We start from the raw sequence: 61,391 nt of genomic DNA, 5'->3' as shown, positions 1-61,391 counted from the left end.
GAAGCATCTCCGTTGGAGAGGAACTTTGGCGACAGCGGTTCAATCGATGGTGAAGAGTTCAGAAGGAGGGACGAGTCCCCCTCACCTCTGTGCTCTGAGAGAGTCAGGATTGCAGTAGCCAATGTGTGTTCCTGCTCTGAATCCTCTGCAGGTGATGGAGCACCTGTGCAGGTAGGCGAGTCAAGATGAGTAGGGCAGAGGCTGAGGCAGCTGTCACAGTCGGGAACCTCCAGATCCAGCAAAGGCACAGATCCCACCTGAACCGCTGGCGATTCGCTAGCGCAGTCAGTAGGGATGGCGTCGTGTGAGAGGCTGCTCTCAGGTAAACTTTCAGGGGTAATGTTACTGACTGTGGGCAGATCAGTCACATGTTCCAGGAATAAACCTTTGTCCCCGGTTTCAGGTGACACAGTCTCCCCGCCCTGTAAAGCAGGAGGGAGGCCTCTGTCCTCATCCAGTGACAGGAGTAAAAGCTCCTTACTGACACCCTGTGGGTTCACCTCACCTGAAGGGGCAGGGCTGGGTGAGAAGGGGAAGTATTCAGATGAGAGGTGATCTGCCAACAAAGAGGAAGGAGTCCTATCTGAAACCTTTACAGGGGAAGGAGGTTCACTGAGGGTTATCAGCTCCTTGTGACAGGTAACTGGGTCTGTGACACTCACAGGTGGATATTGCAGGGAATTTAGTTCCTCGCAGGCTGAGTTATCCCTGAGCAAATCAGTGGTTTTGGAGAATAACAGCCCAGGTAGAGGACTGTCACTTACATTGTTATGTTCCTCAATTTTGTATTTGAGAGGCGATAACTCTGCAGGTTTGTCCAGGGGAACATCTTGGGAATTATTAGATTGATCTCCCTCCCATGGCAAAATCTTGTCTCCACCAGAGTAACTGGAGGTCCTGAAAAGACTGTCTAAATTTAAGGCGTTCTCCTGGAAAAGCTCTTCCAGGCATAGAGATACATCCTGGTCAACTTTCTGGAAATCCAAAACTGTCTGACCACCTTTTCTCTGAGGCATTATGGCTCCTTTGTCTGAATCCATGAGGATGAATCCATGGGAGCTTGTGCCTTCTGGATCCCACTCGGAATGCCCCTGAGGGCTAGACATCAGAGTCTGTTCCATTTAAGTAGATAATTCCTGAGCAAATGTGAGAAAGCTTATAATTCCTCTTATTTGAAAGTCAAAATCAAATTCTTCCTCAATTTCAATATTGTTATTCTACACATGGTAGTCGACATCCTTGATGAGATCCATAGGCAAATTTTGCATGATGGTAAATAAAAAATAACTGCCTGTCTAGCTCTGAATTTATGACAACTCAGCACTGTGTAAACACCTTAGTGCTTACAACCAGTGCACTCCCTATATTCGTTGATATGTCTACTTGCCATAATGATCCACTACTCATGCATTCACAGTGACTAACCATGCATTTTTTTTAAATGTTGTCAACAACTACTCCAATGTGCATTTTCAGAAAAACGTATAATTCATTCCATAGAATTATGAATTTTGATTTATACTTTGGAATGCAACAGATACATTGGTGACATGTGGCTTAGCAAAATAGCACAGACTAAATAGAAATGTTCTAAGAACCTAAATATTACTGAGGCAACAGGCAAATGTCCATATCGATTCTATTAAATGACTCTATTATAATAGCTAGTATTCTAATTCCTAATTCTATGCTAATGTCATACAAGGACTATATTATCACAAAAAAAGATGAAGTGACATCACACACAAAAATATGAGTTCCTGTGATAGAAGGGGACTTGATCAGTTTAGCTTGATAGAAAATTGTCAAATTTGACCAAGGAAAACGGAAGCAAATGACGTGTTACCTAAACATAAATTCACTGTCATCATCTCCAGCATCATTGGGACAGACTAATTCTAGCTGTCAGTTGCCCCGGTTGTGGTCAAGCATCGTCTTGCTAATACAGCTGACTGCCAAACACTTCAGTCTGAAAATAAACAGAACATGGGATTAATGCTCTAAATTGGAAGCAATAATAGCTAAATATCACCAACGTTGAACTACTTTTAACATGTGCTAATAGGTGGCACTGCCACTGGGTTATCCACAATTTGGTTGTAAAGTGTGACCATTTTAACTAACTGGTTAACCAGCTAGCTAGCTTTTTTTGCCAATGCGAGATGTGTTTAACTTGACAGTGGATTATATTACGCCAACCTTCGAGTAAATAAATAGCTAGCTTGCTAACTAGCTAGTTAGCTAGCAACGCTGAACTCCATGTAAAGAATGTCCATGCTTGCTGACTGACAATAACATGTTTGGCAATATTAACATTGATTTAACGCTAATACTTCCGAGCATCCCTATAATATATTTGTAGGAAGCTCGAGCTAGTTAGCTTGTTAACTAGCTAGCTAACAAGCCAATTCGTCAATCTCTGATTATGAAGCAAAATTAGACTGAATATGAAGATCTTTAGCTAATTTCCTTTTCCCAGTTAAATCAGTTTATTCGTTTTGACGATAATTCTCATTTACATCCGCGTTTTGTGTTTTTCTCCAGACGTTTCCAAGATAGCTAGCCAGCTATATTCCAAGAATCATCCACCTGTGTCAGGAACAAATACAGTCTGCTTGCTTAAAATGTCTTCAGCTTTTCCCGGCCTCCCGAAATGTATTTACTATCCGAACGCTCTCCAAAGACATGATTCCCGTCTGAAGATGCTTCTGGATGTGTCAAGCATACAAAATATGTTGCCACATTTCCAAACCGTGATTACAGCGCTGAGGTATAACGATATAAAGGAGCGCAGAGGGCGTTCACACTGTCATCAGCATCAGCAGCAAATGCCCGGCCCCTACCATCCCTCAGCCGCATACAGCGGTGACGTTTCACGCACGCGCATAGAACGAACCGCAGTCCAAAATACCTCTGTGTAGGCTTTTAATTGCATTGTCTAATCATTGTTAATCTCATACACTATATATACAAAAGTATGTGGACACCCCTTCAAATTAATGGATTCGGCTATTTCTGCCACACCCGTTGCTGACAGGTGTATAAAATCGAGCACACAGCCATGCAATCTCCATAGCCAAACATTGGCAGTAGAATGGCCTTACTGAAGAGCTCAGTGACTTTCAACATGGCAGTCATAGGATGCCACCTTTCCAACAAGTCAGTTCATAAAATTGCTGCACTGCTAGAACTGCTTTGGTCAACTGTAAGTGCTGTTATTGTGAAGTGGAAACATCTAGGAGCAACAATGGCTCAGCCGCAAGCTCACAGAACTGCCGTGTGCTGAAGCGCGTAGTGCATAAAAATAATCTGTCCTCGGTTGCAACACTCACTACAGAGTTCCAAACTGCCTCTGGAAGCAACGTCAGCACAATAACTGTTCATCGGGAACTTCATTAAATGGGTTTCCATGGCCAAGCAGCCGCACACAAGCCTAAGATCACCAAGCGCAATGCCAAGCGTCGGCTGGAGTGGTGTAAAGCTCGCTGCCATTGGACTCTGGAGCATTGGAAATGCATTCTCTGGAGTATCACGCTTCACCATCTGGCAGTCCGACTGACAAATCTGGGTTTGGTGGATGCCAGGAGAATGCTACCTGCCCCAATGCATAGTGCCAACTGTAAAGTTTGGTGGAGGAGGAATAATGGTCTGTGGCTGTTTTTCATGGTTCGGGCTAGGCCCCTTAGTTCCAGTGAAGGGAAATCTTACCGCTACAGCATACAATGACATTCTAGACAATTCTGTGGCAAGTTTAAAGCCCTTTTGCTGTTTCAGCATGACAATGCCCCCGTGCACAAGTGAGGTCCATACAGAAATGGTTTTTGAGATCGGTGTAGAAGAACTTGACTGGCCTGCACAGAGCCCTGACCTCAACCCCATCGAACACCTTTGGGATGAATTGGAACGCCAACTGCGAGCCAGGCCTAATCGCCCAACATCAGTGCCCGACCTCACTAATGCTCTGAATGGAAGCAATGTTCCAACATCTAGTGGAAAGCCTTCCCAGAAGAGTGGAGGCTGTTATAGCAGCAAAGGGGTGACCAACTCCATATTAATGCCCATGATTTTGGAATGAGATGTTCCATGAGCAGGTGTCCACATACTTTTGGTCATGGTGTGTATTTTTTACATCCATGGCAATGCACATTCTCCAAAAGACTTCAACTAGCACATTTACATTTGAGTCATTTAGCAGACGACTCTGTTAGTGTATACATTTTTCATACAGGCCCCCCGTGGGAAACGAACCCACAACCCTGGCATTGCAAGCGCCGTGCTCTACCAACTGAGCTACAGGGGACTACCATGACTAAACGGTCACGTGGAATTTGACTTCCGTCATGACTCGTGAACGCCGGTGTGGCGGTAATACGGTCAGCGTAACAGCCCTAGGTACATGGGGTATGATGTCTTACCTCTAGTTTGGGTACAGGGGATATGATAGGTATAATGGGTTTGATGTCAGTCAAGTACATAGCTCTGGAGAGCAGCAGCAGAGAGGGAGGAACGTTCTCCTTCAAGTGCAGGTCCAACCACTGTTGCATCTGCTGGCGTAGCTGGTCAGTCCCAGTGACCTCATCCCTCTGCTACGACACGCTGCCTGCAGCCAACAGTGATTGTGAGTGGTACCCGGCCTTTCTCATGTAGGCATTAGATTAAATGTTCTTGGTTTTCTTGGGCTTTGTTTAGCATGATAATGGTGAACGAATAATGTAAAGGGTATATTGAGAATAAGTTTAACATCTGAGCAACACTACACACATTGAATCCTAAGCAAAGGTGCCAATTTCTACTGCATTGTACGTTGGCGCCCCCCTCCGGCGGATTTTAGTTAATAAAAAATGTATAATCTCTCTGGCTATGCTATTGGTGCTACTGTTTCTTTCACCGTTTATATGGACATACAGTAGTGCAGGCTTATGTCAAAACTGAGTGTTTGCTTGAAGGAGTCATTTTGAATACTCAAGTTCAGTACATGTATGATGAGGTTAGAAAAGTGTTGTGATATTCAAAATGCAGGCAGAGTTTTTAAATGTCATTATGTCAAGGTTTATTAGGAAAAGTTCTGGACATTGTTTATGGAAATTGTAAGTGCTTTACAATGTAATTTCAACAACTAGCCTACATAATTCAACAACTACAGAAGGTGACTTTACTAATCACATTCATCAACATATTGATTCTTAATCCAAAGTAGTTATTGAAAGTAGTTAGTAAATTAGAATATAAAAAATGTTGTGGATTAACTCAAATTATCCAACACTTGAAACATGATTTGGCCCATCTATCCTGTTTTCAACATGTCTTTTTAGGTCAATATTTTTCAGTCAATATTTTTGTGTTTACCTCCTATTGTCCACTTAACCACTATCAGCTATGCTAGCTTTCCAGTCTCAAAGATCTTACATGGCAAATCCATTGATTTAGCAGATTATTCCAAATCTGCCACTTCATCTTCACCATTTACTTGTCTCTCTTCAGTTCAGCTGACCAATAGCCTGAAAGCAAAATAAACACTATTTAATTTGAAGACAGTATCTGCATATCAAATAATAAGTCAATGCTTCTCTATCTAAAGTGTCCTTAGGCAAAAGGCCACAGACTAAAATGGAACACAAGCCAGACAAATTAAGCAATCAGTTGTCCAACTCAGGGCAAAACACCACCCCTATATCTATGCCACTACTCCAGAAAAATATTTAGATTAAAGATAAATGCACTCTACTTATCCACAACACACTTCACAACGTTCTCCTCTCCTAGACCTACAGCTCCACCTCCTTTCCTGTCCTACACACCTGGGACGGGGGGAGGGCGTGTCAGAGTTTAGCAGATTGAGAGGAAGCTATACCGAGCAGCATGGACACGTCATTGGCTGAGGTGAGCCAGCTCCCGCCGTCAGCCACCATGATGTGGCCCGTCACATAGGAGGAGGCGCGGCTGGCCAGGAACAGCACGCTGTGGGCCATCTCAGTCTTGTTGCCTGCCCGCTGCAGTGGAATGGATGAGAAGGCGCCCATGCTGTCTGCTCTGTTGCCACCTGAAGACAAGAGAGAGAGAGGGGGGGGGGGGGTGCAAAGAGAAATGAGACTGAAGAGGACTTCATTTAGTTTACCTCTCCTAAGGCTCTGCTCTTGATAACTTTGACCTCACTAGCATAGAAATAACACTTCATTACCCAGATCTACTTAATCAAGTGAATACTAAAACCTACTTCATTAAAAGGTAGAAAAGAGTGGCAAGATTTATCACTAAAAAGTATGCGTGGCCATGTGTGAGTTTGGCACATGGCTTAATCAATCAAACGCGTTTATCAAATCCCAGCCAGGCAGCCACAGATCCTTACCCAGCCTACGGAAGCCCTCTGTCCCCGAAATAGGACCTGGTGCCAGGGTGTTAACCCTTACCCCACTTGGTCCCCACTCAACGGCCAGGTGCTTGGTCATGGCATCTGGGGGAGAGAGATGTGAACAGAAAAAGGGTAGTGGGATGAATAAAGAGGGGGGAAGTTGTTAGTGGGCTTGCTGTTATATCTGAGAAATAGTGCTGAATCACCTAAAGACTACAGCCATTTCTACCAAATACATACAACCAAATAAAAACATAACAATATAGTAACAATCATATAGTTATAACACTGTAACGTTTCTTACCATTGGCAGCCTTGGCAGAGCCAGCATGCACCTGGAGAGCCTGACCCCTGTAGCCGAGGGTGGCAGAGATGTTTACAATGGCACCCCCGTGGTCCTGAACACAAACATCAGACATGATCAAGTCTATCCATACATTTTAACTGAAGTATGACTATCTGAGGTAATAGCACAACAATGAAAACCAAACAGGAATATCCATGCAAGTCACGCAAAAGGTAGATAGTTAGATTGAAGGAAATTGATTGAAAAATCTCAGTGCATACTGAAAGTGTGCTGTACCTTGAACCACTTCTCATAGACCACCTTGCTGGTGTTAAATGTACCCATGGTGTCTATCTCCAAGACTGTCTTGAAGGCATTGAATGAGAGGGAGGTAGCAGGGCACAGGAAGTTTCCAGCAGCATCTATAAAATAAAATAGATTGCTACACAGTTCCTTACATATTTCAAACAACCAACGTTAACACGTTTCAATTAGAAATTGGGTATTAAAATGAAAATGTACAAATGGAGAGGAAGTTCAGATAAAGAGAGACAGATTGAAATATCGTGAAATGCAAATCAAGTTATTTACTTGTATAAGGAAGGGCCGTTTTTAAAATTATTATTTATCAAGGGTAACAAAAATGATAAAAGCCAGAACAGTTGATAAAGAGAGATAGATATAGCTTGAGAAAATGCAATAATTAAAACAAAATTACACTGCTTTCACCCCATCATGGCTTCACAATCAATTTCGCACACAATTTCACAGCAGATCCAATTTGTGTGTGTGGGTGGGTGCATGCACGTCTGTCTGTGCACACGTGTGTATTCTACATACTATTAATGAGGATATCAATCCTGCCCAGCTCTTTCAGCGTCTCGTCCACTGCAGCGGAGATGGTCTGGGGCTGTCGCACGTCAATGGTCAGAGGGAGACAGTGGCGTCCCGTCGCTGCCGTCAGCTTCTTAGCAGCCTGGAAGAAAACACAGACTATATACATCAGCATGATAAATCAACATTTATTTAAAGTTTATTCATTAAATCAACATAGTTTTTTGTTTGGTCTACTTGTTTACAAGATATAAGGGTAGTGACCTCTGTGAGCTTTTCAAAGTTTCTGCTGGCAATCACTGTGTCACAGCCGTGCCTGAAAGACACGAAAGGTGAGAGGTTAGGGGTGAGGGACAAGATGTTCTGTGTGTGATGACATGCTGCATAAGGTTTGAGTTGTCTCTAATGGTAGGTTGCGGATGACACAGGTAAGCTATAGGTAGAACACAGTGGCATAACGTAAGCAGTCCCTGGTGTAGGCAAAGTACAAGGCCATGGGAATGTGATAGATGAGGGGTGAGGGATGTATGGACATGTCAAGTGAAAGGTGCAAGGTTAAGGCTGAGATCATGTGATGTACCAAGAAGCCAAAGGTGACAGGCATCATTCAACGTCTTAGGTGAAGAGTGACATGCTCTATAGGTAAGAGGTGAGAGAAGATAGGCAGACACAGGCCGTGATAACACAACCAGAGGGTTAAAGTACAGTCTCAGGGAGCATGGAGGAGTACGTCAGAGACTCCAGGTACAGCACCTCATGAGCACTTCAGCTATGCGTAGTCCAATTCCAGATCCCCCTCCAGTTATGAACGCCACTTGGTCTCTGTGAAAATATATTGTTACAAAATTATGTACAGTACCGGTATTATACAGAGGGCCCTATGTCTGTCATCTTTTCCTATTACATCACTAATGGTAGTAACATTTACTTATAAAATCTACTGGCCATTGCTTTTGTTACATTATAGTCATTTAGCAGACACTCTTATCCAGAGTGACTTACAGTTAGTGAGTGCATACATGTTTTATTTTTTAATACTGGTCCCCCGTGGGAATCGAACCCACAACCCTGGCGTTGCAAGTGCCATGCTCTACCAACTGAGCTACACGGGACTACTTTTGTTCCAAGTGACAATGCACAGCTCAAGTACAGTTGGTACGTTAAGGTTGCATTTCCACTTACTTGAGTAAATCTGGACTGTAAATGTGAGTGTATGAAGTCATGCAGTCATCTGTGTCTACATCCTCAGGCACATCTCCCACCCTCTGTGGCTCTGCCATACTGATGTTCCAAAGGAGCCTGGCTGGAACAAAAATATGAATTCATTACACTTTTAAGGCACACTTTGTGCAATGTCCTATGTAGCAATCGCTGGGACATTTGGTGCATTGCAGACTGCAGTGGAAATGCATGGAAGAATGTTAAGTTGACGAAGTAAAGTGAAAGATATTTGTATAACCCAAAGATAACCCACAGCCAGTCGTTTCCAATGGGAGCAAATGAATCATAGTGGGCAGAACAAGCAAGGAGATGGGCAGAGCCAAGCACGAGCTAACGAGATCCTATTGGCGCGTTCTAGTATGTATTTGCATATTTCCGTTAGGGAACGTTTGTCTGTTAAGTGCTCGTGTGCAATAGCTCAATTCGCCCTTGCACTACTAAAATACCTTCTTCTTTTTTTACTTTCGCAAAAAGTAAAGTCTACTAAACTTAGTCCACTATGTTCGCAACATATTTTAGTTTTGAGAACAGAAATCTGTATTGAGATCAAACGTTTAATCGATGAGAAAATTAGCAGAATGTCGGCCAAAATCCATCTCGCTCCCATCTTCTCCCACTGCCGGCCACTGGGCTTCCTCTCATCACCACATTTGGTGTTGAGTGGAAACGCCAACCGGATGCTTCAGATTTGTACATCCGGTAAAACATCTGTCTCATTGTTCTATCTGTGGTAAAGTTGTACTCACCGACTGTGTTGTTGTGTTTTTCCTGTTGTAGCGTTTGCTCTGTAATGACAGCGACGCACAAACGTCTCTCGACGACCAAATGCACTCTGTTGCAGATTTACTTCACAAATTGCGACTGAAGACGTTTACAAATTCACAAAATTGTCAAACAGCAAATGTGCTCTCTGGTCATCAAGGTACTGTACCTTGAACCTATTTCTTGTGAAACGACAAGTGCATTTTGGGATATGTAGTTCGAGAGTGGTCTGTTCAAGAGCGCAAACGTCATACTCATGCTGTCATTCCGTACAGTAGTTTCCCATCCCATGCAGAGAATATAAAATGTGTTCCTTGCTTATTCATAAAAATGCAGAGATAGAATATCTAGTGTTGTTTTTTCTGTTGAGATGCTTAAACTATACTGAAAAAATATATAAATGCAACATGCAATAGTTACAGTTCATATGAGCAAATCAGCCAATTTAAATAAATTCATTAGGCCCTAATTTATGGATTTCACATGATTGGGCAGGGGCACAGCCATGGGTGGGCCTGGGAGGGCATAGGCCCACCCACTGGGGAGCCAGGCCCAGCCAATCAAAATTAGTTTTCCCCCACAAAAGGGCTTTATTACAGACAGAAATACTCCTCAGTTTAATTCAGGTGACTGGTCTCAGACGATCCCACAGGTGAAGAAGCCGGATGTGGAGGTCCTGGGCTGGCGTGGTTACACTTGGTCTGCGGTTGTGAGGCCGGTTGGACGTACTGCCAAATTCTCTAAAATGACTTTGGAAGCGGTTTATGGTAGAGAAATGAACATTAAATTCTCTGGCAACAGCTCTGGGGGACATTCCTGCAGTCAGCATGGCAATTGCACGCTCCCTGAAAACTTGAGACATCTGTGGCATTGTGTTTTGTGACAAAACTGCACATTTTAGAGTGGCCTTTTATTGTCCCCAGCACAAGGTGCATCTGTGTAATGATCATGCTGTTTAATCAGCTTCTTGATATGCCACACCTGTCAGGTGGATGGATTATCTTTGCAAAGACATGCTCACTAACCGGAATGTAAACAAATTTGGCAACAAAATGTTAGAGAAATAAGCTTTTTGTGCGAAGGGAACATTTCTGGGATATTTTAATTCAGCTCATGAAACATAGGACCAACACTTTATATGTTGTGTATTTATTTTTGTTCAGTATACAAATACCTCAAGGCTCACACAGACATGATAGACATGTTTCTAAATTCTACCTCAAGGCCAGAATGAATAAATCACTGCAGAACCTTCAGATAAGATACAGAAACAAAAAGGTCATTGTTCTCATTGTCAGAAGTGTTTCAGTAACACCATATTCTAGGTGTCCATTAAAGAAGCTTTCATTTGATGGATACCCACAAATATAAAGCATTTTTTATTTTATAATCTAAATGTATCTGTGCATGTTTAGGGAGCGCAATAACAGTGTCTCTTTTATGGCTCTTCATAACCAGATGTAAAAGTATTTCTGGTATTCCCTCCCACTTTACAAAACATTACCTCCTTTTCCAAATCAGAGGGATGTGGAAAACCATTGATCCCTTAGTTCATCTCCTATTACCCTCAGCTTTTTAGGATGGCACCAGGGAATGTTATTGCTGGTAAACTGACACCAGATTTAGCTGGTGAATGATATTAGTTTCCGGGGATCGATGCTCATCAGAGTACATTCAGATGGTGGTTGGCTTTCTCTCAATCTGAATTTAGGTATTTTATTGACGGGAAGAGCACTGTGAAATGGATCCCTCAGATAGTTCAGGACTAATAAATCCAAAGCACTTAGGCTGTGTGTATGCCAACAGTCTCCATTAATGCATGCCAGCCTGGACAGTTTGATCAAAAGTTTTCTGACTCCAGATAGTGAGGTGATGTGTTGTTATAATGCAACAATGTAGTAGTGATCGATGCTAGAGGAAAACATCAAGACATGTAAGTAACATATTTTTGGTGAGACACAGTCAAAGCTTGCAGAAGCTCTGTGGGGGGTTAAGAAATGTTTTCTTTGGTCTCCATTTTCTTCATGTCAAAATGTGTTTCCCTCTGAGTTTGATAGCTCACCACCAGGTTGTGTTAATTGGCAGGTTACAGTTTTAAAACACTAGCAGAGCCTGTAGAATGCTAACCCTCTTCCTCACAAACCATTAATAATACATAAACGAGCCAAACAAACATGACAGGGTTAAAGCATAAATACGGCTCTAGGTATCTCATTATTGCATATCCTCTTTCCTGACTCCAACTGTCACTCTAGTATTGTTTAATTAGCTCAGTCAATAATAGTATAATCAATGACAAGCAACGCTAATATGACGGGTAACCCTTTCCCTTGAGCCTCATCATGGCCAGATGAGGCAACATTATACTGTACTCATTACAACACATGCAATGAGCGTGAGCCTGTGTGTTCAAGTTCAGTTCATAACATAGAACAATTGTTTTAATAACAGTGATTCCCATTTCATTCTGTCTCAGTATCTGGCCATGAAAGGTGGATTATTTCCATAATTATTCAATATCTTCAATTAACATTAAAATATAACTTAACATTGACTTTGGTTGGAATGAAAACCTACTCCCTCTGGAACCTACTGTAAGCCAACACTCACTGTGCTGTTGGACAAGTCACTTCTGTATCATTGCCTCTATAACATCTCCTGATGTATGGACATTGGACAACCAGGTGAAATCAAGCATTAGTCTGTAGCATATCTGTAACATGTCTTGCGAGCCATAATCGAAATCTCAAGCTAGCTCGGATTTCATATTGTACATTCTCTTGTCGAGAGAAAATGGCGCCTATGCAAAGTCAACCGTTCACAGAGACTTCTTTCCATATCGGGCCTCATACTCCAGGGTTCATTCCTGTTTGCTCAAACACTGACAGTGGGTGCTTGACTATGATTTTAGTGTCTGGGTCTGTGCTGCGCTTCTCTTGGGCCCCATTTGAGGCTGGCACTGCTGCTGATGGTGCCTGCTCCTGCTCCAGCCCCATCAGCCTGGCGCTGGCCTCCCACAACCTCCGGGACACCTCCTGGTCGAGGGCCTTGGGTGCTGGCTCCTTCTCCATCATCACGTCGTAGTAGCGTCCCGTAACCCCCTCCAGCTCCTCGGCCACGGCCAGATAGACACTAGGCTGGGCCCCCAGCTCTGGCCCCTTCACTAGGAGGGTGAAGAACGGACCTGCAGGGAGAGGCAGAGACAGTAGGGGTCATTTGGAGCATTTTGTGAATAACTTTTCATGAGTGATTGGGGGCTTTAACTATGACCTACTGAGCCTATTAATCTAAAATTAGATGATGGTTTAGCAAACATTTTCAAGTGAGTGGATCTCTAAGTGTAATACACAATGAGAAGGCGGCGGACTCACTGAGCACTGAGCTGGAGAACTGCGATTGGTGGAGGCCAGTGTGTCTCCCCAGCTCTGTGGCAACGACCCCCGGGTGTAGGCAATTCACAGTGACCCCAGTACCTGTCACAACCACACACAACAGCGATTAACAACACAGTAATCAATATTGTAATCAATGGAAAATACAAACCCAACACAAAAATAACAAACCATCCCAAACAGAGTACAAACCTATCCACCCACGCAGAGAACACACACACATATACAGATCTACTGGACTTACCATCTAGCCTTTGGGCCAGTTCTCTTGTGAATAGAACGTTGGCGAGTTTGCTTTGGCAGTAGGCCCGTTTGGTGTCAAACTTCTTATTGTCCCAGTTGAGGTCGTTGAAGTCGATCTCCCCGACGATGTGGGCGAGAGAGGCCAGGTTGACCACTCTGCTGGGGGCAGAGTCCTTCAGCTTTTCCAGAAGCAGATTGGTCAGCAAGAAGTGACCTGAAGAAACAGAGGAACACAGTAACATAAACATATGACAATGTCCATATGCTTCTATATTATAGCTATGTATTTATAATCATAATACAATGTAAAGCAACAGTATGAAATAAAACATTGCACAAAGTGCACTCTAGTTGGAGTATTCGGGAACTCAGAAGCTTACCTAAATGGTTCACTCCAAACTGTATGTCAAACCCATCCTCTGTCTTCCCTGCTGGACATCTCATCACTCCTGCATTGTTTATCAGCACATCCACATGCTTTTCCTCTGCAACGACATGAAGAAAACACAAACACACACACACACACACACACACACACACACACACACAGATACACAAACATACACCATTGTCTGAGAATAGGGTGTAGCTCAACTCATAAAGGTGCAAAAGCTGCTTAAGTGACCATTACTTCCAATGTGTCTCATTTGAGTTGATGTCCCTCCAGTATGTACTTTAACTCACCTTGGTTGACTCTCTCTGCAAACTGGCGGATGGATTTGATAGAGGCCAGGTCTATGTGGTGTGCGTAAACATGAGGATTCAGTGTCTGCCCCCGGATCTCCTTGGCAGCCGCCTCACATTTCTCCATATCCCTGCACCCCATAATAATTCGACCGCCTGATTGGATGGAAGAGGATAGGAAATGGGAAAGAGTAGCTAGGTAACTAATATAATTAATCCTAAGGGAGTCGTTCTGGCTGGTTTCTCAAGCAATTATGCTTGCTTGAATTACTTGTAACAACTAGCCAATCACACAGTAGTAAAGACACAATAAATAATAATAGTAGAACTATAATAATAGTCAGTGACCAGAAAGGAATAAGTGCATTGTCTAAATATGTGCCCTGTAGCCTACTAATAAGCCCTTAAGTAAAATTGGTGGTTAGTTGCCGCTATTATGCAGCCAAATGTTCTGTACCTCTCTTAGCCAGTTCTTTGGCTGTCTCTTTACCAATCCCAGTGTTGGCTCCTGTTATGACCACTGTCTTCCCTGGTATTTTAGCCTTACTGGGACAAGGGCCTCCAGTAACATGGTTCCTATGGGGAGAGTGACTCATAATCATAATTCAGAGTGACACACAAGCTGTAAGAGATGGTTTAGAAAGGTTTTGGCTAAACATTACAACATGTTAAATAACACTGTGCATTACATATCTTTAACTGTGACACTGACAGTTTCATAACATCAAACTCCTGATTGGATTGGGAAGCTTTGTCAACCAGGTGCATAATACTACAGACGCACCAGCTGATGGCAGAAGGTATAGCTGTGTCAGGATTCTTCTAGCTTTTTGAGAAGAAAGGAATTTCTTAGGCTACTTACTTTAATAAAACAGCGCACCCAAACACTGTTCCAAAGACCGAGACGGGCAGAATATATTTGCTCATCGTTTACGAAGGTTTACACACAAAAGTAACATAAGACAGGTTATAACACCACTCACAAACAGGAGACTTTCATAATTTCCTCATGCACAAGGTTAAAGGCGCATGTTAATACACGTCAACCAATTCCCAGGCGTCTGACCAATCACAGCGAAGACATTCGCCAATGGCATTATGGGATTTATAGTGTAAGTGTTACCAAATATTGATTTATAACTGTGGTGTTACTCTCTTGTAAGACAAAATGTTAAAGGTGCTATAGAGAGAAATAGTAATGGCGTGTTTTTGTAGGCACTAACTCCACAATAGTTAGTTGGACAAAGCCTATGGGGAAATGAATGGCGTTTTTGTAGTTTTTTTGGATAAACACTGAAAATAAGGTCTGTGGTTAACACAGGCTTAGGAGATCTTATACATTTTGTTCTATGACATAATCTTCATCAGCTAACGCCACTTTTTGTGAATTTTGAAGCATTGATGTAAAAAAACAACAACACATAAAGCACATAAAGGCTTCAGAATTCATAAAGGTTATGTTAACTGACTGTTAGTATCTCATTGAACAAAACGTATATCATCTCATAAGCCTGTGTTAACCTCAGACCTTATTTTCGGCATGTATCCCAAAACCTTATTCTTTCCCCATTAACTTTCGTCATAGGGATGGCTGAACGAACCAGAGGTAACTCATTTTGGGGTTTTAGGACTACAAGCTGGCGAGCTATCTGAGAGGAAGAGGAAGAGCGAGGCCCAACTCAGCAGAAAATCTTTCGCCCTCCAACAGGTGGCGATATTTCGTTGTTTCGCCCACCAAGCAAGGAGTTTTTGTATGGAGGTCAATGAAGAGGTGTCGAATTTGGTTAACAAAAAAATGTATGGCTTATTTGCTATGTGAGGTTTATTTGATCTAATAGAAGTTTCATAATGCTTAAGTTGTTACGAGTGTGCTGATATAAGTAGGACAGTCGACATCCCGGCAACTTTGAGAAAAAATACTTTATATCAGAGTTGTCTCGAGATGGCTATGCATATTCATGGCATGAGGCTAGTAGCATAGCATCTCTTTCCATTGAATACAGGCAGTTGACGTCAACAACCCTCATCGAATATTTAAAAAAGGATTACAATAATGAGATGTATCCACCAATCCAAAGAAAGGATAGGCGGGAACTAGACAGCCCATTGTGCTGCTTTGTGGACAATGACTCCCATTATTAGGGCCAAAAACGGATATTTACTTGGTAATAAATCAAAGTCTTTGGAGTAGTTGTCCCAACTGACGAATACCCCTGCAAAAGCCTTAAGTGTAGTGTGACATTTTGATATTACCACTCTTGTGATGGGTTATAAGCCAGTGTCTGTCCATGTTTCCCAACTGTTATTTTTTTGTATAGTTTGTCACCGTTTTTTGGGGCTTTTTAAGAACAACCATCAATTAAGTATTTGTGAAAGTGTAGCACTAGTTCTACAGCTGCACCATTGAGAGTATCTTGACTGGCTGCATCACCGCCTGGTACGGCAACTGCAAGGCACCCGACCGCAAGGTGCTACAGAGGGTGGTGAGTACGGCCCAGTACATCACTGGGGCCGAGCTCCCGCCATCCAAGCCATAGAATGTACTCTCTGCTACCGCACGGCAAGCGGTAACAGTGCACCAAGTCTGGAACCAACAGGACCCTGAACAGCTTCTATCCCCAATCCATAAGAGTGCTAAACAAGACTGCTAAATAAATAATCAAATGGCTACCCGGACTACCTGCATTGACCCTTTTTTGCACTAACTCTCTTGCATTGACTCTATGCACACACACTGGACTCTACCCACACACTCACACATACTTACACTGACACACCTACACATACACACACAACAGTGGTGGCTGCTGAGGGGAGGACGGCTCATAATAATGGCTGCAACAGAGCAAATGGAATGTATTTAATACCATTCCACTTATTCCACTCCAGCCATTACCACGAGCCCGTCCTCCCCAATTAAGGTGCCACCAACCTCCTGTGATACACACGCACACTACAAACGGCCACACACACATAACGCGCGCACATGCATACTGACGCCACACACACACACACTTTTCACACTCACCACATACGCTGTTGCTACTGTATATTATCTATCCTGTTCCCTAGTCACTTTACCCCTACTATATGTACATAGCTAACTCAATTACCTCGTACCCCTGCATATCGACTCGGTACTGGTACTTCCTGTATAAAGCCATGCTATTTTTACTCGTTATTGTTTTTCGTTATTCACTGTGTATTTATTCCTCATGTCACTATTTATATTTTTAATCTTTAACTCTGCATTGTTTAAAAAGAGATCCGTAAGGAAGAATTTCACTGTTATTCTACACCTGTTGTTCACGAAGCATGTGCCAAATAACATTTTATTTGATTTAGAGCATTCAGTGAAAGTACTTTGTCAAATGTGTTTTACTGTAGCCTGTTTCAAACAAGCAAACCATTAAAAAAACTGTTTTACTTTGCTTGTTCCCTTATAAATGGGCCTAGAATCAATCAATCAATGAGCTTGACGCCTTGATAAGTTCCTTTCCTGAGGATGGCTCACCCCTCACAGTTCTGGGTGACTTTAACCTCCCTATGTCTGCCTTTGACTCATTTCTCTCTGCCTCCTTCTTTCCACTCCTTTCCTCTTTTGACCTCACCCTCTCACCGTCCCCCCCTACTCACAAGGCAGGCAATACGCTTGACCTCATCTTTACTAGATGCTGTTCTTCTACTAATCTCACTGCAACTCCCCTCCAAGTCTCCGACCACTACTTTGAATCCTTTTCTCTCTCACTCTCCTCCAACACTACTCACTCTGCCCCTACTCAGATGGTAATGTGCCGTCGCAACCTTCGCTCTCTCTCTTCCGCTACTCTCTCCTCTTCCATCCTATCATCTCTTCCCTCTGCTAAATCCTTCTCCTTCCGATCTCCTGACTCTGCCTCCTCAAGCCTCCTCTCCTCCCTTTCTGCATCTTTTGACTCTCTATGTCTGCAGCCCGTCTGGTGTTCAACCTTCCCAAGTTCTCTCATGTCACCCCGCTCCTCCGCACACTACACTGGCTTCCAGTTGAGGCTCGCATCTACTACAAGACCATGGTGCTTGCCTACGGAGCTGTGAGGGGAACGGCACCTCCTTACCTTCAGGCTCTGATCAGACCCTACACCCAAACGAGGGTACTACGTTCATCCACCTCTGGCCTGCTAGCCCCCCTACCTCTACGGAAGCACAGTTCCCGCTCAGCCCAGTCAAAGCTATTCGCTGTTCTGGCACCCCAATGGTGGAACAAGCTCCCCCACGACGCCAGGACAGCAGAGTCACTGACCACCTTCCGGAGAAACTTGAAACCCTACCCCTTTAAGGAATACCTGGAATAGTATAAAAGTAATCCTTCTAATGTTTGGCTTTTATTATTTATTATATCTTATTATATTATTATTTTTCTCTATCTCTCTCTCTCTCTCTCTCTCTCTCTCTCTCTCTCTCTCTCTCTCTCTCTCTCTCTCTCTCTCTCTCTCTCTCTCTCTCTCTCTCTCTCTCTCTCTCTCTCTCTCTCTCTCTCTCTCTCTCTCTCTCTCTCTCTCTCTCTCTCTCTCTCTCTCTCTCTCTCTCGCTCAATCGCTCGCAGGGTGACCCTCTGTCTGCATTGTGCATTAGGACGTCTTATTGATGTTCTCTAAAGAGATGCTGATGATCCCAGACACAAGTCCTTTGAAGCTGGCCCAACATCAGTGGAGTAAACAAGTCTCCAATGCTGTCAGAACAGCTCAGTGTCTAAGCCACATTTATAACCAGGGGCGCAACTTTCACTGGGGACGGAGGGATATGTCCTCCCCACATTCTGAAATTGCATTTATCCCCCCCAGTTTTATCATTGGATACAAAACGAGGCAACGGTGTGCTTTAGGACCATGCGGACGCCTCAGAGCAGTCGGATAGGCTGTTTGGAGTGTTTATCTGCCTGGATAAAAAATAAATAAAAAATAATGTCCCCCCCACTTCTAAAACCAAAGTTGCGTCCCTGTTTATAACACACAGTCTAAGCTCTCCATATCTAGACCACCCTCCCCTTGAACACTCTCCTCTTGTTATATAACACTGGGACATTACAAACAACGTAGGGGGCACGGATGGATATCCACAGACCTTCTTGCACTGGCAATAGGAAATAGAGAGAGACAATAAAGGTTAGGGAGATGACATTTCATGATGACATTCTTTGCCAAGCTTTGATTGAATTTCAGATGAATTAGAGAACAAATTTAAGCATGACAGGCTGCTGATGTGCACAATGTCACAATTATATCCTTTTATAAAGCAAAACAGTGCAGTGAAACAGTCCATGCTTTTACAGTTCACTTTGCTGAACAAGAAAACAAGTTTGAGAACAGAGAGAAAGGAGGCCACCCCTGTAAATGAGAGGAAGAGGTGACACACAAAAGTGAAAACTAGGACAAGAGCAATGAATGTCTGGTGTCTGAAAAAAGAGGAGAGAACGAGAGAGAGAGAGAGAGAGAGATGGAGGAAGGAAGGAAGGATACAGAGCAACTTCTCTGGAGAGAGCGAAAGAGCGAGAGAGAGAGGGAGGAGAGAGAGAGGGGAGAGCAGACAAATGGTGGCATTGCTCTATTTGTTCATGGCTCAAGCCCCCCTGGACTTATTTGACCCACACCGCTCCCTGTTGTCAGCCCACAGTACTTGACCTTCAACATGATTTATGACAGCCTAGTTCTCACTCTCCGCCTCACTGCTTCTTGCCCAATTCCCAGAGAGTGTGAGAAGTCTTGAACCTCTCAAAAGGTGAGGTCATCTAACTGATGATACTGTATCAACTAACTGTCTTTTCAATACATGTTACTTTAACAGGAAAATACTGCAATAGAATACCCTGAGGTCACTGATATTGTTTCAAGACATAGGCAGAGGCAGACATATTCTTAGCACTGACATACACTCACCTGACAGTTTATTAGGTACACCAATCTAGTACAGTGTCGGATACCCCTTTGCCTCCAGAACAGCCTGAATTCTTTGGGGCATTCTACAAGGTGTCAGAAACGTTCCACAGGGATGTTGGTCCATGCTGACGCGATGGCATCACACAGTTGCTGCAGATTGGACGACAGTACATTAATGCTGCGAACAGCCCGTTACATCTCATCCGAAAGATGCTCTATTGGGTTGAAGTCTGGGGACTGAGCAGGCCACTCAAGTAAACTGAACTTCTTGTCATGGTCAAGGCATTGTTTTTTCACTCCTCAATTGTCCAGTGTTGGTGATCGCTGGAGCCGCTTCTTCTTGGTTTTAGCTGATAGGAGTGGAACTCAGGGTGGTCATCTGCTGCATTAGCCCATCCAAGACAAGAATCAAGGAGTTGTGCATTCCGAGATGCCGTTCTGCACTCCACTGTTGTACTGTGCCATTATTTGTCTGTTTGTGGCCCGCCAGTTAGCTTGCACGATTCTTGCCATTCTCCTTCGACCTCTCTCATCAACAAACTGTTTTTGCCCACAGGACTGCAGCTGACTGGATGTTTTCTGTTTGTCGCACCATTCTCGGTAAACCCTAGACCAGGGCTGCCCAACCCTCTTCCTGGAGATCTACTGTCCTGTAGGTTTTCAGTCCAACCCTAATTTAGCATGTCTGATTCAGCTAGTTAAGGTCTTGTTGAGCAGCTAATAAGTAGAATCAGGTGTGTTAAATTAGGGTTGGACTGAAAACCCACAGGACGGTAGATCTCCAGGAAGAGGGTTGGGCAGCCCTGCCCTACACACTGTCGTGCGTGAAAAGCCCAGGAGGGCGGACGTTTCTGAGATACTGGATCCGGCGCGCCTGGCACAGACGATCACACCACGCTCGAAGTTACTTAGGTCACTTGTTTTTCCCATTCTAACGTTCAATCGAACAGTAACTGAATGCCTCGATGCCTGTCTGCCTGCTTTATATAGCAAGCCATGGCCAGTTGATTCACTGTCTGTAGGAGCGATCCATTTTGGTGAACGGGGTGGTGTACCTCATAAACTGTTGTTACAGAGGCTGAAGCTCCTTTTTCTTTCCTCTTCCGTGGGCTGATCCTGTCCTGATTATGTGTGTAACCAGCTTATCTTTCACACCCTGTAGGCCTAGAATGTCTTAGTTATGGAGCAGTGGGTCTTGAGTGGAACAAATGCCCAGCCTGAGGGGGATATGGCGATGACGAGTTCCCAACCGTTCAACTCCTCTACTCATCAACCTTTCTGATCCGTGATTTCTGATCATGCTCTCAACGGATTAGTGGGGGACTATGCGCTAAGGTTGATAAGGTTATCCCTGTTATTCCAATCCCATTCCACCAATCCAATCTATTCAGGTTGACAAATATGCCTGCATGCCTGCCTGTTGTTAAACATGGCCAGGGAACCACCAACCAGTAAATTAATTGAAAGTACTTGAGGCCATAAACTACTGAATTATGCAACAGTCATTGGTGTAGTAAGTAAAAGGCATATTGGGAACAAAGCCCTGGCGCTAGGACCCAGCGCACGTGAGAGCGCGCTTCTGCTGCCAGAAGGTGGAGTGTTGGAGACGACTAGACGGGAGGGAACAATGAAAGAGCTGGCTGGTAGTGCTAAGCAGCAGAGAGATTGGGAAGAGTTGTGAAACGGAGAGTGAAAAGCAACAATACCACCCTGATTTAAAGAGGACAAATGGAGATACTGTGAATAGGTGCAGAAAGTATGCTGCAAATGAATGGATTTGGTGCGGTGTGGTGTTGAATTGGGTCATGCAGACCCCAAGAAGAGCGAAAGATAAACACACACCCGCCTCCAGTTGCCTCGCAGGTTGAGGGTGCATGTGCGCTTTCGATAGAGGAACGGGCAATCTTACCGTTCATCATCAAACAATAGAAGATAACGGAGTCAATTCTCCAGTGGCACGGAAGAACCGAACATACAAGAGCACCTTTACGCACGGAAAGAAATGGAGAATTACTACCAACACAGACGAGAACACAAGACACAAAGACGGACCTGAAGTCAGTTCACACTGTAGGCTATTAATTTTTCAGAAAAAGAGAACCCTGCAGAATTGAAACTAAAAGCATAACTGCCGTTTAAAAATAATAATTTAATATATGGACTCATTCGTTGATGTTGAAATATGATTAATTTAATTTAAATTAGAATAGGTTAAAAAACAGGAGATCTCGTCGGTTTATTGCCACCAAACCCCGGTGAATCAACTGGTCAGTTGAAGAGCGCAGGTGCTCCTCGCGCTGCACAAATGCAGGACCATGGAGGAGAGAGCAGGTGAGTTAAGTTACAACCTCTGATCCGGACTTCATTATTACACACACACAGCTCGTGTGAAAGTTACTCCATTAGCATATGCATACATCTTGTGAAATATGATGCAATGGCAACTTGATTCATAAACGCAATGAACCGTTATTTATTGGTCAGTCTGTGTTTGTTTGTTTCTATGTATTGTGCTTTAGGCTATGTGCATCATTTTTAGTGTAGCCTCTAAAGATTTTCAGTTGACTTTATTTATTTGCAAATTGATTGTGGACTATTCATTCCACAAATTGTGATCATTATTTCCTATAGACTTTAGGAACCATATTCACTAGGCTTTCAGTATTCACCTATGCCATATGTTTTCTTTGAGGAAAAGGTGACATCTTCAAAATTGTCTCTTCTGAACAAAACACACTGAGGCAACATCATTATCCTTTTCAACTCAACAAAAGTATTTATCTATAAAAGTACCCATTCGCTTTTTTTGGGGGGACAATAAGAAGATTTGATGAGAACAGACAGACCTTCAAGGTAGACTGGCTATTCAGTATATTCTCCAGGTGAACTTGAATGTGTGTTTCTCTCTAGGTGAATGTGATTGAGTTTTCCTCCACACATTTCCATAGTGCCGGTACATTTAAATCAGGCAGGATTTCCTTTCCCGGGCAGCACTTTGCATTTGTTATTTAGCACCATTATGCACAAATAGAGTAACAAAATGGGCACTTGGAGGCACCATAAAGCAAGTGTACACTCTGGTCAGTGGCGTTAATATCTCACTGATAATGGCCTGTATAATACATTTAAATGAGTGTCTGACTTTATTGAACAAAAAACAATAAAAGCAGCAAGCCTTCTGGGGTGTAATGGACTCTAAATGAAACATGATGACGGTGAAGAGTTGGACATTAATTTTATTCACCCTTTATTGCTTGATGACAAAGCAGTACTTCCTTGACCTTGAACGGCAATCACAGGACCATATTTTGTGTTCACGAACAGCTTTGTAAAGTCTTCATTAACAACTTCGTAAAGCCAGTATGCTACTGTACTGTATGAATAAATCACAGTACACTTTCACTCTATATACTGGAAAATAGTTAAATCCCATACTGTATAATTCATGGTAGCCTATCATACACTCTAGCATACCATAAATATAATAGAACATACTGTACTGTCAACAGCATGCACACCACTCTGCCCTGTTTGGCAATTGACACACCGTGCACTGAGCAGTACACCTACGGTATAGCCTATGTCCTGTGTAGCGTGTAGACAGGGCAGGTTGGACACGAGAGACCTGGTAAAGTGTTGTGCTTAACTGCATGTATAGGCAGGATGTTAGATCAGCCCCAGCATCATCTACAGCGGCTGCATTCCATTCGGAGTCATTGAGGAAAGGGGAAGGAACGAGTGAAAGGACTGGACTTGATTGGATTGCAACCCATCTGGTTCAGCGACCTCAGCAGCCTCAGCAATCAATCCAGCCTGATGTCACCACAGGGTTGGCGTTTGGCAGTAGAATCCCCCCCATCGTCATGGTAATACATCAAGGTCTGATTCTCTGGTTACAGTGGTCCCCTCCAGCCAATAGCCAAGTTACTCTTTAGATCCTCCTCATCATAATACAGCAAAACTGTGTCTCTCTCCCAGCCTGTAGGAGACTCTTCTAGACTCTAGTCTACTCCAGTTGTTGTCAGTACAGCTGTGGAGTCACGGTTTCCCATCCATTTCATATCAAAGAGATTCATTATCCTCCTTGCCTCGGCGAAGGATGCTGTGTTTCGCTCCCATTTCATGTCCTCAATCCTATAGTGTCAGTCATGACATTAAACATTCCTACACTGTAGTGTACATGCAGGGTGAGGGGGTTCGAATCTATAATATGTTTTCCTATTGGCTGGTTGGCTGGCTGAGTGCAGCTATTTGACTGTTGAGTGGTTTTGTGTGGCTCTACTGTCTTGATAATTGCTTTTGTATGATGTAGACTAGTATTTCCATGTGGAATGGTGCACTGTAACTCTACATCCGTATAGTTCAACCAGTTGTAGTTAGCAGTAGCACGCCGTCTAGTTTCTTTGAATCTAGCTGCTCTTCTCACAATAGAGCAATAATAGATGGACAGTTGACTGCTCTCTGGGTGTTTACCCTCGGGTAGGGTTAGCGCTCTGTGCTGCTGTCCGTTTAGTCCGGTCCCTCTCAGCGTGGTGGCGAGGTGATGCCTGACCGTGCCTGACCGTCCCTGACCGTCCCTGACAGCTCTCAGCAGCAGCAGCAGCAGGTGTTGAGGCGGGCATGAGAGCGAGAGAGAGAGGGAGGCAAGTGGCGCCCGCATGGCCCACCGGCTCAGTGGGGGGTGGAGGACAGAGAAGAGAGAGCCGGATCAGCAGACTGAAGGTGATTTGTCAAAATGAGTGGCTGTGGCCCTGGCTGCTGGTCTGTCCAATCACCAGCCAGCAGGAAGTCTCCAAGGTTACGTGCCTGTGTGAGGAGAACTGAGAATTGCTACTGTAGCTAGCTCTCCTCGTACCTGGCTCTACTGGCACTCGTGCTGTTAAGGTAGATGATTCAGTTATTTACTACTGAGTGGTGTACCGTGGAGCTAGATGACACTCACTCACGACAGAGCGTGTATTGAGGTTATATTGAATAAAGTGTTTTGTTGTTCCTCTCAAGCATGTCCTCTGTGTTCACAAACTGTGATATAGTGTGTGTGTGTGTGTGTGTGTGTGTGTGTGTGTGTGTGTGTGGACGTGTTTAACTATTTTTGTGGGGACCAGAAGTCCCCACAAGAATAGTAAACAAACAAACATTTGACCAGCTGGGGACATTTTGTTGGTCCCCACAAGGTCAAATGCTATTTCTAGGGGGTTTAGGGTTAAGGTCAGAAGTAGTGTTAGGGTTAGAATTAGGGTTAGGGTTAGGAGCTAGGGTTAGTTGTAGTGTTAGGGTCAAGGTTAGGTTCTTGGGTTAGGGTTAGGGTTAGGTTTAGGGTTAGGGAAAATAGGATTTTGAATGGACTGAATTGTGTGTCCCCACAAGGTTAGCTGTACAAGACTCTGTGTGTGTGTCAGTGGAGGCTCCTCATAGAAGTAAGGGGAGGACCATCCTACTCAGTAAATATCATTTTTTTTATTTTTATGAAACTATACTAAACATATTCACGTCACCAAATAACTGGTTAAAACACACACTGTTTTTTGCAATAAAGGTATACAGTAGCCTCAACAGCACCCTCTAGGGTAGCACCATGGTGTAGCCGGAGGACAGCTATTTTCCGTCCTCCTCTGGGTACATTGACTTCAATGCAAAACTTAAGAGGCTCATGGTTCTCACCCCCTTCCATAGACTTACACAGTAATTAAGACGACTTCCAGAGGATGTCCTCCAACTTATCAGAGCGCTTGTAGCATGAACTGAAAGGTTGTCCATCCAATCAAAGATTCAGAGAATGACTCTATTACTGAAAGCACAAATTAATTTATCTTCCAAAATTAAGGAGAAGCAGCAGAGTGAGCTAGCTATATTTCGTTGTGTTGTGCAATGAAATCCACAAACAAAGGGAAAAGCTGACAGGAGGAGAGCGTGTAGATGCAAGGAAGTATTATACAACGAGCAAAGTGATGATGCTGTATGTGGCTGCTATGAAAGTGAAATGTGGGTGAGGGTGATCAGGGGTGTATTCATTCTGTCGATTCGGTTGCAAAACGTTTCTTAAACAGAAGCAAACGGAACAAAACGTTGATGGACTGACCTGATTTTGTCCAATAGAAACTCTAGTTTTAGTTGCAAAACAGAATGCAACTATTTTGACTAATGATTACACCTCAGATCAGCTAGATGCAGGCAAGAGTGTGCAAAACGGTATTGAATGTGTCACTGTCTGTCACCTTGATTACTCCAATTTGTCTCTCGACCTGTGCACCTATGGCAAATTTGAGTAGCCTAAACCTATCAAGGTCATATTAATGACAGTCACCCAATATGCTGTAATAGAAAACGGCACCGACCACCGTGTGTGTGTGTGTGTGTGAGAGGGAGAGATTATGCATTTTCAGCTGAGACAAAAGGTAGAGTCCATTAGGGCCTGGGAGAGAGAAGTGAGTCAGACTATGAAATCTAATTAGTCTCCTGTTTACATTTCTCAAGAATAGTGAAGGTGGACTTAAGAAGCTATGAAGAGTGCGACCTCTCCATATTGATTTGCTGTGTCAGACACCCACTCCCCCACTCAGAATGGAATGTAAAGAACGGCCATGGTTTTTGACCCATCTAACAGGGTGACATTTTTGGTTGATTTCACATTGAATTCACGTTAGTTGACAACTCAACCAAATGTAATTCAAAACTAGACATTGAACTGACATCCGTGCCCAGTGGGTGGTCTGCATGGGGAGGGGAAAACGGAAAACTAGTTGGTATTGTCAGAGAGGTTTGAAACTCTATTTTTCATTGTTCTATTCACTAATTTACCTCCTGGTGATGTCACTAAAACTCCATCCCACCAAAACAGGCTAACATTTCAGGCTTTTCAAACAGTTCTTACACTTAGATGGCATCATCAATTTTCACCATTTCACAGTATTATTCCAACCTCAGTGTGGAGATATATACAGTTGAAGTCAGAAGTTTACATGCACCTTAGCCAAATACATTTAAACTCAGTTTTTCACAATTCCTGACATTTAATCCTAGTAAAAATTCCCTGTCTTAGGTCAGTTAGGATCACCACTTTATTTTAAGAATGTGAAATGTCAGAATAATAGTAGAGAGAATGATTTATTTCAGCTTATATTTCTTTCATCACATTCCCAGTGGGTCAGAAATTTACATACACTCAATTAGTATTTGGTAGCATTGCCTTTAAATTGTTTAACTTGGGTCAAACGTTTCGGGTAGCCTTCCACAAGCTTCCCACAATAAGTTGGGTGAATTTTGGCCCATTCCTCCTGACAGAGCTGGTGTAACTGAGTTAGGTTTGTAGGCCTCCTTTCTCGCACACGCTTTTTCAGTTCTGCCCACAAATCCTCTATAGGATTGAGGTCAGGGCTTTGTGATGGCCACTCCAATACGTTGACTTTGTTGTCCTTAAGCCATTTTGCAACAACTTTGGAAGTATGCTTGGGGTTATTGTCCATTTGGAAGACCCATTTGTGACCAAGCTTTAACTTCCTGACTGATTTCTTGAGATGTTGCTTCAATATATCCACATAATTTTCCTTCCTCATGATGCCATCTATTTTGTGAAGTGCACCAGTCCCTCCTGCAGCAAAGCACCCCCATAGCATGATGCTACCACCCACCTGCTTCACGGTTGGGATGGTGTTCTTCGGCTTGCAAGCACCCCCTTTTTCCTCCAAACATAACGATGGTCATTATGGCCAATCAGCTCTATTTCTGTTTCATCAGACCAGAGGACATTTCTCCAAAAAGTACTATCTTTGTCCCCATGTGCAGTTGCAAACCGTAGTCTGGCTTTTTTATGGCGGTTTTGGAGCAGTGGCTTCTTCCTTGCTGAGCGGCCTTTCAGGTTATGTCGATATAGGACTCGTTTTACTGTGGATATAGATACTTTTGTACCTGTTTCCTCCAGCATCTTCACAAGGTCCTTTGCTGTTGTTCTGGGATTGATTTGCACTTTTCGCACCAAAGTATGTTCATCTCTAGGAGACAGAACGCATCTCCTTCCTGAGCGGTATGATGGCTGCGTGGTCCCATGGTGTTCATACTTGCGTACTATTGTTTGTACAGATGAACGTGGTACCTTCAGGCGTTTGGAAATTGCTCCCAATGATGAACCAGACTTGTGGAGGTCTACAATTTTTTTCTGAGGTCTTGGCTGATTTCTTTTGATTTTCCCATGATGTCAAGCAAAGAGGCACTGAGTTTGAAGGTAGGCCTTGAAATACATCCACAGGTACACCTCCAATTGACTCAAATGATGTCAATTAGCCTATCAGAAGCTTCTAAAGCCATGACATCATTTTCTGGAATTTTACAAGCTGTTTAAAGGCACAGTCAACTTAGTGTATGTAAACTTCTGACCCACTGGAATTGTGATACAGTGAATTATAAGAGAAATAATCTGTCTGTAAACAATTGTTGGAAAAATGACTTGTGTCATGCACAAAGTAGATGTCCTATCCGACTTGCCATAACTATCATTTGTTAACAAGAAATTTGTGGAGTGGTTGAAAAACAAGTTTTATTGTCTCCAACATAAGTGTATGTAAATTTCCGACTTCAACTGTATAACACAGGAAAATCATGTATTTGACTGCACTGGGCCTTTAATTTCACACCAATATGAAAGACAAAATAGCCGAATTATTGATGTGTTCTCATGTCGAGATGAATAGACACTCAAACACGAGGCGAATATTGTACAGATAGAACATTACCATGAATATGGGAAAAGGATGAGATGAGGCACGAGGGATCAATTATAGATTCAAGACCAAACAATCTTTACACAAAACAACGCTAAGTTTAGTAAAGAACAAAGGAATGAATTAAAAATTGATTAAATAGATACTTTTTTCTCACCCATCTACAGACAATACCCCATAATGACAAACTGAAAACACGTTTTCAGAAATGTTTGCAAAAAAAACGGAAGTATCTTATTTACATAAGGATTCAGACCCTTTGCTATGACACTCCAAATTGAGCTCCAGTGCATCCAATTTCCTTTGATCATGCTTGAGATGTCACTACAACTTGATTGGAGTCCATTTGTGGCCAATTCAATTGTTTGGACACGACCTGTCAATATAAGGTCCCACAGTTGACAGTGCATGTCAGAGCAGAAAATATACCCCCATGAAGTCCAAGGAACTGTCCGTAGATCTCCAAGATAGAATTGTGATGAGGCATATATCTGGGGAAGGGTATTAAACAATTTCTAGAGTGTTGAACGTTTCCAAGAGCACAATGGTCTGCATCAAATGGAAATACAAAACATATGGAACTACCCATACTCTGCCTAGAGCTGACCATCCACCCAAACTGAGCAACCGGGCAAGAAGGACCTTGGTCAGAGAGTTGACCAAGAACCCAATGATCACTCTGACAGAACTACAGAGTTCCTTGGCTGAGGTGGGAGAACCTGCCAGGACAACAGTCTCTACAGCACTTCACCAATCTGGGCTTTATGGGAGAGTGGCCAGACGGAAGCCACTCCTGAGAAAAAGGCAAATGACAGCACGCCTGGAGTTTACAAAAAGGCACGTGAAAGACAAAAGATTCTGTGGTCTGATGAGACAATTGAACTCTTTGGCCTGAATGCAAAGCGCTATGTCTGGAGAAAACCAGGCACAGCTCATCACCTGTCTAACACCATCCCTACCGTGAAGCATGGTGGTGGCAGCATCATGCTATTGGGAGGCTTTTCAGCGGCAGGGACTGGGAGACTGGTAAGGATAGAGGGAACAATGAATGGAGCCAAATACAGGCAAATCCTTGAATAGAACCTGCTTCAGAGTGCAAACAACCTTAGACTGGGGCGAAGATTTATGTTCCAACAGGACAATGACCCCCAAGCATACAGCCAAGGCAACGCTGGAATGGCTTCAGAACAAGAATGTGACAGTCCTTGAGTGGCCCAGCCAAAGCCCAGACTTGAATCCAATGAAAATCTGTGGAAAGATTGCACCATCTAACTTAACAGAGCTTGAGAAAATCTGCAAGGAAGAATGGGGAAAATCACCAAATCCAGATGCGCAGAGCTGATACAGACCTACCCAAGACGACTCAAAGCTGTAATTGCTGCCAAAAGTGCTTCTACAAAGTATTGACTCAGGGGTGTGAAATGTAAATTAGATTTCTGGATTTCATTTTCAATAAACTTGCAAAAATGTCTTTAAACATGTTTTCACTTTGTCATTATGGGGTATTGAGTGTAGATGGTTGAGGGGGAAAAAGTCAATTTGTGGAATAAGTAAAGGGGGTATTAAAACGTTCTGCCCTCTACATGAGATGGTGACACAAACTGAGAAAAAATAAATAAACATTTTGGCATCGCAGGGTTCATCTCTATTCTCATCACAAGCCAAGAGTTTGTTCAGTAAAGGTCGTCTGGCTATTTCACTAGCCATCTCGTGTCTGGGCATATGGAGGTCCAGGCTGTTACTGTAGACCATTTTTAATATATAATAATACCGTTTTTGCAATTTAGCAGAAATGTGTGTGTGTGTGTGGTTCATGTAGGTTCTTCTGTCTGTTAGTGTGGACTATTCAGGACATTAAATGGTATGTTTTTGTCTGTTAGTGCATTCTGGACTTTTAAAGGGGATGTCTTATCTGTTAGGGTTAGCGAAGTAGACGACCTCTGCGCTGATGGCTGCTAGAGGTCATCTTTCAGTTCACAGCACATGAAACATTGCAGAAAATACCTAATTGCTGCATGTGGTGATCTCTAGAGTCTAGAGCAATGAAGGTTCAGAGGTGCTAAGAATGACATGAATTGGGAATGAGAAACTGGAATAGATCTCTCACTGCAATCCGCTCACCCATTTTAATGGCAGCCATACTGTGTTATCTAACTAACATCAAATCAAATCAAATGCTATTTGTCACATGCGCGGAATACAACAGGTGTAGACCTTTCCGTGAAATGCTTACTTACAAGCCCTTAACCAATGCAAATGCAGTTCTAGAAATAGAGCTAAGAAAATATTTACTAAATACATTTAAAGTAAAAAATAAAATAACAATAACGAGGCTATATACAGGGGGTAGTGGTACCGAGTCAATGTGCTGGGGTACAGGTTAGTCGAGGTAATTTGTACATGTAGGTAGGGATAAAGTGACTATGCATAGATAATAACATACCTTTATTTAAGTGTTTTGATCCAAGTAGTGAAATGTGTGTATGGATCATTTGAGTGTGCAGACTCTTCAGTTATTTTAATGATATACACTGGCTCAATAAACCAAGGGACATGAGGATCTCACACCAGTGAAATCCCTATATATCCATGCTGCCTCTCTTTTCTAGCTGCTGAAGACAGCGTGGGATCAGAGAGCAGTATGGGAGCACAGTGTGGCATGTGGCCTTAGCTGAACAGTCGTGAGGAAAGAGACCCGGTGGAGACGCTCTGCCTCCCTCATGCAGCGCCGCAGCTGCTCTCTGGGAGAGAGAGAAACACAATGACCCTTTGATAGTGTCACTGCCGGACTGTGTGTACGGGGGCACAGACACACATAGACACTCACACACAAACCAATACATGCAAACTGAGCTCAGTCACACACTTATACACAAACATTCACAACAAATTCAGTACACACGTTCATCCAAACCCAGAGTCACACATAAACCTCCATCAACACACCCACAAAGCACTTTGCAGGTACCAATTTCCCGGTTCCCATTTAGAACATTAGACTGCAGCTGATGCATCTCTCTTCCTCTCATCACATTCTGGGTCTCTTAATCATGCTCTGCAAAGGAAATGAGGTGGCAGCGTCTTGGGTTCGGGGGTGTTTTTTTCTTAGTGGAGGCTGAGTAATGCGATTAGACTTGATGCCGGAGCGTTGCATGTCCCTCCGTGGAGCCCTAGGTGGCTGCAGCTAGCAAGCTAGAGCTGAAGGAGTGCCAGTAAACAAACATTCATTATGACTGATGGATCAGGAGCAGGATCGGGGATCCGGTCTAGTCAATCTGTTTCTAACTTTCAAAGGTTATTTGGTCAATTGAACCAAACCTGTTCAAAGCTGTTTTTTGATAACAGCAAATGAGCAACATAGATATACGCTGCATAGACAATGTACTGTACAGTTTTCACTCCTAGGCAGAAGACACGCTGTGACTTACAGGATGTCTATATCTCTCTGGGCTCTAATCTTCACTGAATAAATTAGTATTTGTGTTCTAATGGAAGATACTTAGCAAGGCACACTGTTATAATTTGGCCTTGTTTAGTCCCAGCGTGTGAAGATCTTAGAAACGAAGGTGGCTCCAAATAGCTGCATCCTATTTCAGTTTCCTCCCTCTAATTCATCTTACAATATTTATTACTTTCTTCTCACAAGATATAGCTGAGTGATCTCATTTGGACGAGAGGAAGAACAGAACAAAAAAGCTGGGCTGTGGAGGGAGGGAGGGAGGGAGGGAGAGGAGAAAGAGCCTTCAGTGAACTTGTGTGTGTGTGTGTGTGTGTCTGTGTGAGAGAGCGAGAGTGCTCGCTTTCCAATGGTCCATCTCTGTGAGAAATATACACTGTTGGGGTTTGTGTGTGTTGATATCCATGCACAATAGATTATCTCTGTGTGAGATCAGCCTTGCCTTATCAATAACCCTATCTGTGTGTACAGTACAAGTAAACACACAGCACATAAAAACAGTCACACACAATGACAATGGTAGAGATTTATATGTTTGTTAGTTTTTTAGGTCAGCTAGCATTCCGAATAAGCGCATCTATTGTGTCATAGAGTGTAATGAAGTGTTGCTGCCCTATACGACCACCATGTCCTCCAATGGTCAGTCTGTCCTATGGCAAAGTCCTACCAAACATCTCAACAACAACGTTTTCAGGGTTCAGCAAATTGAGTCGACAACCAGCATTCCAACAGCTAGCCCAGAGCCACTACAAGCCAAATATATTTACTGGGCACAACTAATCCCTTTTTCTCCCTTCACGCTATCGATTGTACGGCAATGCATTTCTATTGGTAGAGGCACTTTGAATATAATCTTGATTATATTATTATTATTATTATATTATATCCACCACGGCCTTTACCATTTCTGTGTCAGCTGTGTCCATCCCTACATCCACCTGCCCAGCTCCATTCTTGTGTACTGTAAAGGTCAATATTGTCTGCATGAGTTCCTAGAAGTTCAGCGACCCTTAGACCCAGTCTAAGACCCATGTCTAACTGCCCAGAGGGACTCTATGTCAAATATGTTTACCAGGCACCAGTGGAGGCTGATGGGAGGAGCTATAGGAGGACGGGCTCTTTGTAATGGCTGGAATGGAAGAAATGGAACAGTGTCAAACACATCCAACATATAGAAACCACATGTTTGATTCCGTTCCATTAATTCCATTCCAGCCGTTACACAGAGCCCATCTTCCTATAGCTCCTCCCACCAGCCTCCACTGCCAGGCACACAACCCAATCCCCTTCTGCTCCTCTTCCACTGCATTGATTGTATGCAAATGAAGATGTACTCGAACTGTCTATTATACACTGAGTGTACAAAACATTAGGAACACCTTCCTAATATTGAGCTGCACCCCCTTTTTTTCTCAGAACAACCTCAATTCGGACTCTACAATGTGTCTAAAGCATTCCAAAGGATGCTGGCCCAATGCTTCCTACAGTTGTATCAAGTTGGCTGTATGTCCTTTGGGTGGTGGACCTTTCTTGATACACACAGAAAACTGTTGAGCATGAAAAACCCAGCAGCGTTGCAGTTCTTGACAGACTCTAACAGCTGTGCCTGGCACCTACTACCATATCCCGTTCAAAGGCCCTTAAATCTTTTGTATTACTCATTCACCCTCTGAATGGAACACATACACAATCTGTCTCAAGGCTTAACATCCTTCTTTAAACTGTCTCCTACCCTTCATCTACACTGATTTTAAAGTGGATTTAACAGGTAACATCAATAAGGGATCATAGCTTTCACCTCAGTGTAGTCATTCATTTGCACATAGGCAAAAAAGCACACACACGCATACACACACACACACACACTGAGCGTCATTCTAAGTCAAGTTGTCACGTGTGTGTGGGATCGCCAATAAGCTTGCTGTATTTAGCATGAAACTCTCCTACTCTTTACTGCCTCAGACATGACTTAATGTTATGTTTGTGTGTGTTCTCTTCTGACCCCAGTCTGCCCCACAGCGTCAAGGCGAGCCTGTCTCTGTCTCCGTCGGGGCCGGGCCAGGTGGGCAGCGGCAGGGGCTCTCCCACCTCCAAGGTGGGGTACTGTGGTGGTGGAGGGGCGCCTGTGGAGGACATGCAGGCTCTGGCCATAACCTCCCTGTCGGCTGCAGATGTGGCCAAACACTACGAGCACATTCGCAAGCTGGGCAAGGGCACCTACGGCAAGGTGGACCTGGTGGCACACCGCACACAGGGTGAGTCAGAGGGCATGCATGGGTGTGGTGAAGGGACATTGTTGGGAGCAAAGGTTTCAATGGAGTTTACACAGTCATACTACAACAGGACCAGAGAGCCAGATGGTGCCATAGAATGTAGGCTAAATCAAAGGTTCAGTGAAACGGGCACTACAGTGACAGGGCGTTGTGAGGTCGATAGTGTAAGACTTCAGGGTGAAAGGGTTCTTTAAGTTGAGAGTTCATTAAAAGGTTACACGCCATTAAGGTGAAGAGAGCACTAGACTGGGTAAAAGTACAGTGGAAGCTTTCTAAGAAGCTCTGATTCCACAGCTGTGTGCTTAATCAACAGCTGAGGGTGTGTTTCAGAGCACAGAGGCAGCTGGTACAGAGAGGGGAGTGGAGGAGGTTTCACATACACAGAATCAGATAGCACAGGCATATTTAGTTCAGTTCACTTAATAAATGTCAGTGTAGTTTATATTTGCCTTGACACTAAGATATTGCTCTGATACTGTACAGTATGTTGATACAGTCTCTGTCTTCTGAAATGTTGCCAAACAACTTTTCCTACAGGACATTAAAGTATTCCTTCATTCATTCGGTTCTTCTCTGTGTGAACATATCAGGCACCAAAATGGCTCTGAAGTTTGTTACCAAGAGCAAGACGAAGCTGAAGAGCTTCCTGAGGGAGTACAGCCTGACGGGCACACTGAGCTGCAGCCCCTTCATCATCAAAGTCCTGGACGTACTCTTCGAGACAGAGGATAGCTACGTCTTCGGACAGGAGTACGCCCCCGCGGGAGACCTGTTCGACATCATTCCCCCCCAGGTACTGTACTGGATCATGCTTATCATCTGCCCACTATTTCACTGTTCTCCCACACCCTAGCCAATCAAGCGCAGTGTTTCAAAGCGATGTGTTTTTAACAAGCCCTTCTGGGATTGGAGCCTTGTTTAAGTCCCTACTCAAATTTGAGCTGCATACTCCTTTAGTATGTACTGTAAGGCTCTCGTTTCATTTCCGTGCTTTTCAGTGGAGGGCTACCTTTGACTCAAAGGTTCTTACTCTAGGTTGTTAAAGATGAGTGCAAATATAACGCTTAACAAAGCCTCTTTTGTCCCACTTTACTCCCTCTACACCTTTATTCTGTTTCTTTCTAATTTCATTTATTGCACTTGGTTTTCCTCCCCTCTACTGTACACTCTAAAACAAATCTGTTCACCCCTTTCTCTTTCTTCCCTCCTTCTTCCTTTCCTCTCCTCCTCCTTGTAGGTTGGTCTTCCGGAGGAGATGGTGAAGCGCTGTATGCAGCAGCTGGGTCTGGCTCTGGACTTCATGCACAGCAAGAACCTGGTGCACCGCGACGTCAAGCCCGAGAACGTGCTCCTCTTTGACCGTGAGTGCAGACGCATCAAACTGGCTGACTTCGGCATGACGCGGCGCGTGGGCTGTCGCGTGAAGCGCGTGAGCGGCACCATCCCATACACGGCGCCAGAGGTGTGCCGCGCCAGTCGTGCCGAAGGCTTCCTGGTGACCACCAGTCTAGACGTGTGGGCCTTCGGTGTGCTCGTCTTCTGCATGCTGACGGGTAACTTCCCTTGGGAGGCAGCGCTGCCTGCCGACGCCTTCTACGAGGAGTTCCGCCGCTGGCAGCGGGCGGGGTGCCCCACAGCGGCCTACCCGTCCCAGTGGCGCCGCTTCACCGATGACGCCCTACGCATGTTCCAGCGGCTGCTCGCCGCCGAGCCTGAGAAGCGCTGCGGCGTGAAGGACGTCTTCTGCTTTGTCAAGTACGAGCTGGTCAGCGAGCTCCGACGCCGCGCCTCCTGCCGGGCCAAGAGAGGCGAGAGGTCCAGTTCGTCTGGTGTATGCTCCGCAAGCTGTACCTCCACCTCCTCTTCGTCTTCCTCCTCGTCACGCTCCCACAGACACCCAGAGCCCTCCACCCCACCTGGGACGACCACATTACTGCGCCCAGCGCCCCTGAAGAGGAGTGTCCTCTCTGACCCCTATTCCCCTCAGGAGGAGTCTCCTGGCCAGCACCACTCTTCTCCGGGCCGGGAGAAGACCAAGAGCCAGATGGTGATGGCTACTGCCATAGAGATCTGTGTCTGAGAATGAGGGGACGAGCAGCAGTATCTGTGGCTGTTGCCACAGCGATAGGAAGCTGTGCAAAGTAATAGCGACTGCCATTGAGACTGGGGTGAAAGGTTGACCTATTACAATGCTGCCGAGAAGATCCCCAATTTCGAATTCCTGACTGTGCCACAGAAATTGCTATCATCACTCACAGCAGCGCACACTTGGACGAGTCATCACTAGAGCATGTGTTTGTCATTTAGATTAGTGACCTTAGAGTTGGAGAAGCAACATTCAAGAGTCCACTGACTGACACCGTTTCTCACAGCAACTCGTTCTGCTGTTCAGCCATTTTGCCTCTAAGCCCACACAGTAACACTGCTAATGATGCTAACAAAAGAAACAATGCTAGCCACTTCTAAACGAGGGGTTCGGTAGAAACACTCAATGCTCTCTGACGTCACATATTCTCTCCTTTCTCCCTCCTTTCTCTAATTTTTATCTTTCTTCCTCTGCTTATCTTTCTTCCTCTCTCTCTATAAATACCTTTAACCTGGGGAGGCCCAAACATTAGCTGATCAGGTGACTTTCTTTAGGAAACTAGCTGATCAGAGGGCCAGTGATCCAATACGGCAAACTGATCTTCTATCTGACTGACATATCGCTGAAACAATAGGATATCACAGCTTTTCTGGACATTTCCAAAGTGTGAAAATGGCTATGGACAATAGGGGAGAAGGATCGTTTTTCAAAAGCTGAAAATATGTGAAAGTGACTCTCCAATGGAGCAGTTACTATGACGACAGGATATTGCTAATCTAGACTGTCTGGACTGAGACAGGACCTTGCTGTCAGACATCGGAGATTCTAATTTGGGCAAAAGTTCATCCTTTCCTCGACTCCTCCGTCCTTTCTCCGTGATCCGGAAACCGATAAGTGGTGGAGGAGAGTGTGAATTTGTTAGTAGGTTAACGAAGGAGCCTGCTCCCCTCCTCGATTACCTTCTTCTGCAGAGGAAGCACAAGAGTATCCTTGTGGTGGCAAGCGTGGAAGTCTTTTAATACCTGCCCCTTTGAATCAGCTGTTGTTTTCTTGAAGGAGAAAAGCATGCAAACATTTAAAAACGAAATGCTACTTATCCTTTTATCTATAAAATGTCTTGCACAACTATCTAAATTCGTTTTTTTATCACTTCACACATGTATTTTTGGGATTTCACCCATTGATATATAACATACATCTCTATCATTCCACCCCTGTAAACATAATTTGCCTAATGACGGGTGAGTGGAGAAAGAGAGTCTAATTTCATATACAGTAAGCGAGAGAGGGAGGACGCAGAAGAGAGGACGCAGGAGTTGAGCAAATCCAAATGAGATTCTCCCATTATCTCAGGACATCTTAGCGGGTCACTTCCTGTCTCACAATGACTTCCTTTTTAGGGTTACAAGTGATTTCCTCTGGTAGACAACAGTTTAAAAGGACACATTTCATACTGTAACAGTGTGCTCATTGGTTCATACAGGCACAGGTACAGTGGGGAGAACATTGTATGATTTTTAAGTAATTAATTTGCATTTTATTGCATGACATAAGTATTTGATCACCTACCAACCAGTAAGAATTCCGTCTCTCACAGACCTGTTAATTTTTCTTTAAGAAGCCCTCCTGTTCTCCACTCATTACCTGTATTAACTGCACCTGTTTGAACTCGTTACCTGTATAAAAGACACCTGTCCACACACTCAATCAAACAGACTCCAACCTTTCCACAATGGCCAAGACCAGAGAGCTGTGTAAGGACAGCAGGGATAAAATTGTAGACCTGCACAAGGCTGGGATGGGCTACAGGACAATAGGCAAGCAGCTTGGTGAGAAGGCAACAACTGTTGGCGCAATTATTAGAAAATGGAAGAAGTTCAAGATGACGGTCAATCACCCTCAGTCTGGGGCTCCATGCAAGATCTCACCTCGTGGGGCATCAATGATCATGAGGAAGGTGAGGGATCAGCCCAGAACTACACGGCAGGACCTGGTCAATGACCTGAAGAGAGCTGGGACCACAGTCTCAAAGAAAACCATTAGTAACACACTACGCCGTCATGGATTAAAATCCTGCAGCGCACGCAAGGTCCCCCTGCTCAAGCCAGCGCATGTCCAGGCCCGTCTTTTGCCAATGACCATCTGGATGATCCAGAGGAGGAATGGGAGAAGGTCATGTGGTCTGATGAGACAAAAATAGAGCTTTTTGGTCTAAACTCCACTCGCTGTGTTTGGAGGAAGAAGAAGGATGAGTACAACCCCAAGAACACCATCCCAACCGTGAAGCATGGAGGTGGAAACATCATTCTTTGGGTATGCTTTTCTGCAAAGGGGACAGGACGACTGCACCGTATTGAGGGGAGGATGGATGGGGCCATGTATCGCGAGATCTTGGCCAACAACCTCCTTCCCTCAGTAAGAGCATTGAAGATGGGTTGTGGCTGGGTCTTCCAGCATGACAACGACCCGAAACACACAGCCAGGGCAACTAAGGAGTGGCTCCGTAAGAAGCATCTCAAGGTCCTGGAGTGGCCTAGCCAGTCTCCAGACCTGAACCCAATAGAAAATCTTTGGAGGGAGCTGAAAGTCCGTATTGCCCAGCGACAGCCCCGAAACCTGAAGGATCTGGAGAAGGTCTGTATGGAGGAGTGGGCCAAAATCCCTGCTGCAGTGTGTACAAACCTGGTCAAGACCTACAGGAAACGTATGATCTCTGTAATTGCAAACAAAGGTTTCTGTACCAAATATTAAGTTCTGCTTTTCTGATGTATCAAATACTTATGTCATGCAATAAAATGCAAATTAATTACATAAAAATCATACAATGTGATTTTCTGGATTTTTGTTTTAGATTCCGTCTCTCAAAGTTGAAGTGTACCTATGATAAGAATTACAGACCTCTACATGCTTTGTAAGTAGGAAAACCTGCAAAATCGGCAGTGTATCAAATACTTGTTCTCCCCACTGTATGTTCAGATGTGAAAATAAATGATTTATTCTGTTGACATTCAAATGCTTGGAAGCTGTTATAGAATAGAATACAGGGATTGCTTATTTTATACCCACTATTTGTGTGTGTGTGTGTGTGGGACTGTGGGTGTGTATGTATTTGGGTGTGTATGTGTGTGTTTGAACAACTAAATCACACGCTCTTTGAAATGGGGGAGAAATATTAATACTGTAAATATTTCATATGTGAAGCGGTACACTGTATTATAGTCAGGCAGTTCAACCATGTAGCTCTACTAATTTAGTTTTACTACTGGGAGGGGTTACAGGGTTATATGTTATTTTTGGAACAATGCACTGTATGTAGCAAAGGAATATGGCAAAGTATGTACAGTATATGAAAGCTATAAAAAGATCATGCTCTGTAGTGGTGAATCATGGTGCAGGATCCCGGGACTATATGTGGTGGGCAGTAGCAGCCTTTAGAGTGTGGTAGGGATCTGACCAGGGCCCATTGGAATAGTACTGTTTAGCACGTTCTGAACACCGTGACCCCATCATGACCTTAGCACATGTTGACCATCAATAGTCCCTTTCGTTCCTCACAACTCAATTCAATCAAGTACTTGACTGAATTACTGCTTTACTGTATTACTGCTTTACTGAATGACTGTATTAATGCACACATGCATCCTGTATAACATTACCAAAGCAATTCCAACACAGTGTTCAGAGATCCCATGTTCGCTCCAGGCTCCTCAAACCCCCAGCCACCCAATTTTCCCGCTCTCTGTCCTTCGCCATCTTTCGCTCCTTTCTCTCTCTCTCACTCGCTCATTCCTCCCTCCCATCTGCCTGTCTTTCTCCTGCGCTTGAGTCTCTGAGCCATGCTGTGTTGTCTGGTGGGATGATCTCTCTCTCCCCCTTTGGCATGCTGTGGGCTGATGATCGATTGAGGCCGTTGCATGGCGAGAGTCTCATCTAGCGAAAAAAACAAAACGAGTTATGTAAGTGTAAAGGATGTCACGCTGCTCGCTTAGCGAGTACCTCAAACCCAGGAACTCTGCCTTGCTAGCACACGTGGCCGCCCTCCTGAAGCGTCTTACCAGTCGGCGCCACGCGAAAAGCGAGCTATTTGCTAGCGCAAGTGGGGACACTTCAGGCTGAGGAGTAAGTTTCACACATCCCCATGTGCTAGATAAGCATCTATAAAGCACACTGTGTGCTGCTTTATCGAGCGTCCATCTCTATTTATCTGCTAAGCTGCCTATACTGTTATGTCTTACAGGTGTGTGTGTGTGTTTGAGTGTGTTTGTTTGTTTGTTAGTGCGTGTCTCACCCTTCCCTTCCTTCCTTTCAATGATGACAGCCCATCATCCCTGTCGCGATAGTGATAGTCAGTGTTTTTCTGGTTCGTTTGTCAGCTCCTGTCCACCCCCGAAACATCAAACATAATTGAGGTGTCTGGTCGTTCTGCAACAACACCTCCCAAGTATGAATAACAACACCGCCCTACTAGCCATGAGTTCTCATGGCAATTGCCATCTTCACATGTATGTGTGTGTGTGTGTGTGTGTGTGTGTGTGTGTGTGTGTGTTTCCATGGCCAAGCAGCCGGACACAAGCCTAAGATCACCATGCTCAATGCCAAGCGTCGGCTGGAGTGGCGTAAAGCTCACCGCCATTGGACTCTGGAGCAGTGGAAAAACGTTCTCTGGAGTGATGAATCACGCTTCACCATCTGGCAGTCCAACGGATGAATCTGAGTTTGGCGGATGCCAGGAGAACGCTACCTGCCCCAATGCATAGTGGCAACTGTAAAGTTTGGTTGAGGAGAAATAATAGTCTGGGGCTGTTTTTCATGGTTCGGGCTACGCCCCTTAGTTCCAGTGAAGGGAAATCTTAACGCTACAGCATATAATAACACTCTAGACAATTCTGTGCGTCCACCTTTGTGGCAACAGTTTGGGGAAGGCCCTTTCCTGTTTCAGCATGACAATGCCTCCGTGCACAAAGCGAGGTCCATACAGAAATGGTTTATCGAGATCGGTGTGGAAGAACTTGACTGGCCTGCACAGAGCCCTGACCTCAACCCAATTGAACACCTTTGGGATGAATTGGAACGCCGACTGCGTGCCAGGCCTAATCGCCCAACATCAGTGCCCGATCTCACTACTGCTCTTGTGGCAATGTTCCAACAACTAGTGGAAAGCCTTCCTAGAAGAGTGGAGGCTGCTATAGCAGCAAAGGGGGGACCAACTCCATATTAATGCCCATGATTTTGGAATGAGATTTGCAACAAGCAGGTGTCCACATACTTTTGGTCATAAAGTCATATATATACATACAGTGCCTTCAGAAAGTATTCACACCCCTTGACTTTTTCCAAATGTTGTGTTACAGCCTGAATTTAAAATGGAATAAACGTATATTTTGTGTCACTGGCCTACACACAATACCCCATAATGTCAAAGTGGAATTATGTTTTTAGATTTTTTTTTACAAATGAATTAAAAATGAAAAGCTGAAATCTCTTGAGTCAGTAAGTATTCAAACCTTTTGTGGTGGTAAACATAAATAAGTTCAGGAGTAAAAATGTGCTTAACAAGTCACAGTCAGTTGCATGAACTCACTCTGTGTGCAATAATAGTGTTTAACATGATTTTTGAATGACTACCTCATCTCTGTACCCCACACATACAGTTGTCGACCAGTGAATTCCAAACACTGATTCAACCACAAAGACCAGGGTGGTTTTCCAATGCTTAACAAAGAAGGGCAACTATTGGTAGATGGGTCAAAATAAAAAAAAGCAGACATTGAATATCCCTTTAACCATGGTGAACTTATTAATTGTGCTTTAGATGGTGTATCAATACACCCAGTCACTTCGAAGATACAAGGGTCCTTCCTAACTCAGTTGCAGGAGAGGAAGGAAACCACTCAGGGATTTCACCATGAAGTCAATGATGACTTCAAAACAGTTACATAGTTTAATTTGAATGGCTGTGATAGGAGAAAGCTGAGGCTGGATCAACAACATTGTAGTTACTCCACAGTACTAACCTAAATGACAGAGTGAAAAGAAGGAAGCCTGTACAGAATACAAATATTCCAAAACATGCAATAAGGCACTAAAGTAAAACTGCAAAAAATGTGGCTAAGAAATTAACTTTATGTCCTGAATACAAAGCGTTATGTTTGGGGCAAATCAAACACAACACATCACTGAGTACCGCTCTTCATATTTTCAAGCACTGTGGTGGCTGCTTTATGTTATGGGTATGCTCATCATCGGCAAGGACTAGGGAGTTTCTTAGGATAAAAATAAACTGAATATAGCAAAGCACAGGCAAAATCCTAGAGGAAAACTGTTTCAAACTGGGAGACAAATTCACCTTTCAGCAGGACAATAACCTAAAACACAAGGCCAAATATACACTGGAGTTGCTTACCAGGTCGACATTGAATGTTCCTGAGTGGCCTAGTTACAATTTAGACTTAAATCGGCTTGAAAATCTATGGCAAGACTGGAAAATGGTTGTCCCACAATGATCAACAACCAACTTTGCAGAGCTGGAAGAATTTTAAAAAGTATATAATATTGTACAATCCAGGTGTGCAAAGCTCTTAGAGACTTACCCAGAAAGATTCAACTGCAATCACTGCCAAAGGTGATTCTAACATGTATTGACTCAGGGGTGTGAATACTTAAATGAGACATTTCTGTATTTAATTTTCAATAAATTTGCAAGAATTTCAAGAAATATGTTTTCACTTTGTCATTATGGGGTATAATGTGGGTGAGAAAAAAATCAATTTAATCCATTATGAATTCAGGCTGTAACACAACTAAATGTGAATACTTTCTGAAGGCATTTTGTAGTATACAGTATGTCTGTTCTACTATCTCTACTATCTCGTCAAAGTGGGTCTCATTCCATCACATATACTATATAAATACATCTGTTGTACTAATTACATTGTCAAAATATGTCCAATTCACCTTCATTTGCCCTTCATCATCTCTAGAACCCCTACCTGCTAGTCCTGCAGTGCCCTGGTCAGATGACACAATTTAAGGGTGACCGTAGTCAGAGGAGATCGATGGTTCATTGACCTCAATCTGGGCTGAGCTTTTCTGTGACCACTCAGAGGGTGAAGCATCAGTCTCCAATTGGTTGTAAGAACGTTTAATAGCTCTGCCTTAGGTCCCATTGTCCGTCTGTGCAATAATGTAGATAATGACAGGGGTAGTTTAGAGACACTTGAAATGGAGGTCCAAATGCTTGCATAACTTGCGTATGTGTAGCCTTACACTTATGACATAGACTGTTTTGCTGTGTGAAATTGTGAATATTTATAGTTTTGTTCAATATCGCGCAACTTTATACATCAGAACAGTGTTATGTCAGTTGTCATAAGTGTCAAGTCAGTTGTCACAGACTGTTATTAGGTGATATAGGCATTATGATCACATTGTGTAGTGTTGATTTTAGCTCTGTAGTGAGTAGCCTACTGTTTACCCCAGTTGAATTATGTAAATGTACAAATGTATAACGTCTTTAACATGCAAACAAATAAAAATGTTTAATATCGAGTTAAAATCTAACTTTCTGTACACAACTGATGCCAACTTTTTTATATATATATGTTAAAATGACTATTAAAGTCGCATTAACGTCTACAAATGGCTGAATGTCTTAGTTTATCCCCCCTCTTCCCTGTATTTAATTCCACTCCGTCTATATGTGTATGCAAATCCAGTCCTAGATGTGTTCTTTCGACTGCACATTAGCTGAAGGTCAGCTCAAAGCACGTCTCATTTCCCGAGGCTTTGGTCTGGTGTGTGCGCTAGCCCCTCAGACTGTTTTAATAAGCTGACTTCCTGCTAAAAGACCAATTAACACATCCGTAGATAGGAGTTATCTGGCGGACTTCAAAGAGGTCGAAAGCAGTTGGAATATGCCACGGTGGACGAGAAGAATTATCAGCTGCCACCCTTCAGCGCATGTTAATGTTGTCTTCTTTGATCTGAGGTGTTAGTGGTATATTCATAATGGGGCTGAGATGGATGATGGGGAAATGGTGGGTTGTAGCAGCTGCTGCACTAAGCTAATCAGGTCAGACAGTACAAAAGCACTGGAAAGGTCAATGTGGCAGAGAGAACGCTGAAGTTAGCGTGTGGAATCTTGTAATGTGTGATAGACTGTTCTCCCGCTCTTTGAAGGGCTGGTGACCTGAGGTAGCTAGCTAGCTACAGTAGCTTAACGACTGAACTGCAGACTAATTGAGTTAGCATTAACCGCTCCAGCAGCCTATACCTCAGATCTTGCCAGAGAGAAATAGGGTTTCTAAACACAAGCTGTGTGGAGCTGATAGGCAAGGCTGGATGGAGCCAAGATGTTTCATGGGTGGATGGAGTTGTCAAGCTCAGTGGAGGTGCTGTGGTGTTAAGTCCGGGCTTTGGGGAGATGCTAGGCCAAGCTAAATGTAATCGTTAGGAGGCAAGGCAGTTAACAGAAATTGAAGACTGGTTTGTGAGTGTCACGGACATCACGCTGCTTGCTTAGCGAGTACCGCTTCCTCCTGATTCGGCTCACACTGAGGCTCTAACCCAGGACCTCTGCTTTGCTAGCACACGTGACGGCCCTCCTTGACAACGTGCCAACCGTTTGAGCTATCAAAAATTATCCATCGGCAATATTTCAAGGTAGCTGTAGAATGAGCTTATGGTAGGGGAGAGTGCGGTAAGTTGAGCCAAAGGGTTAGTTGAGCCACCCCTTGTTTCTAGGAAACCATACACAAAATTAATCAAGTGATCAAATATTTAGGATGAGGTCATCATTTCATGGAGTTTGTGAAGGAATAAACCACATGGAAAAAGTCGTAAGCAAGTTATGTCCAAAATGGATTTTCACAAAGTAAAATGAATTTGTGTTATAGGTTTCATGATGCTTGTGTCTAAACCAAAGTAGATCGTTTTAAGATTGTTCTATACATTAGTTGAGATATTTGAGAGAGCAGCTAAGGAAGTGAGAGAAGGGAAGAAGTCCATTCGAGTAGCAGCGAGGGATGATTTTTAAAAAAAATTACATTGAAGAGGTGTCAGCTTCCTGCCTCCTGTTTGTCTCCGGGCCTCTAGAGGTCATCTGTGTTCCCCTCTGCCTTAGTTCTTCCTCGTGTGTCCTTATTAGCTTTATCCAGGTCACCTGTGCCTTGTTTCCCCTAGAGTATTTTAGCTGTGTTTTTTCCCCTTGTTCCTCACTTGGTTTTTGAGTCCTGGCTATGTGTCTCCTGCTGTGTCCCACAGAGTCTTTCCGAGTAAGCTTTTCTAAGTTATCTTTATTTTGATTTTCTCCCCTCGTGGAGTTATTTTGTTTTGTCCTCCTGTTTTGTTTACTGTACCTCTGTTAGTATACCTCTTTCTGAGAAGAACTTTTGTTGGATTATTTTTGAAGTGCAAAAAGATACCTTTTTTTATATTAAATCTACTTTGCCTGGAGTATTGCCTTGGGTGTTTCGTTTGGTTCCTACTATACCTCCTCTGTGGCTTAGGGGTAGAACACCCAACTCTCCACATCTGAGACCTGAGTTCAAGCCCAGCTTGTGACAGAAAAACCAAGTCAATCATGGACTCAGAAACACTCAGTTCCAAGGACCTGTTGGCGGTGATCGCTCGACATGAGGCATCTTTCCAGCGCCATGAAGCCGTTCTCAGCCGACAGGAAGAGCTGATGGCTAGTCATTCTCAACTCCTGGCCGATATGATGAGTTCCCTCCGCCAGCTCTTTGAACGCCTCCCTGGTCCTTCCCCTTACTCCAGGTCACCCCCCAGTGACGACAGGCCTTCTCCATTGGCGGAGCCCCGACTACCACCTCCCAAGCCCTTTTCTGGGGATCCAAGCTCTTGCCAGGGTTTCCTCACCCAATGCTCCCTCACCTTCGAGCTCCAACCCTCAAGTTTTCCCACAGACCGTTCCAAGATTGCCTACATCATTACCCTTCTTTCAGACAAGGCGCTCTCCTGGGCCTCTGCGGTGTGGCAGTCTCAGGAGGCCTGTTGTGACTCCTACGCTGCATTTGTAGAAGAGTTCAAGCGGGTGTTCGATCATCCTGTCAGTGGGCGGGAAGCTTCCAAGCGCCTACTGTCTCTCCGTCAGGGTCCCCAAAGCACGGCAGATTTTGCCATTGAATTCCGGACCATAGCAGCAAGGAGCGGATGGAATGATGAAGCGCTGAGGGTCTGTTTTCAGGGAGGGTTATCTGAGCCCCTTCAAGATGAGTTAGCCACCCGAGAACCAGCTGGGGATCTCGAGTCCCTCATAGCCTTGGCCATCCGCCTGGACAATCGTCTAAGAGAGCGGAGAACGGCTCGCCGCCAGGTGTCTCAGTCCCAAGTTCCTCTGAGCAGCTCTGTTTCTCCTGTTTGGGCTCCGTCATTCAGAGCTTCCCCGGCTCCTGAACTGCTCCAGGATTCCCCGGAGAACATGCAGTTAGGCCGTTCCAGGCTTTCTCCCAACGAAAGGGAACGTCGCATGAGGGAGCGTCGGTGCCTCTACTGCGGGGTTGCCGGCCACTTCCGCTCCACTTGCCCCGAGCTTTCGGGAAACGCCTGTCCCCGCCTAGCTACAGGAGGGCTGTGATGGGGAAAATTAGAGCTCCTCCTACTAACGCTGTCTTAGCTATTCCAGCCACTCTGTCCTGGAAGGGCCACCAGCATCGGGTCCAGGCTATGATCGATTCCGGTGCCGCAGGTGATTTCCTGGATTTAACCTTGGCTAAGGAACTTAAGATCCCTACCCAACTACTTCCTCAACCCCAGGCAGTTACAGCCTTAGATGGCAGACCTCTGGAACCAGGAAAGGTTACAGAGGCGACTCAGTCCCTGCGACTTACCATCTTTCAACACCAGCAGGAGGAGACCTTCTATCTCATTGACTCCCCCGAGTATCCTATTATCCTGGGTCACCCTTGGCTATGCAGACATAATCCCCAGATCGACTGGCCTACTGGCACCATTCTAAGCTGGGGTCCCACTTGCCAACTCACCTGCATGCTTCAGAGTCCCTCAGCCCCTAGTACCCAGTTTCAAGAGTCTGTTGACGTCTCCCGAGTCCCCAGTGTTTACCATCGGTTCAAGGCAGTGTTCAGCAAGTCCCGGGCTACTTCCTTACCGCCTCACCGCACGTATGACTGTGCCATTGATCTACTCCCTGGTTGCTGCCCTCCTAGAGGTCGGATCTTTTCCTTATCCTCCCTCGAGCACTCCGCTATGGACACCTACATTAAGGAGTCCTTGGCAGCCGGCATCATCTGTGCCTCTACTTCCCCGGCTGGGGCGGGCTTCTTTTTTGTTGAAAAGAAAGACGGGGGTCTTAGGCCTTGTATTGATTACCGGGGACTCAACAAGATCACGGTTCGGAATCGATACCCCCTTCCTCTCATGGCCACTGCTTTTGAGCTGCTTCAAGGGGCTTCCATTTTTACTAAACTGGATCTCCGCAATGCTTACCATCTCGTGCGGATCCGGCCAGGAGACGAATGGAAGACGGCATTCAACACGCCCACGGGGCACTATGAATATCGGGTGATGCCGTTCGGGCTCACCAATGCCCCCGCAGTATTCCAAGCCCTGATTAATGATGTTCTCCGGGATATGCTTAATCTGTTCGTCTTCGTGTACCTGGACGATATCCTCATCTTCTCGAGGTCACTGAAGGAGCATGAGGGGCATGTTAGCAGGGTTCTCCAGAGGCTCCTTGACAATCACCTCTACGTTAAACCTGAGAAGTGTGAATTTCATGTTTCCCAGACTCAGTTTCTCGGGTTTATTGTCACTCCCGGCCACCTAGAGATGGATCCCAAGAAGGTCAAAGCGGTCCACAGCTGGCCCACACCTGCCACGGTCAAGGAGGTTCAACGGTTCATTGGCTTTTCTAACTTCTATCGGAAGTTCATTAAGAATTTCAGCTCTGTGGTAGCCCCCTTGACGACGCTTACCAAGGGAGGAGGGACCAAGATTCACTGGGGTCCGGAAGCAGCAGGGGCCTTCGAGGATCTCAAGCGCCGCTTCACTTCTGCTCCGATTCTGGTGATCCCTGACCCAGAAAGACCTTTCGTGGTGGAGGTGGACGCCTCAGAGGTGGGGGTGGGAGCCGTCCTGTCACAGAGGGGTGAGGATGGGAGATTACACCCTTGTGCCTTCATGTCTCGTCGCCTGTCTGAGGCCGAGCGCAACTACCACGTGGGGGATCGAGAGTTGCTTGCGGTAAAACTGGCCTTGGAAGAGTGGCGCCATTGGCTTGAGGGGGCTCAGCATCCTTTCCAGGTTCTCACAGACCACAAGAACCTGGAATATCTCCAACAGGCAAAGCGGATGAACCCTCGGCAAGCATGATGGTCCCTTTTTTTTAATCGATTCCAGTTTCTCCTGTCTTACAGACCTGGCACCAAGAACGTCAAGCCGGATGCCCTGTCTCGAGCCTATTCTCCCGAGATACAAGAGAAGCCCTTGGCATCGATTATTCCGAGGTCTAGGATCGTCGCACCTCTTCAGTGGGAACTAGAAAGAGGGGTACGAGAGGCCCTTGTCCATGAGCCCGATCCAGGCGGTGGTCCTGCCGGACGCCTGTACGTTCCTCTCTCTGTTCGGGCCCGCGTCTTGCAGTGGGGTCATGAGTCGCCCTTGACATGCCATCCGGGTAGTGCTCGCACACTGGAATTCCTCCAGCGGCGGTTTTGGTGGCCGTCCATCAAGAAGGACGTGCAGGTCTATGTTGAGGCCTGCCCTGTGTGCAACCAGGGAAAGTCGACACGTCAGCGACCCCAGGGACTGCTCCATCCTTTACCTGTTACTCGCAGGCCATGGTCACACCTTTCTCTGGACTTTGTTACGGGACTTCCTCCATCCCAGGGCAACACAGTCATCCTAGTGGTTGTAGACCGGTTCTCTAAGGCTGCCCGGTTTATTCCCCTGCCCAAGCTGCCCTCGGCCAAGGAGACTGCTGAGCTCCTCATGAACCATGTCTTCCGGATATTTGGAATTCCCCTAGACGTTGTCTCCGACCGAGGTCCCCAATTCTCGTCCCGGTTTTGGGGGGCCTTCTGCAGGCTTATTGGGGCCACAGCCAGCCTATCGTCTGGGTTCCATCCAGAGTCTAATGGCCAAACGGAACGGATTAATCAGGATCTGGAGACCACCCTGCGGTGTATGGCGGCCAGTAATCCCACGTCTTGGGCCACCTATATAATTTGGGCGGAATATGCCCACAACACCCTCCAGTCCTCAGCCACCGGATTGTCCCCCTTCGAATGCCAGTTCGGATACACCCCTCCATTATTTCCAGAGGAAGAGGCGCAAGTTGGTGTTCCCTCGGCCCAGCGCTTTGTCCAACGCTGTAGGCGGACCTGGAAGAAGGCCAGGCGTACCCTCCTTCGGACCTCCCAGAGATACCAAAGTCAGGCTAATCGCCGCCGCCGGACAGCCCCTAGTTTCCGAGCTAGTCAGAGAGTTTGGTTGGCCACCAAGAACCTGCCCCTCCGGGTCGAATCCAAGAAGCTTTCCCAGAAATACATCGGCCCTTTCCGCATAGCAAGGAAAGTTAACCCTGTTTCTTATCGTTTGGTTCTCCCTCGCTCCCTTAGAATTAACCCCACTTTCCATGTTTCACTACTAAAACCTGTCTTGTCTTCTCCCTTTGCCCCCCCACGCAGACCCCCGCCACCTCCCAGGATCATTGACGGCCAGCCAGCCTACACAGTGCGCCGGATACTGGACTCCCGGAGGGTCCAGAACTCTCTGCAGTATCTGGTGGACTGGGAGGGCTACGGGCCAGAGGAGCGCTCCTGGGTTCCAGCCAAGGACATCCTGGACCCAGGTTTGATCCGAGAGTTTCGCACCCTGAGGCCAGGGTGTTCTGGAAGGAACGTCAGGAGTCGTTCCTAGAGGAGGGGGTCCTGTCAGCTTCCTGCCTCCTGTTTGTCTCCGGGCCTCTAGAGGTCATCTGTGTTCCCCTCTGCCTTAGTTCTTCCTCGTGTGTCCTTATTAGCTTTATCCAGGTCACCTGTGCCTTGTTTCCCCTAGAGTATTTTAGCTGTGTTTTTTCCCCTTGTTCCTCACTTGGTTTTTGAGTCCTGGCTATGTGTCTCCTGCTGTGTCCCACAGAGTCTTTCCGAGTAAGCTTTTCTAAGTTATCTTTATTTTGTTTTTCTCCCCTCGTGGAGTTATTTTGTTTTGTCCTCCTGTTTTGTTTACTGTACCTCTGTTAGTATACCTCTTTCTGAGAAGAACTTTTGTTGGATTATTTTTGAAGTGCAAAAAGATACCTTTTTTTATATTAAATCTACTTTGCCTGGAGTATTGCCTTGGGTGTTTCGTTTGGTTCCTACTATACCTCCTCTGTGGCTTAGGGGTAGAACACCCAACTCTCCACATCTGAGACCTGAGTTCAAGCCCAGCTTGTGACAGAAAAACCAAGTCAATCATGGACTCAGAAACACTCAGTTCCAAGGACCTGTTGGCGGTGATCGCTCGACATGAGGCATCTTTCCAGCGCCATGAAGCCGTTCTCAGCCGACAGGAAGAGCTGATGGCTAGTCATTCTCAACTCCTGGCCGATATGATGAGTTCCCTCCGCCAGCTCTTTGAACGCCTCCCTGGTCCTTCCCCTTACTCCAGGTCACCCCCCAGTGACGACAGGCCTTCTCCATTGGCGGAGCCCCGACTACCACCTCCCAAGCCCTTTTCTGGGGATCCAAGCTCTTGCCAGGGTTTCCTCACCCAATGCTCCCTCACCTTCGAGCTCCAACCCTCAAGTTTTCCCACAGACCGTTCCAAGATTGCCTACATCATTACCCTTCTTTCAGACAAGGCGCTCTCCTGGGCCTCTGCGGTGTGGCAGTCTCAGGAGGCCTGTTGTGACTCCTACGCTGCATTTGTAGAAGAGTTCAAGCGGGTGTTCGATCATCCTGTCAGTGGGCGGGAAGCTTCCAAGCGCCTACTGTCTCTCCGTCAGGGTCCCCAAAGCACGGCAGATTTTGCCATTGAATTCCGGACCATAGCAGCAAGGAGCGGATGGAATGATGAAGCGCTGAGGGTCTGTTTTCAGGGAGGGTTATCTGAGCCCCTTCAAGATGAGTTAGCCACCCGAGAACCAGCTGGGGATCTCGAGTCCCTCATAGCCTTGGCCATCCGCCTGGACAATCGTCTAAGAGAGCGGAGAACGGCTCGCCGCCAGGTGTCTCAGTCCCAAGTTCCTCTGAGCAGCTCTGTTTCTCCTGTTTGGGCTCCGTCATTCAGAGCTTCCCCGGCTCCTGAACTGCTCCAGGATTCCCCGGAGAACATGCAGTTAGGCCGTTCCAGGCTTTCTCCCAACGAAAGGGAACGTCGCATGAGGGAGCGTCGGTGCCTCTACTGCGGGGTTGCCGGCCACTTCCGCTCCACTTGCCCCGAGCTTTCGGGAAACGCCTGTCCCCGCCTAGCTACAGGAGGGCTGTGATGGGGAAAATTAGAGCTCCTCCTACTAACGCTGTCTTAGCTATTCCAGCCACTCTGTCCTGGAAGGGCCACCAGCATCGGGTCCAGGCTATGATCGATTCCGGTGCCGCAGGTGATTTCCTGGATTTAACCTTGGCTAAGGAACTTAAGATTCCTACCCAACTACTTCCTCAACCCCAGGCAGTTACAGCCTTAGATGGCAGACCTCTGGAACCAGGAAAGGTTACAGAGGCGACTCAGTCCCTGCGACTTACCATCTTTCAACACCAGCAGGAGGAGACCTTCTATCTCATTGACTCCCCCGAGTATCCTATTATCCTGGGTCACCCTTGGCTATGCAGACATAATCCCCAGATCGACTGGCCTACTGGCACCATTCTAAGCTGGGGTCCCACTTGCCAACTCACCTGCATGCTTCAGAGTCCCTCAGCCCCTAGTACCCAGTTTCAAGAGTCTGTTGACGTCTCCCGAGTCCCCAGTGTTTACCATCGGTTCAAGGCAGTGTTCAGCAAGTCCCGGGCTACTTCCTTACCGCCTCACCGCACGTATGACTGTGCCATTGATCTACTCCCTGGTTGCTGCCCTCCTAGAGGTCGGATCTTTTCCTTATCCTCCCTCGAGCACTCCGCTATGGACACCTACATTAAGGAGTCCTTGGCAGCCGGCATCATCTGTGCCTCTACTTCCCCGGCTGGGGCGGGCTTCTTTTTTGTTGAAAAGAAAGACGGGGGTCTTAGGCCTTGTATTGATTACCGGGGACTCAACAAGATCACGGTTCGGAATCGATACCCCCTTCCTCTCATGGCCACTGCTTTTGAGCTGCTTCAAGGGGCTTCCATTTTTACTAAACTGGATCTCCGCAATGCTTACCATCTCGTGCGGATCCGGCCAGGAGACGAATGGAAGACGGCATTCAACACGCCCACGGGGCACTATGAATATCGGGTGATGCCGTTCGGGCTCACCAATGCCCCCGCAGTATTCCAAGCCCTGATTAATGATGTTCTCCGGGATATGCTTAATCTGTTCGTCTTCGTGTACCTGGACGATATCCTCATCTTCTCGAGGTCACTGAAGGAGCATGAGGGGCATGTTAGCAGGGTTCTCCAGAGGCTCCTTGACAATCACCTCTACGTTAAACCTGAGAAGTGTGAATTTCATGTTTCCCAGACTCAGTTTCTCGGGTTTATTGTCACTCCCGGCCACCTAGAGATGGATCCCAAGAAGGTCAAAGCGGTCCACAGCTGGCCCACACCTGCCACGGTCAAGGAGGTTCAACGGTTCATTGGCTTTTCTAACTTCTATCGGAAGTTCATTAAGAATTTCAGCTCTGTGGTAGCCCCCTTGACGACGCTTACCAAGGGAGGAGGGACCAAGATTCACTGGGGTCCGGAAGCAGCAGGGGCCTTCGAGGATCTCAAGCGCCGCTTCACTTCTGCTCCGATTCTGGTGATCCCTGACCCAGAAAGACCTTTCGTGGTGGAGGTGGACGCCTCAGAGGTGGGGGTGGGAGCCGTCCTGTCACAGAGGGGTGAGGATGGGAGATTACACCCTTGTGCCTTCATGTCTCGTCGCCTGTCTGAGGCCGAGCGCAACTACCACGTGGGGGATCGAGAGTTGCTTGCGGTAAAACTGGCCTTGGAAGAGTGGCGCCATTGGCTTGAGGGGGCTCAGCATCCTTTCCAGGTTCTCACAGACCACAAGAACCTGGAATATCTCCAACAGGCAAAGCGGATGAACCCTCGGCAAGCATGATGGTCCCTTTTTTTTAATCGATTCCAGTTTCTCCTGTCTTACAGACCTGGCACCAAGAACGTCAAGCCGGATGCCCTGTCTCGAGCCTATTCTCCCGAGATACAAGAGAAGCCCTTGGCATCGATTATTCCGAGGTCTAGGATCGTCGCACCTCTTCAGTGGGAACTAGAAAGAGGGGTACGAGAGGCCCTTGTCCATGAGCCCGATCCAGGCGGTGGTCCTGCCGGACGCCTGTACGTTCCTCTCTCTGTTCGGGCCCGCGTCTTGCAGTGGGGTCATGAGTCGCCCTTGACATGCCATCCGGGTAGTGCTCGCACACTGGAATTCCTCCAGCGGCGGTTTTGGTGGCCGTCCATCAAGAAGGACGTGCAGGTCTATGTTGAGGCCTGCCCTGTGTGCAACCAGGGAAAGTCGACACGTCAGCGACCCCAGGGACTGCTCCATCCCTTACCTGTTCCTCGCAGGCCATGGTCACACCTTTCTCTGGACTTTGTTACGGGACTTCCTCCATCCCAGGGCAACACAGTCATCCTAGTGGTTGTAGACCGGTTCTCTAAGGCTGCCCGGTTTATTCCCCTGCCCAAGCTGCCCTCGGCCAAGGAGACTGCTGAGCTCCTCATGAACCATGTCTTCCGGATATTTGGAATTCCCCTAGACGTTGTCTCCGACCGAGGTCCCCAATTCTCGTCCCGGTTTTGGGGGGCCTTCTGCAGGCTTATTGGGGCCACAGCCAGCCTATCGTCTGGGTTCCATCCAGAGTCTAATGGCCAAACGGAACGGATTAATCAGGATCTGGAGACCACCCTGCGGTGTATGGCGGCCAGTAATCCCACGTCTTGGGCCACCTATATAATTTGGGCGGAATATGCCCACAACACCCTCCAGTCCTCAGCCACCGGATTGTCCCCCTTCGAATGCCAGTTCGGATACACCCCTCCATTATTTCCAGAGGAAGAGGCGCAAGTTGGTGTTCCCTCGGCCCAGCGCTTTGTCCAACGCTGTAGGCGGACCTGGAAGAAGGCCAGGCGTACCCTCCTTCGGACCTCCCAGAGATACCAAAGTCAGGCTAATCGCCGCCGCCGGACAGCCCCTAGTTTCCGAGCTAGTCAGAGAGTTTGGTTGGCCACCAAGAACCTGCCCCTCCGGGTCGAATCCAAGAAGCTTTCCCAGAAATACATCGGCCCTTTCCGCATAGCAAGGAAAGTTAACCCTGTTTCTTATCGTTTGGTTCTCCCTCGCTCCCTTAGAATTAACCCCACTTTCCATGTTTCACTACTAAAACCTGTCTTGTCTTCTCCCTTTGCCCCCCCACGCAGACCCCCGCCACCTCCCAGGATCATTGACGGCCAGCCAGCCTACACAGTGCGCCGGATACTGGACTCCCGGAGGGTCCAGAACTCTCTGCAGTATCTGGTGGACTGGGAGGGCTACGGGCCAGAGGAGCGCTCCTGGGTTCCAGCCAAGGACATCCTGGACCCAGGTTTGATCCGAGAGTTTCGCACCCTGAGGCCAGGGTGTTCTGGAAGGAACGTCAGGAGTCGTTCCTAGAGGAGGGGGTCCTGTCAGCTTCCTGCCTCCTGTTTGTCTCCGGGCCTCTAGAGGTCATCTGTGTTCCCCTCTGCCTTAGTTCTTCCTCGTGTGTCCTTATTAGCTTTATCCAGGTCACCTGTGCCTTGTTTCCCCTAGAGTATTTTAGCTGTGTTTTTTCCCCTTGTTCCTCACTTGGTTTTTGAGTCCTGGCTATGTGTCTCCTGCTGTGTCCCACAGAGTCTTTCCGAGTAAGCTTTTCTAAGTTATCTTTATTTTGTTTTTCTCCCCTCGTGGAGTTATTTTGTTTTGTCCTCCTGTTTTGTTTACTGTACCTCTGTTAGTATACCTCTTTCTGAGAAGAACTTTTGTTGGATTATTTTTGAAGTGCAAAAAGATACCTTTTTTTATATTAAATCTACTTTGCCTGGAGTATTGCCTTGGGTGTTTCGTTTGGTTCCTACTATACCTCCTCTGTGGCTTAGGGGTAGAACACCCAACTCTCCACATCTGAGACCTGAGTTCAAGCCCAGCTTGTGACAGAAAAACCAAGTCAATCATGGACTCAGAAACACTCAGTTCCAAGGACCTGTTGGCGGTGATCGCTCGACATGAGGCATCTTTCCAGCGCCATGAAGCCGTTCTCAGCCGACAGGAAGAGCTGATGGCTAGTCATTCTCAACTCCTGGCCGATATGATGAGTTCCCTCCGCCAGCTCTTTGAACGCCTCCCTGGTCCTTCCCCTTACTCCAGGTCACCCCCCAGTGACGACAGGCCTTCTCCATTGGCGGAGCCCCGACTACCACCTCCCAAGCCCTTTTCTGGGGATCCAAGCTCTTGCCAGGGTTTCCTCACCCAATGCTCCCTCACCTTCGAGCTCCAACCCTCAAGTTTTCCCACAGACCGTTCCAAGATTGCCTACATCATTACCCTTCTTTCAGACAAGGCGCTCTCCTGGGCCTCTGCGGTGTGGCAGTCTCAGGAGGCCTGTTGTGACTCCTACGCTGCATTTGTAGAAGAGTTCAAGCGGGTGTTCGATCATCCTGTCAGTGGGCGGGAAGCTTCCAAGCGCCTACTGTCTCTCCGTCAGGGTCCCCAAAGCACGGCAGATTTTGCCATTGAATTCCGGACCATAGCAGCAAGGAGCGGATGGAATGATGAAGCGCTGAGGGTCTGTTTTCAGGGAGGGTTATCTGAGCCCCTTCAAGATGAGTTAGCCACCCGAGAACCAGCTGGGGATCTCGAGTCCCTCATAGCCTTGGCCATCCGCCTGGACAATCGTCTAAGAGAGCGGAGAACGGCTCGCCGCCAGGTGTCTCAGTCCCAAGTTCCTCTGAGCAGCTCTGTTTCTCCTGTTTGGGCTCCGTCATTCAGAGCTTCCCCGGCTCCTGAACTGCTCCAGGATTCCCCGGAGAACATGCAGTTAGGCCGTTCCAGGCTTTCTCCCAACGAAAGGGAACGTCGCATGAGGGAGCGTCGGTGCCTCTACTGCGGGGTTGCCGGCCACTTCCGCTCCACTTGCCCCGAGCTTTCGGGAAACGCCTGTCCCCGCCTAGCTACAGGAGGGCTGTGATGGGGAAAATTAGAGCTCCTCCTACTAACGCTGTCTTAGCTATTCCAGCCACTCTGTCCTGGAAGGGCCACCAGCATCGGGTCCAGGCTATGATCGATTCCGGTGCCGCAGGTGATTTCCTGGATTTAACCTTGGCTAAGGAACTTAAGATCCCTACCCAACTACTTCCTCAACCCCAGGCAGTTACAGCCTTAGATGGCAGACCTCTGGAACCAGGAAAGGTTACAGAGGCGACTCAGTCCCTGCGACTTACCATCTTTCAACACCAGCAGGAGGAGACCTTCTATCTCATTGACTCCCCCGAGTATCCTATTATCCTGGGTCACCCTTGGCTATGCAGACATAATCCCCAGATCGACTGGCCTACTGGCACCATTCTAAGCTGGGGTCCCACTTGCCAACTCACCTGCATGCTTCAGAGTCCCTCAGCCCCTAGTACCCAGTTTCAAGAGTCTGTTGACGTCTCCCGAGTCCCCAGTGTTTACCATCGGTTCAAGGCAGTGTTCAGCAAGTCCCGGGCTACTTCCTTACCGCCTCACCGCACGTATGACTGTGCCATTGATCTACTCCCTGGTTGCTGCCCTCCTAGAGGTCGGATCTTTTCCTTATCCTCCCTCGAGCACTCCGCTATGGACACCTACATTAAGGAGTCCTTGGCAGCCGGCATCATCTGTGCCTCTACTTCCCCGGCTGGGGCGGGCTTCTTTTTTGTTGAAAAGAAAGACGGGGGTCTTAGGCCTTGTATTGATTACCGGGGACTCAACAAGATCACGGTTCGGAATCGATACCCCCTTCCTCTCATGGCCACTGCTTTTGAGCTGCTTCAAGGGGCTTCCATTTTTACTAAACTGGATCTCCGCAATGCTTACCATCTCGTGCGGATCCGGCCAGGAGACGAATGGAAGACGGCATTCAACACGCCCACGGGGCACTATGAATATCGGGTGATGCCGTTCGGGCTCACCAATGCCCCCGCAGTATTCCAAGCCCTGATTAATGATGTTCTCCGGGATATGCTTAATCTGTTCGTCTTCGTGTACCTGGACGATATCCTCATCTTCTCGAGGTCACTGAAGGAGCATGAGGGGCATGTTAGCAGGGTTCTCCAGAGGCTCCTTGACAATCACCTCTACGTTAAACCTGAGAAGTGTGAATTTCATGTTTCCCAGACTCAGTTTCTCGGGTTTATTGTCACTCCCGGCCACCTAGAGATGGATCCCAAGAAGGTCAAAGCGGTCCACAGCTGGCCCACACCTGCCACGGTCAAGGAGGTTCAACGGTTCATTGGCTTTTCTAACTTCTATCGGAAGTTCATTAAGAATTTCAGCTCTGTGGTAGCCCCCTTGACGACGCTTACCAAGGGAGGAGGGACCAAGATTCACTGGGGTCCGGAAGCAGCAGGGGCCTTCGAGGATCTCAAGCGCCGCTTCACTTCTGCTCCGATTCTGGTGATCCCTGACCCAGAAAGACCTTTCGTGGTGGAGGTGGACGCCTCAGAGGTGGGGGTGGGAGCCGTCCTGTCACAGAGGGGTGAGGATGGGAGATTACACCCTTGTGCCTTCATGTCTCGTCGCCTGTCTGAGGCCGAGCGCAACTACCACGTGGGGGATCGAGAGTTGCTTGCGGTAAAACTGGCCTTGGAAGAGTGGCGCCATTGGCTTGAGGGGGCTCAGCATCCTTTCCAGGTTCTCACAGACCACAAGAACCTGGAATATCTCCAACAGGCAAAGCGGATGAACCCTCGGCAAGCATGATGGTCCCTTTTTTTTAATCGATTCCAGTTTCTCCTGTCTTACAGACCTGGCACCAAGAACGTCAAGCCGGATGCCCTGTCTCGAGCCTATTCTCCCGAGATACAAGAGAAGCCCTTGGCATCGATTATTCCGAGGTCTAGGATCGTCGCACCTCTTCAGTGGGAACTAGAAAGAGGGGTACGAGAGGCCCTTGTCCATGAGCCCGATCCAGGCGGTGGTCCTGCCGGACGCCTGTACGTTCCTCTCTCTGTTCGGGCCCGCGTCTTGCAGTGGGGTCATGAGTCGCCCTTGACATGCCATCCGGGTAGTGCTCGCACACTGGAATTCCTCCAGCGGCGGTTTTGGTGGCCGTCCATCAAGAAGGACGTGCAGGTCTATGTTGAGGCCTGCCCTGTGTGCAACCAGGGAAAGTCGACACGTCAGCGACCCCAGGGACTGCTCCATCCCTTACCTGTTCCTCGCAGGCCATGGTCACACCTTTCTCTGGACTTTGTTACGGGACTTCCTCCATCCCAGGGCAACACAGTCATCCTAGTGGTTGTAGACCGGTTCTCTAAGGCTGCCCGGTTTATTCCCCTGCCCAAGCTGCCCTCGGCCAAGGAGACTGCTGAGCTCCTCATGAACCATGTCTTCCGGATATTTGGAATTCCCCTAGACGTTGTCTCCGACCGAGGTCCCCAATTCTCGTCCCGGTTTTGGGGGGCCTTCTGCAGGCTTATTGGGGCCACAGCCAGCCTATCGTCTGGGTTCCATCCAGAGTCTAATGGCCAAACGGAACGGATTAATCAGGATCTGGAGACCACCCTGCGGTGTATGGCGGCCAGTAATCCCACGTCTTGGGCCACCTATATAATTTGGGCGGAATATGCCCACAACACCCTCCAGTCCTCAGCCACCGGATTGTCCCCCTTCGAATGCCAGTTCGGATACACCCCTCCATTATTTCCAGAGGAAGAGGCGCAAGTTGGTGTTCCCTCGGCCCAGCGCTTTGTCCAACGCTGTAGGCGGACCTGGAAGAAGGACAGGCGTACCCTCCTTCGGACCTCCCAGAGATACCAAAGTCAGGCTAATCGCCGCCGCCGGACAGCCCCTAGTTTCCGAGCTAGTCAGAGAGTTTGGTTGGCCACCAAGAACCTGCCCCTCCGGGTCGAATCCAAGAAGCTTTCCCAGAAATACATCGGCCCTTTCCGCATAGCAAGGAAAGTTAACCCTGTTTCTTATCGTTTGGTTCTCCCTCGCTCCCTTAGAATTAACCCCACTTTCCATGTTTCACTACTAAAACCTGTCTTGTCTTCTCCCTTTGCCCCCCCACGCAGACCCCCGCCACCTCCCAGGATCATTGACGGCCAGCCAGCCTACACAGTGCGCCGGATACTGGACTCCCGGAGGGTCCAGAACTCTCTGCAGTATCTGGTGGACTGGGAGGGCTACGGGCCAGAGGAGCGCTCCTGGGTTCCAGCCAAGGACATCCTGGACCCAGGTTTGATCCGAGAGTTTCGCACCCTGAGGCCAGGGTGTTCTGGAAGGAACGTCAGGAGTCGTTCCTAGAGGAGGGGGTCCTGTCAGCTTCCTGCCTCCTGTTTGTCTCCGGGCCTCTAGAGGTCATCTGTGTTCCCCTCTGCCTTAGTTCTTCCTCGTGTGTCCTTATTAGCTTTATCCAGGTCACCTGTGCCTTGTTTCCCCTAGAGTATTTTAGCTGTGTTTTTTCCCCTTGTTCCTCACTTGGTTTTTGAGTCCTGGCTATGTGTCTCCTGCTGTGTCCCACAGAGTCTTTCCGAGTAAGCTTTTCTAAGTTATCTTTATTTTGTTTTTCTCCCCTCGTGGAGTTATTTTGTTTTGTCCTCCTGTTTTGTTTACTGTACCTCTGTTAGTATACCTCTTTCTGAGAATAACTTTTGTTGGATTATTTTTGAAGTGCAAAAAGATACCTTTTTTTATATTAAATCTACTTTGCCTGGAGTATTGCCTTGGGTGTTTCGTTTGGGTCCTACTATACCTCCTCTGTGGCTTAGGGGTAGAACACCCAACTCTCCACATCTGAGACCTGAGTTCAAGCCCAGCTTGTGACAAGAGGTACATTGACAAAAAAGAAAACGAACATGTACCTGTGAGAAAGAGAGACTATGATAGAGTAGCAGAGGCACACAGGTGTAGACGATCAAAAGATAAATTGATCTAAAAAATCTGATCTTAAGAAGAAGACTTAAGAAGTACAGTGGGGGAAAAAAAGTATTTAGTCAGCCACCAATTGTGCAAGTTCTCCCACTTAAAAAGATGAGAGAGGCCTGTAATTTTCATTATAGGTACACGTCAACTATGACAGACAAATTGAGATTTTTTTTCTCCAGGAAATCACATTGTAGGATTTTTTATGAATTTCTTTTGCAAATTATGGTGGAAAATAAGTATTTCATCACCTACAAACAAGCAAGATTTCTGGCTCTCACAGACCTGTAACTTCTTCTTTAAGAGGCTCCTCTGTCCTCCACTCGTTACCTGTATTAATGGCACCTGTTTGAACTTGTTATCAGTATAAAAGACACCTGTCCACAACCTCAAACAGTCACACTCCAAACTCTACTATGGCCAAGACCAAAGAGCTGTCAAAGGACACCAGAAACAAAATTGTAGACCTGCACCAGGCTGGGAAGACTGAATCTGCAATAGGTAAGCAGCTTGGTTTGAAGAAATCAACTGTGGGAGCAATTATTAGGAAATGGAAGACATACAAGACCACTGATAATCTCCTTCGATCTGGGGCTCCACGCAAGATCTCACCCCGTGGGGTCAAAATGATCACAAGAACGGTGAGCAAAAATCCCAGAACCACACGGGGGGACCTAGTGAATGACCTGCAGAGAGCTGGGACCAAAGTAACAAAGCCTACCATCAGTAACACACTATGCCGCCAGGGACTCAAATCCTGCAGTAGCAGACGCGTCCCCCTGCTTAAGCAAGTACATGTCCAGGCCCGTCTGAAGTTTGCTAGAGTGCATTTGGATGATCCAGAAGAGGATTGGGAGAATGTCATATGGTCAGTTGAAACCAAAATAGAACTTTTTGGTAAAAACTCAACTCGTCGTGTTTGGAGGACAAAGAATGCTGAGTTGCATCCAAAGAAC

General features: G+C 46.2%; 3 protein-coding genes across 6 annotated transcripts; 1 reads left to right on the top strand and 2 right to left on the bottom strand.

Moving 5' to 3' along the window:
- Positions 1–5,030: 5,030 nt before the first annotated feature.
- decr2 (2,4-dienoyl CoA reductase 2, peroxisomal) lies at positions 5,031–9,651 on the bottom strand. Of its 4 annotated transcripts, none has more exons than XM_084157226.1 (10): positions 9,437–9,651; positions 8,652–8,772; positions 8,223–8,291; positions 7,734–7,785; positions 7,476–7,611; positions 6,933–7,057; positions 6,654–6,747; positions 6,347–6,451; positions 5,799–6,040; positions 5,031–5,498 (listed from the first exon to the last, which is right to left on the bottom strand). In XM_084157226.1, the coding sequence occupies exons 2-9, from the start codon at positions 8,747–8,749 to the stop codon at positions 5,820–5,822; spliced, it is 900 nt and encodes a 299-aa protein (XP_084013352.1). In that variant the 5' UTR covers positions 8,750–8,772; positions 9,437–9,651; the 3' UTR covers positions 5,031–5,498; positions 5,799–5,819. The 4 variants fall into 4 exon arrangements, with proteins under 4 accessions (XP_084013352.1, XP_084013350.1, XP_084013353.1 ...); XM_084157224.1 differs by having other exon boundaries at positions 5,852–6,040; XM_084157227.1 differs by having other exon boundaries at positions 8,652–8,768; positions 9,437–9,643.
- Positions 9,652–10,780: 1,129 nt separating this feature from the next.
- Positions 10,781–14,808, bottom strand: LOC311106031 (retinol dehydrogenase 13-like). The gene is made up of 7 exons (XM_084148303.1): positions 14,634–14,808; positions 14,229–14,347; positions 13,772–13,927; positions 13,468–13,572; positions 13,089–13,301; positions 12,824–12,925; positions 10,781–12,636 (listed from the first exon to the last, which is right to left on the bottom strand). The coding sequence occupies exons 1-7, from the start codon at positions 14,696–14,698 to the stop codon at positions 12,299–12,301; spliced, it is 1,098 nt and encodes a 365-aa protein (XP_084004429.1). The 5' UTR covers positions 14,699–14,808; the 3' UTR covers positions 10,781–12,298.
- A 7,180-nt stretch (positions 14,809–21,988) lies between these two features.
- sbk1 (SH3 domain binding kinase 1) lies at positions 21,989–36,207 on the top strand (the record flags this gene model as incomplete). Its single annotated transcript, XM_084157524.1, has 4 exons — positions 21,989–22,014; positions 33,862–34,109; positions 34,718–34,920; positions 35,365–36,207. The coding sequence occupies 4 exons, from the start codon at positions 21,989–21,991 to the stop codon at positions 36,205–36,207; spliced, it is 1,320 nt and encodes a 439-aa protein (XP_084013650.1).
- Positions 36,208–61,391: the final 25,184 nt, after the last annotated feature.

Source organism: Coregonus lavaretus (assembly GCF_964263955.1).
Source record: "Coregonus lavaretus genome assembly, chromosome: 1".
Classification (NCBI taxonomy): Eukaryota; Metazoa; Chordata; class Actinopteri; order Salmoniformes; family Salmonidae; genus Coregonus; species Coregonus lavaretus.
The sequence above is the reverse complement of the archived record's forward strand: the minus strand, read 5'-3'. Positions and strand labels throughout refer to the sequence as shown.

Bases quoted from the DNA above. Each gene is read 5' to 3' on its own strand.
- decr2 (XM_084157224.1), bottom strand. From the start codon at position 8,749: ATGGCAGAGCCACAGAGGGTGGGAGATGTGCCTGAGGATGTAGACACA. The intron at 7,786-8,222 runs GTGCTGTACCTG...CGTGTCTTTCAG, and splicing joins ATAGCTGAAGTGCTCATGAG to GCACGGCTGTGACACAGTGA. The intron at 5,499-5,851 runs GTATAGCTTCCT...TTTTGCTTTCAG, and splicing joins TGACGTGTCCATGCTGCTCG to GCTATTGGTCAGCTGAACTG.
- LOC311106031 (XM_084148303.1), bottom strand. From the start codon at position 14,698: ATGAGCAAATATATTCTGCCCGTCTCGGTCTTTGGAACAGTGTTTGGG. The intron at 13,928-14,228 runs GTACAGAACATT...CCATCCAATCAG, and splicing joins CAAAGAACTGGCTAAGAGAG to GCGGTCGAATTATTATGGGG. The intron at 13,302-13,467 runs GTAAGCTTCTGA...CTGTTTCTTCAG, and splicing joins GTTTGGAGTGAACCATTTAG to GTCACTTCTTGCTGACCAAT.